The sequence below is a fragment of the Phoenix dactylifera genome, chromosome 7 (genome assembly GCF_009389715.1).
Source record: "Phoenix dactylifera cultivar Barhee BC4 chromosome 7, palm_55x_up_171113_PBpolish2nd_filt_p, whole genome shotgun sequence".
In the NCBI taxonomy this organism is placed as follows: Eukaryota; Viridiplantae; Streptophyta; class Magnoliopsida; order Arecales; family Arecaceae; genus Phoenix; species Phoenix dactylifera.
In genome coordinates this window covers 13,876,980-13,934,857 of record NC_052398.1, presented here as the reverse complement: position 1 = coordinate 13,934,857, position 57,878 = coordinate 13,876,980, and the positions used below count along the sequence as shown (strand labels likewise).

The window sequence follows — 57,878 nt, the reverse complement described above, 5'->3', positions numbered from 1 at the left end:
CAAATCAGAAAAGGCATCATGGAGTTCATCAAATGTAAAATTGCTTTCAGTTTCAGCATGTACCTCTTGTGCCACCAAGCATGGATTTTCAATATGATACTGCTCTCCTTCTACACATGATGTTTCAGATTTGTTAGTGCATTCATATTTGTCTTCAAGCATATTCCATATTTCTTTAGCAGTCATGCAAGAAGATATGCAATTAAACTCATTCCTATCTAATGCACAATATAAAAGGTTCATGGCATCAGCATTCAATTGTGCTAAATCCTTTTCATTAAAAGTTTGAGAGAGTGTGTGAAGATCATTTATTATGATTTTCCATAAATAATAGTTTTGTGATTGAATAAAGATGCGCATGCGTATTTTCCAATGTGTATAGTTTATGCCATTAAATAGTGGTGGTGTATCAATTGATTGTCCTTCTCCTAGAAAACTATCTATTTGAGTTGTCATGATCTTTGGCTCTAGTCGGTTAAGACTACAAATAATATTTGAGCACCTGCTCTGATACCACTTGTTGCCCAGTAGATACAACCCAAGAGGGGGGGTGAATTGGGTCTTTTAAAACTTTTATGCTACTTCTAAAACTTTTTGATTAACTATGCTAAGTTGTATAGATGCACAGTGAAAGTTAAACTTAGCAAGGGTTTGATGTATAGACTGCGACTTGATTAAATATGCTTGCAACTAAAGGATGTGCGGATAAGAATTAAGCAAGCAATTTATCTAAGTAAGTAAGTGTGTTAGTTAGACAATAACTAGAGGCATTACAAACACAAAGGACATATAGTGGTTCGGTGCACCCCAGCACCTACATCCACTCCCCAAGACCTCTTGGGAATTTCACTATAATCCTACCGATTACAGCCGGTTGTTTTACAAGCTCACAACCCAACTTGTTGTTTTACGAGCGCACAACGAACTCGGTCGGTTTTCCCAGGCTCACCGACTAGAACCTCCCCGATTGTTTTCTCGGGATCACAATCAAACCCTTACACGTTGGTTTTACCCTCGGCTCACCAACAAACCTATCACCGTTGGTTTTCCCTTTGGCTCACCAACAAACCTTAACACCGTTGGTTTTTCTTTGGCTCACCAACAAACCTTAACCCCTTGATTCAATCCCTTGATTCAATCCCTTGATTGAATCAAGTTACAAGATATTAAAACAAAGTATAAAACAAAACAAAGCTTCTTAAACAAGCAAATATGACAATATAAACAAATAGAGTAAAGAGAAGCCCTCAAACGAGTTTTGAATATGGAGGAGCTCGGCTTCTTCTTTACTTGATCCTCCTCTGATTTGGCATGAAGTAGAGGATCCCCGAGGCAGCACACGGATGGAGAGGAAGCTTTCGGATTCACTTGGATGCTCTTCTTCTCTCTATTTCGTTTTGGATGGCCCTTTTGTGCTTATGGGAGATTTCCTTTGTAATCTCTTTGAGATCTCTTTCCTAGATGATCTCTCCCACTTCCATAAGTTCTCTCCTAGCTCTCTTCTTGTTTTTATAGCTTTTGATAACGTGGAAACAAGAATATAGCCGTTAGAGACAAAAATAGAGCCGTTGGAACCAGTCTGCACCTCCTGACAATATGACCGTTGGGATCGGAGTCGACTCGCGCGATCAGGAGTCGGCTCGCCTGTTGCAGGAGTCGGCTCGTGTTTTACCGGAGACGACTCGGCCACTGTTCCAAATTTGAATTAATGTGCTTGCCTCGACTGGGAGTCGACTCGTCTTAACCTGGAGTCGACTCGCCAACTTCTGGAGCTGACTTGGCAATTTCGGAGTCGGCTCATCCACTGAAGTCCGTGGATCCAATTTTGAATTTTGTCCTCTCGAGTCGACTCGACTGTCCTGGGAGTCGACTCGAATCTCAGAGCCCGAACTCCCGATCCTCTGTCTTTTGGCTCGTCCAGTCTTGGAGTCGACTCGAACTTCCTTAGAGTCGACTCGGCTCTCAGTTTGCGAAACACAGCCTTCTGCCATCTTGGTGTAGCGCTGCCTTGGAGTCGACTCGAGCTGTCTGGGAGTCGACTCGAATCTCAGAGGCAGTAACTTGGTTTTTCTGTCTGTTGATGGTCGCGGAGTCTCGGAGTCGACTCGTGCAATGCGGGAGTCGACTCGAATCTCAGAGTCCCAAAAATGCTCTCTGACTTTTTCTTTGTGTTCCGCTGAGAGTCGACTCTTGCTTTCTTTGGAGTCGACCTACCAACCATCGGAGTCGACTCGCGTTCCACTGGAGTCGACTCGAATCTCAGACCCGAAAACTGCTCTCTGACTTTTCTGTCTGTGACTCCTAGGAGTCGACTCATACTTCCCCGGAGTCGACTCGGTAAACATTGGAGTCGACTCGAATTCCTCAGGAGTCGACTCGAAGACTATTCTTTCGAATTTTTCCTTTGATTTTACTCCTCCAATTTGAACCTTTTGAACTTTAAACTTGGGCCAATGAATTGTAGCTTTCTTCTAACTTTTCTTGAGAGCTTTTGGAGGCCTTCTTGTGTTCTTCCAACTTGCTATGTTCCTTGCAAAATAAATATCTTTCTCCTTGCAACATAAACATTAGTATCCATACTTCAAGGTTTTGTGATCATCAAAATCAATCTATGAATCAATCTTTGGGTCATCACTTTGACTTCTCGATTTCCACTTTAATACCGATGTGATAGGATATGTAATCAAAATAGACTGTTCCATATGATCATAATATTTGTGTTCATCATATTGGGCATGCATCCATTATTTGTCGTGATCCCCCTTGTGGAGAAGGTGGGTCTCTTTGTAGAAAGGAAGGTAGGTCAGCTCAAGGGCAGGCTGCAGCATTTGCTACCGAAGCAAAAAAAACCTTTTAGGTTGCAAATCCATTTTCCTATTTGCTTGCTATAATTTTTTGTTTTCTTAAAGAGTTTTTAGTTGGACTTAATTCAACAATTTTTCAATAGTATATTGGGTCATTTGATAAAATTATGAAGTCCTTGTTCATCTTATTTTGGTTGTATATGGATTTGGATTATTTTTGGGCGACCATAAAGAATTTGTGGTGGCTTCCTTAGTTTCAATACATGTATGACCAGTTTTCTTTAATTCCTTATTATAAGTCTAATCACAAGTCTAGTTTGATGTTTCATTAATAAATACACTTGACTTGCTTAGCCTTGGGCAAAAAATGATCCAAGGTGAGGAAACAAGAGAAAAGTCAAAAAATAGAAGTTAATAACTATTCTACATGCAAGAAATTAATAGCAATTAAGCAAACTTTTTTGTGTATTGTCTGTAACATAATATTAAATTGAGTAGCAATTTTTTAGATCAGGATCCAATTCAGATATAAATTTTCATGTTAGGTCCGGATCATATATGGATCCGACCCTATTCTGAGTGATCTGTTGGATCTAAAAATTTTGACCGTGGAACCAACCTGATCCAATCTGATCTTTTACTAACTTGAGTCTGGTTCCAATATTAGAATCCGATCAAGAAACCAGGTTGGATCGAGGTTGCTCTTGCCCAGACCTAACCTATTCTCCTCCCACCACCTGTCTCCTTTAAAATTAGCAGCTCTTAGCCCACCTTTGGCCAAAATCTCCCAACGGCCTTCCCCCAAAAAATAGAGCCCTCCGAACGAACGAAAACCAGGTCCCCACCATCTGGCGCAATCCAAGTTGTGGGCTTTCAACAACAGCGACCTCTTCTTCCTCCCCTCCTCTCTTTCTCTCTCCCTCTCTCTCTCTCTCTCTCTCTGAAAACAAGAAGAAGAAGAAGGAAAGCTGATGTCTGTTGCTCTGGGAGCTCCCTCAGGCTCCATGGACATTGCATTTGCCACCCCGGAGATGGAGAAAGAAGAGAACAAGGACAAGAAGCAAGAGGAGGCGGATGAGGAGGTGGAAAAAGGGAGTGAGACCAATGGCGATGCTGACGAGAAGCTGAGCAGGAAATACAGCTGCACTTCGGTCGGTTCGACCGACATCAACGACGACGATGGTGGCGATGATGACGACGACGACGAGAAGAGAGCGGTGCAGCTTGGCCCCCAGGTCCCACTCAAGGAGCAGCTGGAGATGGACAAGGTGGTTTGGTGACACTGTTGGTGTTCATAGTTTTGGTTAAGGAAAAGTAGACTCACTGTTTTCAGATTCTTGTTGGCTTTGGCTTTGGCTTTTCCTAATACAACTGGGGGTGTTGGGAATGGGAAATGTGGTTGGCAGGATGATGAGAGCTTAAGGAGGTGGAAGGAGCAGCTCCTGGGAAGTGTTGATCTTAATGATGTTGGAGGTATTTCTTCTTGGAATTCATTTGCTCATTTATTCATTTCTTCAATCTTATTTTAGTGTAGTAGTTGTATGCCTGCCTGTTTAGTTAACGCCTAGTTTTTTTTTTTAATTTTTTTAATTAGTTTTCGGAGTTTTCTTTCTGCCATGATTCTAGAGAATGATTTCCCTTCATTGGTTACATGGGGACAGTTTGTTTATACATGGTGAAATTTATACCTATCGAGGTACATATTTCATTAATTTTCTCATTTACCTTTAAAGTCCATTTATACTGTATTTTCCTATTCTCTAAAATTTGATCTTATGGTTTTATTCTCGAAACAAACAAAAAGAAAGATGAAACATAAATCATGATCAACTAAGCCCTCTCCAGGGCTTGCTTAAGAATAAGAAAGAGAAGTCTTATGAAAATATTATGGAATAAGATTTGATCTATTCACGAAGATTCCGTAAATATCCCATTCTGAAAATAGAAAGTTTGAAACAATCGGTTGCAGTTACTAATTCATGATCTGGCATGTACATAATGAAAACTTCATTTTAGAAACCTATTTCAGAATTTCATTGTTTGCTGGTAATACAATTATTTTGGTGCTCTGAATGCTTGACACTAATTTGTCATTCCTTCATTTTGTAAATTTAATGTTCGATAAGGCCATGCTAAACCTTGGAAGCATTTATCTCCAAACTATGTTGTCTAACATTCTTGTTAACAGCAAATATTCTGTTGCTCCTTCATCTTCATTCTTTCATGTCCCTAGTCCTGTTTTCGGCCCCTGGCTTCTAAACCACTTTTTTTCAAAGAGAAAAAGGAAAGAAAAATATCCATCAGCTACTATGTGTCACAATGACCCATTATGTTCATACATATTGTAAGTTTGGCATTGGAAAATTTTTGTTAGTTTCATATGAAAGGTATTCAAGAAAACCAGTTCTGCTTTTTATTGTATTTTTTCTGAAAAACTTGCTGTGGGATCTTTACAGAGAATCCAGATCCCCAAGTAAACATCCTTAACCTTACCATCCTGACTCCTGGTCGTCCGGATCTTGTTTTACCGATTCCCTTCATCCCTGATGCAAAGGGATATGCATTTGCTCTCAAAGAAGGTAGCCGCTACCATCTCAAGTTCTCTTTCATTGTCTCCAACAACATTGTCTCTGGGCTCAGATACACAAACACAGTGTGGAAGACTGGAGTCAGAGGTATATTAGATTCTCTTTGGCTTCTTTTGCTAGAGCTAGAGCAATTTCTGAACTTGATTGAATTCATTAATTTTCTTAGGAAATGGAAAATGTGCCTGTATTTTCTTAACTACTTTTACACAAAATGCTCATTAATTACCCAACTTAAGCAGCATGTTGAATCTCTCTGCAGTGGAGAACACAAAAGTGATGCTAGGGACTTTCAGTCCTCAAAAGGAGCCTTACACATATGAATTGGAAGAAGAGACCACCCCTTCTGGTATTTTTGCAAGGGGATCCTATTCTGCTAGAACAAAGGTAAAATTTAATGCAACTAGATACTTTTCATATAATTTTTTGAAAGAATTGCATAGATTATGGTTTGTGGCTCTCTTTATTTCAGTTCTTGGATGATGATGGGAAGGTCTATCTGGACATGAGTTACTACTTTGAGATTAGAAAGGATTGGCCAACTACTTCTTGAGCATGCTACTAAGTTTACTGATGATTGAGTAAAGATGTTCTTCTATCAAATGTTGTATGCTTCCATCCACAAATGAATTCATATTGATATTTCCTAGCAGGCTTAAGTGAGAGATTTGACTTGTTTTTTTCGCATAATTGCAATTGAATGACGACTTTACAACGAAGTAAGCTGCGGGATTCTTGTACTGAAATATTATACTCCCATGCTGGAATCCTTTCTCTCTATCAACCTTTGGTATGGAGATTCTTTTTGACAATTCTTATGTTTTCTTACCCTCCTTGTCTTGTTTAGCAGATCTATTTGGTTGTTTCTTATGATTGGTGAGACCGGACTGTAGAAATTAGGTTTGGTTTGCCCCTGTTGCATCATGACATTACTGTCAATCTCAAGGTGGCCTTTCATGACTTGTATTCTGCTCATGTGCAACGAAGGCTTCTAAAATCATAAACTAACAGAAGAAAGCAGCGACAATTTAGTCTGCCCTGTTCGGCTTAAAACGTTCAGAGTGCTCAAATTTCTATAATTGTGGGATATACCAACCTACAAATCCTTGCATCTTGTCTCTTTATGTTTCAAGAGAAGCTCAAGATTGGATTTCCACCTTGATGCACCTCAAAGTTCTTGACTCTTCTTGGAGTCTTAAAACTTAAAGTCTTTGACAAGCATAGCGAGTTAAGTAAGCTCCTCCAAACTTATAAGTTTATTTGTTAAGCTCCTTACACATCTTGCTCGGCTGTCTCTTTCAGGTGTATTCAAGGTTTGCCGAACCGGTACCAAGATCCGACCAGTCGGTGTCCAGTACGGGTCGATAGCGGTTCCAACCGAGTTGAACTGGATGGAACTATCCAGTTCTGTCCAATTCTAGCTGTTCTGGCCGATTTCGGCCCGAGCCAATCAGATCGGAACCATTTTCTACTGTCGAATCGACCCAGTCAGAGACCGGGTCTGCTAGGTTCGGGCTGAACCAGCCGGTTCAGTTCGGTTCAACTTTTTTTTGGGTGTATTACATGCTGTCGATACCTGAAGATAGATCCTTGCTAACAAAGGAATTGGTCATACTAAAGTCTATCCATGAGCAGGTAGTATCAAGGAATCCATCGAAACCATTGCCTTATTGCCCCAATTAAAATCTTGCCCATGCTCCTCCAGATTCCTGACACTCCCCTGCCTTCTCAACCAAGCATCTCTTGCATTCTACTGATCAAAGGTAGAGACAGGAAGATGGATACTTTAACGTTATTTTGTGAATACAAGGTCCCAGTTTCTTGGGCTTGGCATCATCAAGCATTTGCACCTCTGGTATTCTAATGGGACCAAAATGATCCCCAGCTCTGTATGCCCGGTTTTAGCCCGGCCCAGTAGGCAATATGAGGCCCGAAGGCCTGTTTCTGAAGAAAACGGGGCAACGCCCCTATTTAAAATCCGAGGAGTCGTCGAACTACTCCTCCTCCTCTTCGATCATCGGTGGGCCGCCCCCAGCTCTGGCTCTTCTTCTTCTTCCTCTCTCACTCTCTCTTGTTCTTTTTTTTTTCTTCTTAGTTTTCGTCGTCGCATCCGGCTATTGATTGTGCTCGCCGCCGCCGCCAATTGCTGGAGATGAGGTATGAAGCACCCTACTCCTATTTATTTTCCTCTCCGGCCTTTCATCTTCTCCGATGAGCGCTTGCCGCCCGGATTCTACCGAGAAATTGGTCGAAAATCGACCAAGGCCTCTGCTCACTTTCCGTATTTTTCTGGTCTATTTCTCTCTCTTTTCCGGCCACCACGGTTGCTGCTTATGTTGTTGAACCATCGGCCAAGTCCCCATGGGTGACCATCCGGAAGAAAACGCCCCATTTTTTTGGCCCTTTTCCTTGATTTTTGTCGCCGGCCGGTCGCTGCCCTAGGCTGTTCCGCCTCCGGCCGTCAACCATGACCCCTAGCACCGCCTCCGGCCTCTACTTCCTCATCTAAGAGAGACGATCAAGCACCGCCCACGACTGCCACCACCCCCTTCCTTTCTCTTCTTCCTCTTCCTAGGGAACGGCAAGAGGAGGCTTTCGTACTCCACTATGTTCCCAAAAATTAAAAAACAAAGAAAAGAAAAGGAAAAAAATCTTTTCCATCATCCTCCGTCGCCGACCGCGAGCTGTTTCGTGCCATTACAGTCGTTCGTCACCAGAACCCTGACAGATGCCCATCACCACCACCGTCCTCCTCTACCTCTTATTGAAACAACAAAGACGCCCTTTCTCTATTTTGATTAAAAAAAAAATTCCCAAAAAAAATCCATCCCTCAATTTCTCTCTCTGCATGTTCTATGTTTTTTTTTTTTTACCACTAATAAAGAGGCTCTGAACCATCCTGGTATATGAACGAATATCAAATATATCACCACAACCCTTGTTGAGCCTTTTTGAAATCCACCATTGACGATCCTTGTTATACGATTTTAGACCATGGTTAAGTTTCTTCTTTGTGATCCATCGATCATGCCACGAGACATCATGACCTCTCCAACCAGTTCTTTTTTCTCTCTCTTAAAATTTTAATACTATTAAAATTATTGAATATATATTCATTAAATTTGGTATGCCGTTGAAAAGGTTTAGTTGATTCGCATAATTGAATTCTGAAGGTTCAATATGAAAAAGATAAATAATTCTTATACTTTTTACTAATTTTGAAACTTTTAAGTAGTTCTTACATACTTTATTAACTTTTAAATTATCACATATTTTTCATGCATGTGGTTTCTGTAAATATATAAAAATAATATCTATTGTTGATGATATCATATTTTTCTAAAAAATAGAAAATCACACATATATATAATAAAAATTATATTCTTTTAATAAAAAGTGGTTCTTAGAATATTTTAATAAAAATAATTTATTTATGAAATATCAGTCTTATTATGCCATTAGTGCTTTTTAACCTACTTATTAGTATGTTTTAAGAAAAAATATAGATATTTTAAAGACTCTTGGATGGCTATGTATGATCTCTAGAATTAGGGTAAATCGACACCCAATCTAGTTCTATACAAGCTATGGCCCTGCCAGCAAGTATAAAGTTGGTGTACGAACTATGACTCGTTTATTGATTATGACTCTGTCAAGGATATGAAATGAGCTTAGAATAAATATTTGTGAGCATGTTTTGAACTATAATATGGCTAAATGGTAAAATAATTTGACTTTATTTGTGCAAGATGTTTGGGGCCATGTTTATGAAATATTAATAATTTATGCTTGTATAATTGATTGTGCTTTGTTTTATCAGAATGTACTCTGGAATATTTTATTTTGCAGTGAAAGTGATTTTTTTTTCAATAATGCATTGATTAATGCAAAAATTTATGCTTAATCTAGCAAACTGATCTCTATATCTCACTTCTCTTTTTACTTTTTTAAGGCTTAGAGATTTTGTAGAAAAATTTTTAATTTTTTAATTGATTATTGGTTTGTAGCCGATGATTTTATGAATTTTGAGCTTAGTGGTTTTTGGCATTTAAATTTGGACTTAGAGGCGGTGTACCAGCATTTATTTATTTATTTAATAGAAAATAGATTTTGGACTCTTTGTTATATTTGAGGTGGATTTTCATATAGGTTTACTATTGTTGGTTCATGTTATCGTAGGTGGTACCCTACGGTAGTATGGTTGTATTATATGATGCCCCAAAAATCCACAATAACACAGTAATACAGCCATTGCTGCTGTAGGGCATAAAGCTAACAATAGTAAACCTATATGAAAGTCCATGTCAAATAAAACAAAAAATCCAAAATCTACCATCCATTAAATAAATAAATAAATAAAAGCCGGGTTGTTTCAACAAGAGGTGACAGAGAGCAGTGGTGGTAATGGGCACCTATCGAGGTTTTGGTGACAGATGACTGCTGTAAAGCCACGATACAAGACTGCAGTGCCTTTCAGGCAGTGCATGGGTATTGAAAGTCAAATATGGCCGCAGATTGGATCGCCTCCTATGCTATACAACACTTCAGAAAAGTTCTCTGGACACACCAGGGGGTTTCTTCTTCACCGTTTTGTTAGATTCTCGCTATTGATTCTGCTGGCTACACCTATACTAGAGTAGGGTGAGCAGCCGTTGTACCAAAAAAAAAAAAGGCACGAGACAGCTGGTGGAGGACGAAAGTGAATAGAGGCCTTCTTGGTCAATTTCCTACTGATTTCTTGGCGGAATTCGGCCGGCAATTGCTCAGCGGAGAAGGTGAAAGGCCAGAGGGGGAAATAAACAAGAGTGAGGTGCTCCAGTAAGTGGCGGTAGCATGCACAATAACCATATGTGATGGCAAAAACCAAGAAAAAAAAGAAAGAAGGGAGGAGGAAGAAGAAGAACCAGAAGTCTAGGTACAACCTCTCAGGATGATGATGAGGGTCTTATATAGCCAATGGAGGCTAGGTTTTCTACCCCCAATTGGTGATCGAAAAGGAGTTCAATTCCTCCTCGGATTGAAATAAAGGCTCTGCCCTGTTTTCTTTGGCAATATGCCTTCAGGCCTTATTTTGGCTACTGTGCCAGGCCAAAGCCGGGCCTTACAAGCTCGGTTCCAAGACTCCAGCACTACAGCCGTAAGACACCACCTTCCATAGCATTACCATCACCAGCTTGAGCTGCCGCCATATTCTTTTTTGCCTTTATAACATTTGATGGCTACTTTCTTTATAACAAGAAATACTCCTGTGAAGGTCAGATGTGGTGGAAGAAAAGAGTCCGATTTAAAGAAAACTTTCACTTTTTGTTAACTAATTTGAATCGAGTCTCAGATGGAACTTATAAGACACTCAAATTCTAAGATAACCATTGATTAAAAGGCATATTTTCACACCAGGGGCCATATGTAGTGTCACATCGCCTGAGATACTGAGGAAGCAGTGCGACAAATGCAAAGGAAACAATCACAACTAGAGAACTTATTTTGGTAAAGAAACAACTTCAATCAGAGTTTAGGCAGCTATTCAAATCAGTATATACATTCAATGATATTTGTTTGATTGGGCCACTCCATGCACCCTTCACTATCCTAACAAACAATGGGAACCTACAAATCCAGCTTCCAATATAAACCTGATCCAACACAACCTGTTGTCTCAAAGATTTAAACAAATAGATAGAAGAAAAAAAAGAAACAGCATACATTAGTAGTCCAATTACACTGTCAGTTGTCTGTGGTTGCTGCACACCTATCGGCTTCCACTATCATCAGTTGAGGACTCAGATGCAGAATCATCCACCGTCGAATTTGAGATAGTTTCAGATGAACTTCCGTTTTCACCATCTGATGCCACAGATCTGTCTTCAGCTGGCCTTCTCGAGTGCCAGTACATGATACTTGCTGTCAGTGTAAGCATCATCTTTTGATTCACCTGACAAAGTATACCCCAAAAGGGATTAGACAAAAGAATACAGGTAACAGCAACTCAGGAAAAAAGTGCACCTTTCAAAAGTAACTCATCTTCAATTCTTTAATTTCATTTGACCAATTACCTCTAGTATATCTTCCGGCAGCAAAAATATGGAGCAACCAAGCTTCCTTGCCACCGAGATAATATAAGAGGCATTCATCTTTTTCTCTTCATCTGCACATTGCTTCCAATTATTAACCCATCAATTTTCAGCTGTAGTATAGCAAAGATGGCATAAGTATGTCTTGATTCATAAAATCAGGTACCACATGCAATAACTTCCTAGTATGAACATAATAGTTGACTAAAGATGCAACAGCAAGTCCAGTTGCATGACAAGAATAGTATATATTAAGCTTGTAATTTCGAAAGTAAACTTCTCTATCAGCGCACAGCTACTAGATGGATACAGGCAGCAGAGCAGATCACTTACACAGCTTAAACAGAATAGGAACTGACTCAATAAGTTAAATGGAGATGATGAGTGACAAGAACTCAAGCAGCAATATTATAATGTGTGGGTCTCTTTTGGGAAGGAAATCACGCCTGACAACAAAGTCATGATTATAAGACTACTTATCTTGGATGTTACTAATCAATAATCATTGACTGTCTTTCCAGCTTGTTTTAGCGCACCCATGATATGAAACTTCAGCAGTAATTATTACTTGGGTCTTGATTGCTAAGAGCAAGAAGAGAGAAAAACACATCAACCATAAAAATGTACCGTGTTCAAAGACCTCAGAATCTTGAAGTTCTAAAGACAAAAAGGGCCAGATCAAAGGACATATTTACTGACATCAGACGCAGAGAAAGAACCTTTAGGAGACTTCCATAGTTGAAAAGATGCATTCTCACAAAAAGATGCATATGATCATGGTGATCCCAAGGAATAAAACTCTTGATGAATGGATGGATTATGTGAAGAGATGCATTATGCTTAAGCATCTAATCATACTCAGCCTTTTATATCTATAAAAGAAAAGGAATTGTACTTTCTATCTATATCCTTTTCTATCTTAATAGCACCAAAATTAGAGAAGAGAAGTGAGAGCACTAAGTGAGTGAACTCAAAAGTACACCCATTAAGCATTGGAAAAGAGGATTGTGTCCACATATAAGAGGATTGAGAGAGATTGCTTCAATCAAATTTGCTGATTTTTAATACATTTGGGTATGGCTAGTTCAGGTTCGACCTTAATTCTCCTTTGCTATAGTGTACTTCAAGGAGAACACGAAGCGATTCATTGTATTTTGAGAGTAGACCATTATCAATTGTTCGCACCCGGGCAGGGCGAATTTTACTCTACAGGAAGCACGTTTCATAGCGTGCCTCAAACCAAGTAACATTAAAACTTAATTTATTTATTTAGTGTGTGCATAAAGTCATTAATTAAATATTTATCATAAAACAATAAAATCATATAAAAGAGATTTATAACATTTTAGAAGATGGATTTTTCCAACAAAAACTGCCCCCACTGATCATATGTATATAGTTTCTTTTTTCATATAGGGAACATTGTATATAAGAAAAGTGAAATTATCCGGTAAACCAGATGCTCTTATGGCACAAAGTAATTGTAAATAAATCGAAATATAATGTCTCATTACACGGTGTTCTTAGGTCCTCCCTTGGATGCAGACACATGGTCCAGATGTCAAGGCACTGTGGAGGCAGTTTTTGTTCCAAGTAAATGAGTTTTAATGTTGTGGATATGTTAAGTCCTCTCACAGTGCCTCGGAACAAAAACTGCCTCCACTTGATCGTACATATGTAGTTTCTTTTTTCATATAGGGAACATTGTAGGTCTTTTATAAGAAAAGTGAAATTATTCAATAAACCAGATGATCTAATGGCACAAAGTAATTTGTAAATAAATTGAAATATAATGTCTCATGATGAAAAAAACTTACATATTAAGGTACAACAGAAGAAAATGAAACATCTTAAACAACATCATGGATGTCAAAGTTTACCGTTTTCTCCTTTAGTAACAAGGCTCCGGTTCACGACTCGGGGCTCCACAGCACTAAGCAAGTCAAGGAAAAAAATGCCACTTGAAAGATTTTTATCCTGGACAAATGGAAAAACTGTGACACATTATCAAAGTTTTCCATACGTAATTGCTTTTGAAAAAAATGGCGACAAGATTAAAAATTGACGATGAAAGAATGCAAGTACACAATACATACAATCAAAATTGAGGCAAGGGGACAATGGACTTTGGTTTTTATTGGCTTTTTTTTTTCTTATTACAAAAAGAAACACATAAAACTATGAAAATACAATCTTACATAATGAAACAACTTGACTAAAATGGGATTTAAAATAATGTAGCTAAATTTTGTATGTGAGCTATGATAGAATCCATGAGGAGAAAATGATATAAGTCAGCTGTTGCAAAGTTTTCAGGGATGTAACAGAAACCAAAGTCATGGACAGTATCTAAAAGCAGAGACTACTGTAGAACTGTGACTAGCTGAGAGAGCTGAGAGCATCTACAATTTTAAATAGAAATATGTACTTTTCCTATACTTCTTAGTATTGTGAATTTAATAAATAAGTCTACAGATCTCAACAGCAAATGTTGTCGTTAAGACACTTGCAGGAATCATGTAACAGATGATCTTTGCAATAATAAAATGTAGATATACAGTACCTTAAAACTCCCCATACGAGAGTACCTTCCCGAATTTTTCACTTTATCATTAGCCCAGTTCAATATATCAATATCTGCTATCTCCTTCTCATGAGAATGAAATCTCAAATTCTTTAGAAGTTGGAGGATATTATACCGCATTAATTGCCACAAAAAAGCTGGAAAAAGAACAAGATTTATCTGAACACCAGAAATTTGGATAGAGAATTTATAACTCAGTTCCAAATGCATCACCGCAGAGAGCTCAATTATGAAAGTCAAGACTCCCAGTTGTAATATGAAAAAATGCAGATGGCTTTGTAATCAACATTCTAAACTTACCCAAAATGAGCTTCTTGTTTCCTTGCACAATATCATTCCCAGCAACATTAACCAGGGAAAATTTCAATTGTTTCCCTATTTTCACAACTTGATTACAGTTTTCTACTTTTCTGAATGGCATTTTAATTGGGGGCTTGTTCGCAACCTTCCAACAGACTACTCCTGGAGCTACCTTGTCAATGGCTTCTAGAAGGACCCATCTGCAAAATTACAGCAATTATTTCTCAGCATAAATATCAACTAGAAAGGACAAAAGGAAATATGAGCAGCTTACCCATTCCTAAGATCTTCAAAAACATTATTGATGTATGTTGAGATTCCAAGACTATTTATCCATAATCGAAATGCTCTCTCTTCCCTAGAAACTTGTGCATCATCGGACATTGCTTCTAGAAATGATATTTGTTTCATCTGTGATGACAGCCCATTTCTACAGCCAACAATTGGATACTGTTCAGCATCCACATGTGTAAGGATATCCATATTTATACATCTCATAGAAACCATGAATGTAAACACCAATTGGCATGGCATGATATGTGCCATGCAAGTGCCTTACTAGCACAACTATCAAAGTCTTCGCAGTATGCCTGTACGTGGCATGCTGCCATGCCAATGCATGCCAAGCACAATGTGTCAAGCTGCAGGCATGGTAAGTTCAATCTTTCTTGAAGTAGGAAGCAATTGATTATTGCGGCCACGAGAAATAGGGAATTGTTTAGAGAAAAGAATAATAAATTTTATTAACAGTAATCTTAATTGAAACAAAAGTCTTGGCCATGTTTTTCCCTTCCTCTCTGTCTACTCTTTTCTTCTATTCCCTTCCTCACTTTTCTTTCTTATTCTCTAAAATCATATTGCCAGATGCCGCAGCTTCTTTGATTCCCATTCTATTTTAGAGATTATTGCCTACTGATTCAATGAATTAATGCTCATTTCCCATCTCCTGTTTTGAATTATTCACTTAGCCTATCTGAAAAAACATGAGAACTGCAGATAGTTGGGATTTATCCAGAAATCAGCCCAATACATCTGAGAAATACTTAGAAGAGAACTAGGGAGCAGCACCAATCATACAATCAACCCTAGCTCCCTTCTTATGACCCTTACCTCCATCAAGAAGCTGCACTAGGAATTTTTTGACCCTTATAATTTTTATAATGGTCAAAAATGCATTTCCTGTCTTGTTCTTTATAATGGAAAAGCAATGTGATTTGTTGATACAAACCCTAGTTTTTCCTAAAACTTTAGGTCCACTATGCATATGCAGACCCTTCCTGATTATCCTGCATAACTCATTTATTATAATATGAACTCCCACTATATATAATGTCAGTCAATTGAACATGCAATATTTTCAAGAAAAAACTAAAAACCACAAGGTGGACTAGATTCTTGTTGATCAGATTTGAAATCGGCTCCAGTCAGTCCTGATTGCACAGAGGGGATATGACATCCACATTTAGAGCCATTGTATTTGAACTACAACCTCTAAACTATTTATAATTTTATACATTGGAAAACATATTAGGAGACCCTAGCCTATGCATCAAGTGGTCAAAAGACATATGTTGTTTTGTGATATTTAAATTGTCCATTTTTTGACCACTTGATGCATAGGCTAGAGGCTCCAATTTACATATTTTATTGTGTGTAAGCAATTTAAAATAATAAATCACATCTAATGGCTCGAATCATTAGTATTGGAACCCCATCATCTGGTCAAGCTTGACTGGATCTAAGTTGAGATCCGGGCGACCGGATTCTAGTCCACATCCTGAAACCGTTATAAAAACACTATTATAAATCTCAATCACAAAAAAATTGTACACATGTAGACATGGTTGATCTTCGAAAAGAAGCATGTATATCATCTCTATGGAACTGCCTGCATCACATGGCAATTTTCTTGAATGAGGGTGGCTGGTCAATTACTATTCTTTTAGCTAAACAATACCTATAATCAATATGTTGTCTCAAAAATTGAAATAGACTAGAAATTCACCGTGATCCTCACCTTTTTTGAAAAATATGCGCAACGAAAGCAAGGTTAAGATTTGGTGAACCTTCAACAATGTCTTTTGGGGTCAGATATCTTTTGCAACCCATCCTTTCTGCATGTTCAAGAACTAGTTTTGCTCTCTGTAGAGGATCTTTCACAGTCATTGCAGATGGCTTACTACAATGTTCAGGTGCCAGCACATTCAGTAAGCAAGCATAGGCCTCTCCATCCTGCAGTAGAAACAGATTTTATGATCAAACATTATGAGTGAGCCATAAGTTGTTCAGTTTACAAAGACTATACAATGGATGAAATGGACTGTATAAGTGTACAGTTTACAACTTCCTTTTCCAATGTAAATAGCAATGTTGAGGGACGAGGGGCGAGATCTATCATTAATTACTGAAATGTACAATCCCACCAAAGAATATGTATTTTTTCAAATTCTACATTAGAGAATAGCACAGATGTATTTGGACACAATAGGACCTTTAATATATTAGAGTTGCACGGGGAAGTTGAAACATGTTTAGAAAAATAAAGAGAACTTTCTTTTCTGGTAGATGAAATAAGAGGGACTTTGGGTTATGGTGCTTTAGTTAGTTTCATCACTACACCAAGTGCACTTCTAAGATAGGTCAAAGGTGTCCTCACAAATTTGTGGGTAGGTGGGAATCCCAGAAGTCAAGCTATAAGGAAATGTGACAGCCTAGTTCTATCTAAAAACTGGTAGAAACTACAGTCTTAAAAAATAGGTTGTTGGCCCACTCAGACTAAAGCAACTGCCATGATGACTAATCAGTTTATACCGTTGAAGATGAATGACTTGTTTTCCTTCTCAAAATGACTCAAAAAATCAAAAATATCAGCAAAGAAGGGTCCAAATATTAAAATGAAGGGACTGTGTGCACGTATACATGTGCATAAATAAAGCATAGGCAACACATGCACATGCATACACATAATGAGTTTAGGAAGTAATTAGTTAACGCCCAAAAACATGAAATTACTTGCACTTTAACCGACCAGCAGCACCAGTAACTAAACCAAGAAGCAATGTTCTCCTTGTTAACTCCACTGGAATCCCATTCAGACCACTCACGGCAGTACCAGCACATTCAGACAACTTCCTCTCTCTGGCATCTTCGCTTAGGACATCCTGCCAACCGAGTGCTACGACTACTCTCCAACACTCTCCACTTCTGCCAGCCGCCTTCCTCCTCGACTCTCTGCCAGTCATGTTGTCTTGCCAAAAGCAGTCGCCTTCCATTTCATTCACACTCAAGGACAACACGATCACCTCTTGAACTCATCCACTCCGACGTCTGGGGCCCCTCTCCTCCAAGCTCCGACAACGTTGCCCGGTTCTATGTACTGTTTATCGATGACTTCACTCGTTACTCCTGGGTCTTTCCCATAGCCCGTAAATCAGATGTATTTGATACATTTCTACAATTCAAATCCCTTGTTGAACGGCAATTCAATTTCTCTATTAAATGTTTTCGCTCCGATGGCGGGGGAGAATTTGCTAATCATCGTTTTTCCTCCCTCTTCTCCTCCCTTGGCATTGTTCATCAGTTCTCAGCGCCATACACCCCTGAGCAAAACGGGGTAGCAGAACGGAAACATCGCCATTTGCTCGAAACAACTCGTAGCATTCTCATTCATTCTTCTCTTCCCACAAAATTCTGGATCGATGCTCTGCTCACGGCTACTTATCTCATTAACCGGCTGCCAACACCCCTTCTCAATTTTAAATCTCCCTTTGAAATGCTGTATACCCACCCACCAGACTACACATTCCTCAAAGCTTTTGGTTGTCGCTGCTATCCTTGGCTACGTCCTCAGTCAAATAGCAAACTTTCCCCTCGTTCCACACCTTGCATTTTCATCGGTTACTCCCCACATCACAGGGCTTACAAGTGCTACAACCCAGCTACTGGAACATCGGTCATCTCCAGGCATGTTCGCTTCGACGAAACTAACTTTCCTCACTCCTCCTCTTGCTCCACAAATTCAACTCAACCACCCCTCCTACCAATTCCCTGTCTTGTTCCGCAATCCTCACTACCCAGCACCTCACCCATACCTTCCTCTTCCCCTCCTCATGCATCACCTCCACCCTCCACAGCCCTTTCTTCTCCCGTCTCCCCACAACCGGCGCCAATTGCCTCCTCCTCCACCTCACCCACCACACCTCCTCCTCCCACTCGTCATCCCATGATCACTAGACTACAAACAGGTTCCCTTAAACCCAGACATATCTTTTCTCTTCTCAGCACCTCACCCGAAAACTCTGAACCTACATGCTACACAAAGGCCGTCACTGATCCTCAGTGGAGGAAAGCCATGTCAACCGAATTTGATGCTCTGCTCAAACAACAAACCTGGGAGCTGGTACCCCGCCCTCCTTCTCAACGAGTTCTAGGATGTCGGTGGACATACAGAATCAAGAGGAATGCCGACGGCTCCATAGCTCGGTATAAAGCAAGATTAGTAGCCCAAGGATTTAAACAACAACTTGGAATCGACTACTCCGAAACCTTCAGTCCAGTCGCCAAATTTCAAACAATCCGACTTCTCCTTGCTCTATCCATCACCAACCAGTGGCAAGTTCGACAACTGGACGTCTCTAATGCATTCCTTCATGGGAAATTAGCGGAGCTCGTCTACATGGAGCAGCCACAAGGCTTCCACAATCAGCAGCTTCCCGACCATGTCTGCCTTCTTCGGAAAGCCATCTACAGCCTCAAACAAAGTCCCAGGCAGTGGTTTGCTACCTTCTCAGCCTTTCTTCTTCGACATGGTTTCAAATCCAGCGAGGCTGATCCGTCCCTCTTCTTCTCACATCAGGGAACGATCTCCACATATATACTAATCTATGTGGATGACATTTTGCTTACTGGAAATTGTTCTGACTCCTTATCCAACCTATTTCTTCTACTCCAAAGCGAGTTTCAGATGAAAGACCTGGGCCAGCTATCTCACTTCCTCGGCATCCATGCTTCATTTTCTAACCAAGGAGTCACTCTCAACCAAACATCATACGCTCTGAAACTTCTTCAAAAAGCAGGCATGCAGGATTGCAAACCGGTGGCATCACCTCTTCCACTGAAACAGCCTGTCTTCCCCAACGGGTCTCATCCATATTCTGATCCAACACAATACAGATGCCTCACAGGATCCCTTCAATACCTGACAATAACCAGACCCGACCTCTCATTTGCAGTCAATTATCTTTGCCAATTTATGCATAACCCACTACAAATGCACTTTTATCTTCTTAAGCGAGTTTTTCGCTACATCAAAGGTACTGCTAGTCTCAGTCTCTCTTTCAAACCCGGCCCTCTCCAGCTCTCTGCTTTCTCCGACTCAGACTGGGCAGGGGATTACAACGATCGGCGATCTACCACGGGTTACTGCATTTATCTTGGTCCCAATCTCATTTCCTGGTACGCAAAGAAGCAGCCGACGGTCGCTTGCTCCTCCACTGAAGCCGAATATCGAGCCTTAGCAGTCACTGCATCCGAGATTATCTGGCTTCGTCGTTTGCTATCAGAACTTCAAATACCACCTACCAAACCCACTCCATTACACTGTGATAACATCTCAGCCTTGGCTTTGGCCTCTAATCCAGTATTTCATGCTCGGACCAAGCACATCGAAGTAGACTACCACTTCGTCCGGGAGAAAATACATTCCGGTGAAATCCAAACGGCTCACATAGCCTCTGATGACCAGCCAGCTGACATTTTCACAAAGGCTTTGTCCTCTCAACGACATCGCACTCTCTGCAACAAGTTGATGCTGCTCACCTCATCATCACCTTGCCGGGGGATGTTAACTCCACTGGAATCCCATTCAGACCACTCACGGCAGTACCAGCACATGCAGGCGGTTCTTCCTCAACAAACTCCAACAAACTTTCAGTCCAGAAAGTTCTCAGGAGGATTATAAAACCTCCGTCTCGTCCTCCCCTGTATGAATGGATTAGATGAAATGAATCAAGACGATATCCTTCGTCACTTCTTCTTCTTCCTCTCACTCAAATACGAGTCAGTCTCCCAAGCTTTCGTGCCGGTTACTGTTCATAGTTAGTGCCGGGGTATAATAGTCTTAGAGACTAATTCGTTCACTCCTGCACACTTACCAGCCTTTTTGCTATCATAATGAGTCCCTATCTGTCTAAACTCTAAAGTGCCTTGGCTAGGAAATCAGAACTAATGCAAAACGTTGGCATCAGGTTGAGAATCATTAAATTCTCTCAAACATGATCGCATCATTTTTTATGATTGTCAAAACCAGCTTGATATGCATAAGACAAGGCTTGTTGGTAGTGTTATTACAATTGACTTTTGATAGGTTGCATACAATGGTGCAAATTCTCAATCTACAAGGCCCATCAAGCACCTCTCGCTCATTCTTTGAGCGAACCATGATACTAGTAGGAACTTAGCTCAAATGATATTGGTAGACAAATATATGTGCTAGAATGATATCGATATCAATTAGTAAGACATTAAAAGCCTATGATATAAACAAGCTAAATCAGATTCGTTGAAGCTAAGAATTGACAAGTAAAAATACTCTTAGCAGTGAAAACTGTAAATTTAATTGACAATCTATGCCTTACAAAATCCTTGAACAAAATTCATGCAAAGTCAGTATGTTGATATTCATTAATTATTTTTTCAGTTAGTCCCATTACTGATTAAATATAAATTTAGAATACAACATTTTGAAAGAATAAAATGGACCACTGAGTTTTGAAAATCTGGAGTTGAAGTAAACAAAATATTTTTTGAATTATTTGTCTTTAAAGTCACATGGACCTACCTTTACATCTGATGAGAAGTTTGTTATCAGTCTCTTAAAGCTACCTTTCTTCAGCTGAAAGTTCATCCACCTAAGTAATATCTTCTCAGGTGGTAGACTCATCAGTTCCTCAACATCCTGTAGATCCAAGAGAACTCAAAACTAATTTATGTCCCATGTACTTGATGCAAAACTTTTTAAATTATGAAAGCCAATCAAAATTTCTAAAAGGATACACTATTAATTAGATATTATGACAAACCTTACTGTCATCAACCAACTCTACTAATTGAGGAGTTTTCTTCAGGTTAACGTCTGCCAGAAGTTGTATCTGTAGTGACATTATGATGAACACAAGGTAAAATCGTTCTTCCAATAATATGATATGATATTAAAAAAATCAACAGTCACAGTGTTGCTGCTTTTTAATATATACCAATTACGCCAATCTGTTTATTGAATAAAATAGAAATTTACGATAAAGACAAGTATCGACTTTTGAAATTTGAATGTTCAAGATACAACTAAAGTAATTCTGGGATCACCAGAACATACCTTAATAATTTGAGATATCAATCCAAGAACAAGATGAGGCTGCAAGTGTATGGGAGTGGTAAGTAAAGATGGACAGATACAATCTTCAGAAAAGATGTATTGCAAGTCTACAACTGAAAAGAAAGTCTATCTAAGCATTTTTATAGTAGAGCGTGGTGACTCATAGTCAAAGAATTTCAATAAAGATCATTCCAATATAGTCCAACTTCATTAATAATATTATGAACAAGACAGGATGATTGTCATATGCAGGACAGAAACTAAATGTAGTGATTTCACAGCATTAATATGCAGCATGTTGATAAACAAGGTAAGGTATTTTTATATAGGGTGAAAATTATCAATAACAAATAATTTAATTGGACAAAAGAAGGACTCATGCTACTTGTATTCAACCAAGTTTTACAACAAAAAATACAACAGAGCCATGTGTAAATTAAGACCCAGAATAGCAACAAATGTTCTGTAAAAACACAGAATATTTAATGTTACTGATAGTTGAGAAGGTTAGGATTGCTCTTTTGTTACATGATAGAATCTCCAAAGAAATGAGCGAGGCGTGCATTATTTCAGCTGCAATCATTTCAACAACAACAACAACAACAAAACATGCAAATGGGCTAACTTGTTCTCATCAAACGAGAAGCAAAAGTTCAGCCTTACATTGAAAAAAAAACAAGTAAATCAACCTTCTAAAATCTTACAAACCTGAAAACCATGTCATAACTAGCCCAGAAACTTAAAATCTTATAGACAGCCGGCAGTCACAAATAGTGTTTCATGTATATCAAGAATACTTTTGCCCCCAGGCTACAGTATAATGTCATCCACATCATCCACAGACTTACACCATCAAGCGTCACAAAAAAAGAGCTCTTGTCCACATGCAAATTTGAAGAGAGAATAGACAAATATATCAAAAATAAAGATGCAGCAGAGACATCCAATAAACGAGATAAGACTTCTGGACAGGACAAAATTATAAAAACGAAGTCAAAAGAAGCCAGAAACTCCCAGAACGCTTCTTACAAGCTCTAAAGCACATTCATATCAAGCTACGAAATATATTAATCTTCACATTTCTAAAATATTCACATGATGACTCCAAAAAGAAATCTTTGGCTATTTGATCAGTACTAAAAAATAAAATATACTTATATATACTCACTCTCCCCTCGGCAAGGTCTTGCGTTCCGATGTTAACGACAGTACATCCAATTGCCTTGGCCGAGTTGAGGCACAGCGTGTGGTTCTCGTTCTTCTCCCACAGGTTCAGCACCCTCTTCGTATTGATCGCCCGCTCGTCGATGGTCCCCGGAACAGCCACATTAATGAGTTTACTTCATACACAATACCAATCCTTAGCTCCACATTCTGCTCGCCAAATTCCAAGAAATAGCCAGAAAAACGAAAGGCAAAACAGTCTCTCACCATAGAAGCACACCATCCTTCGATTTCTCGAAGAGATCGTCGGTCATCGGATCGATCGGGAGATATTTCTTCAAAGACCCATCTCCTTCCAGATAGCTATTGATGTGAGCAACGTAGGCAGCCTTCTCCGACTCGCTGATCGTATGAAGCAGAGTGGTGGTAGCAGCCTTGAGGAACGCCGACGACGAGCTCTTCGCCCCCATCTGGCCTTGCATCTTCAAATAAACCTTTAAAGCAATCACCGAACCACCCATCAACCAAACACCCAGAAACCAGTCTTCCAGCTTAAGGACAGAGAAAGCAAGGGTGCCGAACCCGGAGGAAGAGCTCGAAGTCGACATTGTCGTCGAGGTTGGGGAACGATTCTTGGAGAAAGGAAGCTCGCTCCGCCTCGCTGAGGCCGTCGCCGCCGATCTTCAGCTCCGACATCGCGCCTGCCAGGTCCCCGAGCTTCAGGCCGCCGGTGGAGCATCCGTGATCTCTCATCGACAGGAACTGCGATCGGCGCACCAGAAGAAGATCAGCTCCATAAAAAAATCAAAAGATCTAAAGAGATAGGAAGAAACGAGCGTAGTCGGGTCATTGATTACCTGAGATTTGAGGGACCGGAGTTCCACCTGCGTGAACTGGTTCTGGAGCCAGGGATCAGAGACAAGAACTCCCACAAAACCAGCCATTCCTTAGGCTCTTGGCTTCGGAGAGTTTCTTTTGCTTCTCCTGGGCTTGGCTTGGCGGATGCGGTCCTTCTCCTCCTTTCTTGATCTCTCGAACCTCAGCAATGTAGACGGAGGAGGGTTCTTGATCTCTCGAACCTCAGCAATGTAGACGGAGGAAGGAGACGGACAAGAGAGTAAAGAGAGAAGTAGCACAGACGCATCGCAGGGGGGCGAGGCTCCGTTAGAATTTAAAATTAAAGCGGTTGTCATTAAAAACTGTAATTGATGATTACTAAAGTGGAAAGCAGGAAGGAAATCATGGGAACACCAGAGTAATTGACAGTGTTATTTGGAAACGGTTATATGAATCGAATATTTTAGTTATAGTTTACTTTAATTAAAGCAAGATTGGAATCCCCTGTGAACAGTTTCATTTATTAGTTAAACACACCAAATGGGTACTGAATCAATTGGCCTAGACTTTGAAGTACAAAAGGTATTGTTGCCAAATGTCCTAATGTGAATAATAAATTTGGGTAGGGGATGGGTATCATACTGATGTCAATTGCATGTCCCCCTTGGTGCTTTAGTTTCTAAGTACTTTTCATGAGCCACATGCTACAAAGAAAGTTAAGTGATGTCACAATGGGTCACAAGATCATTACATTTTTCAGGCAAAAGTAGAGCTAACATCCATTTGTGGGGATTGGTATGATCAGGTTTGTTGGCAAAGATATTCAATATTAGCAGCATTGTGAGTTGGAATCTTCAAAATCTTGGTTATTTAATTTCAAGTGACCGGTTTGAGCATTTGTAAAAAAAGTTTTTTTTTTTTGCATGGATGCTTTTCTAAATATCGAATTTTACATGAACAGCCTTCCAAAGTTAATATTTACATATATACCCTTATAAAACTTTGTTATTGTATAAATGTTCCTAACGGTATTAAGAAAAATCATATTTATATTGATTAAAAATAAAATAAAATTTTAAAATTATGCTATTGTTTCTGTCTTCTTCTCTTGCTGCTATTGGGATTGTGATCTATTTGCATGTCTACCCATTAAAAATATTTTAGTCATTTTAATTTGAAACTGTTAATTTTTTAACGTTGTTAGATAGCATGGGTATATATGTAAAAACAAAAATAAAAAAAGGATAGAATAGCAAAACAAGTATTTTATGAGGGTATATATGTAAATATTAATTTTGGAAGGGTATTCATACAAAATCTGATATTTAGGAGGGTATTCATGCAAAAAATCTTTTGTAAAACTAGGCATGCTTGACATGCATGGGCATGTAGGTGAACAATAACCATACATTCACTCATCATCTCCCATAATTTTCTTAAGATTATGATGCAACATAGTGAAAAATTCTGTTGAAAAATTTTGATTATTGGATTTGCAAATATGGCTCATCTTTCTTTTTTCGGAAAGTGATATGTTTTGAATTTTATTAGATCTTATACCCCTATTGTTGCATATATACTCAAAAGAATACTTTGATCAACATCCATTTATCTATTTGTGGGAGCATAATGATCTAGTAAAATCTGAAATGGATTGCTTTTAAAAAGAAAATACTTAGATACAAGAAAAAATAAATAAATATATCTTTTTCTGCAAATATGATGATGAAACTGATTTTTTTACACATTTATCTTATCTATCTTAAAGTGCAGGTTTCAGGTTTACTAATGAGCGGAAAGGAGTTAGAAGATCCCGGATACCAGTGGATATTTGGACATTATAGTTGGACTATTTTTATTATCTAAGAATAATAGAATATTTTATTTTATACTTAATAATGTGATTATATTGTTGATGCATTTGTGCATTTAGTAGGTCTTGCATATTTTTTGGAGCTATATCTTATGAAATGTGCAGTCATAGCAACTGACATTAAGAGTGATGGGTTTGGAGAGTGACATTGAGCCCTTGCAAAGACAAATAGGAGAAAATTTGCTTTTGATCTCGGCTATCACAAAGTGCAAATGCACACATATAAGCATTTGGTTAAGCTAATGCCGCCAAATAGCTGGAGACACACACAAATATTTACATTCATATGCATGCAAAGTAAAGAAGCCTTATACTCCTCTACCATGCAACAAGGAAAGTCATCATCTACGTGTCTGCTGCTTCATAAAATCTTTCTGACCCAATTCACAAATAAAATCACAATCCTTTGCTCATGGATGGCAAGTTGTTGCATATTTTTTTTTAACTTTTGCAGATTAGTCCTCAAAATTTTCTATATTTATATATTACTATGTATCTTTTTTATACCTAAATCTTGAAATCTTGTAACCTACTGGTTATATCCCTCCCAGATTGAGTTAACTAGATGATGATGACATATTTCACCTATATTCTTTCAATAGTATTATCATATGTTCTAAATGCATTTGCCCTTAGCTCTTATACTTAATTGGCCTCTTAATCTATGTCCATCCACCGTTGATTCCTTAGCAGTTAAATATCAAATGAGTTAAAAGCAAAGTAGACGAGAAGGGACCAACTCTTGAGTAGGGACGGCAACTAGAGTCAGGTCGGCTCAGATATGGGTCATATTGAATATAGGTTATGTCAAAAATTCATCAACCCGAACCCAACATGTTTATTGAATAAGTCAAAATTTCAGACATGAGTCCGATCTGTTTATTAAACAGGTAATCCCCACATAACATATTTATTAAGCAAGTCAAGTCACTTTAAATGGATTAAACAAATTTTTAACAGATTAAATGAATTTAAATAAATTAAACAAGTTAAGCGGGAGGGTTAATAGATTAGAAACAGGTTAAGTAGGTTTTAAATAGGTTAAATAGGTCCAATTATGATCCGACCTAATTATTAAATAGGGTAAATGGGTTAAACGGGCTAAAGGTCTATATCTTAACCCAAGCCATTTAATAAATGGGTATAGACGGATTGATTCATATTCAAATACGTTTCTGTCAACCCAAATTTGTTCAAAATGGATCGTTTGCAGATTGAATAATAAATTACCACCCTTATTTTTGAGCCTTTTTTGCCGATAAGCCAAAGATTTGATCATTTTGCAACTCTAACTAACCTGAATCCATCCAAAAGCTGAGAAAATTGATACGTACAAATAGATGATTTTATAAATTATATATATAAATAGAGAAGATGTTAGGGACTTATCTGCAGAACTTCTCTCTAACGTGCCTTCTACCGGTGCTCTTCCGGTCTTCCACATCTCTGGTTCGGCATCCCGGAAGAACAGCAGCCAGCGGTTCGGCTCGATAATAGGGTCGGTCCGGGTTATGTCTAAATTCTCAACCCGGTCCGAATCCCGCCGGTTTTACGCCTGGTTCAGCTCGGCACCGAGTCGCATCCCCAGCTTAAAGGTCGCGTGAGTCTTCCGGTGCCTCCTCACCCGTCTCTCAACCCACCACTTCTTGTTCTTGATTTCTCTTCTTAGCAGAAGCATCAGGAGCGATGCTAAGAGACTTTTAGCGATGAAGCTCGTCCGCCGGGACCTGGTCCCCAACGGACCTGGCAGCGTTAAGGTGAATTAATATGTTATTCTCCTTTTCTCTTCGTCAAATCGAATTTTTAGTTAATTGATTATGTTTGGGAAAACGTAATTCTTGGGCATCCAGGTCGTTCCTGAGGAAGATGATGATATGTGGCATGCCTACAATCTGATTTGCGAAGGTGACAGCGTTCAAGCTGTTACGGTTAGGTAGAATCTTGTCTTTTTGTTTATTTGTTTATTTTTTTTTTACTTTTATATTATAGATATTCGACATGGGCAGTGCTCTGATTCTTGGTGGAGAGGATTAGAGTAGTTCGTTATTGTTCTTGAAAAAATTGGGTTTTTCTGATATAATTGGCGATGAATTAGAAGAAAGTAGTTTGTCGTTAAAGCCCTAAGTTTGCTATGATATTTTGATTCCATATCAAATTAATTCGATACAAGAGGCATGTGAAGAGATGTTACTCAGTTTTTTTTTATTATTTCTTATTTTTTTGGAGACTTGATCCTACCTTGTGAGCGAGAATTTGTCGATGAACAACGTGCTGAACATCAGATTTTGTGAAAAAATGTTCTAGGCGCATGACTTATACTGGGCATGGAGAGAAGAATGATCTATCCAGTCTTTTCTACTTCACTTTATGCATGAATTTGATAGGTAATCACGGGCAAAAATTGTTAGCAAGCGCAGGAGACTAAAAACTTTAGGAGCATGAACAGTCTTATGCTTTGTTAAATCATCAGAGGGAGTTTTGAGAGATATACGTGAAATTTAACTCATAAATGTTTTCTTAGGACTTAAGATTCTGAAATTGGCATGCTATCTTTACAATAGGAAGCAGAGTTGCATTAACCTGAGCCCAGATTTGTAACATATGGGCCATTTACAGATGATCGTTGTTGGAGGTTCTAACATTTCCCCTTAGTTTTGATGGGTTACATCGTTTCTTGGACATCGATCCACACCCGAAGGGACAAGCCTCACATCTCTAATACTTATGTTGATGTTTGTTTAAAACTTTAATTAGGATTAACCAAGATGGATATTTTGCATCCAATAATGTTAATCCTTTGATGCTAGTTTAGTCTCAAATTCTCTTAAAGAACAAAACTCAACTCAAAAGCTACAATCCACTCCCCAACAGTCTACATCTAATAAGTGTGATCAGTTGTTTTATCAGCTACTAGGAACTAGGTAGGAGTAATAATGATACCCGAAATTCAGATGACCATTATTATGATCCGTTCATTTCGACAGTGACTAATAACTCTTGTGTAGGACAGCTTACAATACATCATGGTGTTCCAAGCACCATGTCTTATGTTGCTTTAGAGCAAATTTGAGAACATTTCACCTTGAGTCTCTTACAAGGTTAATTTGAAACAGAGGGCTTCATTTATGATCTAATATGAACCTTAACTATCCTGAGATGCCTCATATACTAAACAAGTGACTTATGCGGTCTATTTAGTGGAAAAAATACACCCTATGGTAACCTCAAGCACAAAAATGCATCCTGTAATAACTTGAATCCTAAGCATGTGCGATATTGTCTTAGATAAGAGGATTTGCCAGCACTTGAGTTTGAATTGCCCATGTAACATAAACCTAAAGCTTCTCTTAGAAGTCGAGCCTGATATGGCTAATCCGAGCCATATGTTCTATTTTGTAGAGTGAACTCGACAAAAGAAAGCAGTAGAGAACATATTTAATTGCAGAAATAAAACTGCGTCATAGGAGCACATCTTTAATAAAAGGAAAAAAATTGAAAGTTGTAAAATAGATAAAAGGAATCAGGCACAAGTTATTTATTTCTAGGAATGGAAATTAACTTTTGATTAAAAACTCTAGATTGGACTACTGGCCCAAATATAAAAACAATATATTAACTCTTCATGTCTAGTGCATTCTTCTCTTATTTTACTGGTTAGTATCTATGTCCTTTTATATGGGGTCAATTAGCACAATGTTAGGAAGTGAAAAAAAGAAGAAGCAAGAAAATACAGAGGACAATGTGCAGTGAAACGAAATGGATATTGATAAAAAATATGGAAAGTATATTAAGGAATAGGAATCATGTCTGATGAAAGTTTGTAGTTTGTAGTTTTTGAAAAACTTAAGGATATTCTTGTCACAAATATGCAGTAGATTCTCTATAAGAAGGAAATAAGTTGTGGAAAAACATGTAAAGTAATGGGAAGCAGCATTTTTAGTACCAGACCATACTGATCCATTCTAGGCATACTAACCTATACTGGGTATCTGCACCAAGAACCTGTCTGTACCAACATTGTACAGGTTGGGTATTGATACATTTGTTGAAATTGGTAGTGAAGACCTTGATATGAAGCTTACCAGACAAAAGGATACAGCTCATGACAATTCAAGCAGATTCCTGTAAATATATTTAGTAGATAAAAGTACACTAACCTCAACATACTTCTTAAGTTCAAATCTAACCTTTATTATGTGATCTTACCATGCTAGACATGCAATTGTCTCTCTAAAATCTCTTATAGTTTGGTATGTAACACAATATAGCATGGGACCTAGGAACCTTATGGCCTTAGATTCTACTTGACCTTTCTAGGGGGTTATAGATCAGGAAGGGCTTTTAGGCTTTAGTCTCTGGGAACTCCTACCCTATTTTTTTTTTAGATTTATCACCAAATGGCTTTAATGATCTGAACACTGATGAGTAGAACAGTAGTGCTAACTTTACCATTGTTTAGGGGTTTAAACAATTTTGGAGATGTTTTAAACATTTCTATTGTCATAGATTGGAACTGGCTTAAAAAATGTTGTCTCCTTTATGATGCCTGGCATATGCTTGCTTGTGCCTCCACTGCCATTTCAATGTTGTTTATGGTTCCTATTTGTTTGAATTCTTGCTAATTGGAGAATCCTAAATTCTTCAAAAAAAAACACAACATGGTCATGATTGTCTACATAGAATATAATGGACGAATATTACTTATAGAAAGATAGCTGAAGTTCTGAAGCTTAGACAAACTTTATTGTCTAATGCCTGCTTCTGTAGAGTATTGGATATGCTGTTGTAGATTGTTTACTATTATTTTGATGATCTTGATAACTATAATTACTTTATTAGTGCTCAATATCTATGTGGAATGAATATGCTAAGTTCTTGTTTACATTCATTCATTTGCTCAACTATTGACAGAAAAGTTCTCAAAGAGAAGGCTTCTGGAGGGCGGGATGCTGAACGTGTTAAATTAAAGCTGGAAATTAAAGTTGAGGTGAGATTAATATTATGCCCTTGAATAATTAAACATTACACAAGCAAAACATGACCCACTAGTAATGATATGATTTATTATTTAAAAAATTTAAAATAATGTGCAAACAATTGAGATTAGCTCATGAGAATTGGAGAAAGTGATTTTTGCATATCATAATATAGGAGAATGATAAAGGCTAACTTATAGGTACGCACAATGCACTGTACATATAATAAATAAAAGATAAAGATATTTTAAGAAATGCAGTTGATACTTAAACTTAGGAATTAACTAAAAGGGTTAATTAGATATACTATCATAATTCATAACTCTAAGAATCCTTGTGAAGGGGCATTTTCCTACCCGCTTGGTTAGAGGGTGGGCTGATGTACCTTCTGATTATGCTAATGATCCGGATATCTATAAGAGACATCGCCATTCGATGAGATTCTAGATATTGACATGTATACTGTACTTTAAATATATGTAATTGATTGTATCATTTTATGTTTTGCATGCTATTAATTGATTTTAGGATATTTCATGTTGTTTTTTCTAGTATGCAAATCATTCTAGAAACAGAAATTACACTTAAAAATAACTTTTATGTTTTGTATCACTCTAAAATATCAAAAGGTATCATTTAGAATATATCGGGATTATAGAAACATAAAAAAATATCAAAAAATATCAAATTATACTTCAAAGCTTTGAAAAAATTGAAAAAAAATGATTATCATTAATTCAAACTTAAAAAATATTGAAAAGAATTGGCGTGCCAGTTTGGAACTGACACGCCCTTGTGTATCGTGAGTCGCCGGTATTATACCAAACTAGCCACCAACCGGTATGGGTCTCAGTACTGGTTTGGCAGACCTTGTGCACAACCCTAAACCCAAAAGCATAAACCCTATACACATGCACGCACATGTACCCACATATAAATATATATTGTGGACTGTATTATGTTAAAGTTTATTATATGATATATAGGCTATATATAAAGTTTAATTAAATCCATGATACAAGGGGCCTTTTATTACTTCTCATATGTTACTACCAAAGAATTATTCCATTAATTTAACCTTCCTTAGCAAATCTTGCTTCTTTTATTTCTCTATCTGAACTTAGCAATAACTTCTCCCAACTTCAATCCAGTTTTTCTTTAGGCTGTTTTTTAGTTGCTGAAAGTGAATACTGTATATGCATTCTCTACCAATTTGCCTCTGCCTTGTGACAAATGACCCCATTATTTGAATATGATCTCCATCCATTTATTCTCATTCGATTATACCATCTCTAATATGATCATGCTGGGTTTTAGGTTATGCTGAAGTGACTGCATCACTAATAAAGTTCCTGTTTATATTTTTCATTCTTAGATTAACTTTCTAATTTCTTATGGCCATCTGAACACGTCTTTTCCTTTTTTACATCCCATTATTTTTTTATCTAAAACCATTTCTTGGCAATTAAATATTGGTTCTAATTCATTGCACTACTCAGTCTGTTGATTATGACAAGGAGGGGTCAGTATTGCGTATACGCGGAAAGAATATTTTGGAGAATGAACATGTGAAGGTCAGTTAAGTTCTATAATAAATTAAATGTAGTTGCTGATGTGGCACCATTTAGAAGTAGCACCAGTAACTTTGTTTGTACTAAATGCAGATTGGACAATTTCATACTCTACAGATTGAGCCACATAGGCCTTTTGTCCTAAGGAAGGTAAACTCTCAATCATTAATTTCTCTCTGTCAAATAATCTCATTCAGCAAAAAGATATTACGAAAGATAATGTTCTCCCTGCAACAAAGATAGTATTCTCTTTTTTCTATAGAAAACTCCACTTTTGTTTTCTTTAGTCTATCCACTAAATTGAAATTCACACGAAGAAACCTAAGCTTAATTTGTGGATTTTTCTGACCTTTAACTTGACATTCACATCGATCATTTAGCTATCTGCTTAATGTATTAATGTTAGAACATCTTGCCATTGGAATAAATAAAATATTAATCAGATGCAGTTGTTAATGTTAAATGACAGGATTCATTAATATTTGACAAAAAGATGAGCTGAAACATGTCCAGAGTTTTTTGAATGTCATAATCTTTGGGATCCATACTGTATTTTTTAATTATTATAAACTTAAAGAGTAACTAATGAACTTCTAATGCTTAATTACATAACTGATTGCCATGAAAATGATCCACATATATAATGTTCTTTTGTTGATACTTGATACAAATTAATTTTACACTTCGCACTTATTTATAATTATTCATTATAAAAATACCTTGTATGGAAATACTCTTAACTGCTAAAGTTTTTTCCTTTTGGAGTTAATTTCCAACAGATGTTAGTATGCAGATCCTATATTCATGATCAAGCAACATGAAGGCAAGTGGTAACCAGTCTTGGTCAAAATGGCCTATTATGTTTTGATTCTAACCATTTTTTCAAAGCTGGAGAATGGGCGTTGAAGCTACCAAGCTTCCACCTATACTTTTGCCTGTTCTAACTTCCTCAAACCATTTTACCTCTGATTTGGTATGTAGAATAACCATTGCAACCTAGTCATGATATTCCATATGTTTTTTCTAGAATGATAACATAATTTCCAGCTATGCGTATTCAATGGCATAATTATAATCACATTTCCTTAGCACTGTGGCAAAACATTGATCTTAGGACGAGAATACTTCTAATCACATGATTCACTACATTTATATGCCATGGTTTGATAATTATTTGCCGATCTCCACTCAATCAGCGAACTACACGGTAAACACCATAATGACATTCCTCTTTCGGAGCATGTCATAGATATTCTAGAATATATACTAATTTAGGAGGGTGACCTTCTTGATGAACAAGAATTTGAAATCATCCAAACAAATTGAATAGGCAAGATAAGAAAAACAAACAACAAAACACTCAACCATGCATAGTTACACACTAATTTAGGAGGGCGACCTTCTCGATGAGCAAGACTTTGAAATCACCCGAACAAATTGAGTAGGCAAGATAAGAGAAAAAACAACAAAACACTCAACCATATTTATGTATACAGCAACAGTCACAAAGTCATATTTGGTTCATAGAAATCACATGAAAAACATCATATTCATTCATTAATACCCTAAATTACTTGAGAGTCGATAAATTCTGTAACATACGTGAAGAAACATGGCTGGAATTTGCAGTGATAAATAATATCATAGGTGCACGCCTTGTAAAAGCAGTCAAAGGTGGTAATTTGCGCTTGATTAGGCACCAATCTATGTGCTTGGGTAGCTGCCCTGTTTGACAGCTAGGAAGACATCAGGTGCCTCGGCGTAGGAGTTGCCCAAGCTCCTAAGTGGGACTGCCTACATGGTTGCCTGTGATGACACTGCACGCAACACATAGAAGAGTTTAGGAATGGATTGCTTTCATTCAACTTGTTCTCCGAAGGGTCCAATTCACGGGTTATTTATAGTACTCAACCCTAACACCTTCCTAAAAGGGACCTATTGTACATTTTCATAGTTTTTTTAATTCATGAGATCATTAAAAAGCAATAAATTAAATCTTGACTTCTTTCTTCTTTGTCTACTCTTTTCATGCCTGGTGGAAACTTTGAGTTTGCTTCCTAGTTGCATGAGTTTGAAACATGGAATTCATAAGGTAGCTGTTTGGAAACCCATCAATTACCCCACTGGGATTCATACTAATTACCTCTCTGGCTCGAGTTTACCTTTGCTGGGAGTTTGGCTCCCTTTCATGGAGGATTTGTCAAGTTGACTGTCCATTGTACAATATTCTGAACCTTTTGTGGATCACACATTGATCTATCAATTGGCCTATATGCTTGCTGGTTAAGGGTTTTCTGATGTAGTGCATAACTGTGTATATCAATCTTCATTACCAATTAAATGAAGATGTATTGTGGTAAGGAAATTGTAAAGTTCTTAGAGAGGTCTGTGAACTTCTCATGGGAAAATATACTGATTTTAGCTGTCTTCTGGTCATCCATAACAAAGTGCTGCTGCATCTGAATCTTCACAAGCATCAGTTTTTTCTTAAAACGTCATAATTCAAACCACTTAATTTAAAGATTATAAAGAATGTTAAAATTGTGGTTTTCATAGTATGGTGCTATACTAAACATAATAAGTAATTGAATGTTGACCGGTATAAATATAAACTCTATATGGTGATTTCATTATAGTTTATTTTATTGATGATATTAGGTGAGTATGGTGTGCACCATATTAGTCAGTGACAAAAATTATTAATTGGAAAGGAAAATTGTAATGAGAAAATGGATCCTTTGCTTCCTATGTCTGGTTTCTATGTCTGTCAGATCCTTAAATCTAATCTGCTTATTCTTTTGCTTAGTACTAACCTAGAGAGCAGAAACATGAGTTAATAATGCAACTTTGCATACTCTTTGGCAGTTAAATTCCAGGTGGTTTATAATAACTTTCTGATTTTGTATTTGTTCCTTCTTCACTATTTTCCTTATTGATTCATCGAGTGACTTGAATGTAGAGTATAAGTGCACCAATTGAGAGGAGGAAGAATATTCACATATTTCTAGAAAGAAACTTTCTTTAAATGCAGTCTTCCTATCTGATTGAAGTGAAGTTCCATCTCCAAGCATGTAATATCATTCATGATATTGCCTGAGTTTTTCTAGTTGCGCTAGTCTATTGACACTTGTTAATTTTTACCTGTTTATGCTGTTGTTTGGCACATTCTTTTTTATTTAAGATTACCATTTGGACATTAATATGCAGATTAAGTGCATTTGTTCTTTTTTATCATGCTATACCTGAATTGCATTCCTTAATAAAATTTCAATAAATCCTCTAGGATGTTTGGGATTCGATGGCACGTGATGTTCTCCAACAAGCATGTGGTATGCTGTCTTTTAGTTCAATAAATGCCTCATATATTTATCGGTTTTCTCGTTAGAGCTATTGTTCTTTCTTATGGTTTTCCCTACATTGCTGTAAATAGGAGTATTGGTTGAGGTATACTTGATTGATTTACTGACATAATGTTTCTATAGACTATGTAGCCTCACACTTAATTATTTATTTATGGTTAAAGGTTGTTGGTTACTTCAAAGGTTCGCAACATGGAAGGCGATACCATCCCGAATCATCTGATTTGGAGAGCGGACATGGTCCTCCCCTTGGTTCGAGAAATCCGACGAGGGAGGGGGAGAGGGAGAAAGAAAGAGAGGAAAAAAGAGAGAGAGGGAGATGGACGGAGGGAGATGGAGGGAGGGAGGGCTTTCGAGCCTCCATCTCCTTTGACCTTATGAAAACAAGGGCTCTGCCCTGCAGGCTCCGTCGCCCCTCCGCGGCTCTCCGATGGAGGCCACAGGTCTCCTCCCTCCCTCTCTTCCCCGCGCTCTCTCTCGTTCTCTTTTGCTTTTCCGGCTCTGACGGGGAAGAGCTGGCCGGTTCGTACTGGCCAGTTCCGGTATGAACCGGAACCGTACGGATCCGGTAGGCGACCGGCGAACCTTGATACAATATATATATATACATGCACCCATTTTGGACAAAAACCAGAATTATGCCCTCTTCGAGACATATAGGGTTCATAGGTAATGTGTCAATGAAGTGGGTGCGAATTTATCTATTGTTAGAAGTGGGTGTGTCAATCATACTGCCAAAATAATGTTTGCATGGGAAAGCTTGAAGAAACTTGAGGACACAAAGCTAAAATATGCATCAGTGGAAGTTGACAGAGCTATTCTCTAAAACTATCATAGGATGACAATGTTGCTGGGATAAAGCTACAACATGCAAGGTCTGAACTCTGAAGTTTGCTTTCGGTTTCAGTTCTGTTCAGGACTCAGTTTCAATTTCAGCAGATCTGATCAAAAACAAGGAAAAAAATGAAAACAACGAAGTAGTAGAAAAATATACTATAATTATTGGATACATGGTTTTAATTATTGTAAACATGGTTTTTATGTTATGAGGTGAAAGTACAAGGCATTTAATTTTTTTTGTTAATTATAAAAAAATCATTGGAAATGTTAAAAAAGATGTTATGCATCGATTTAAATTGTAGTATGTTATTTAATTGTTTGAGGACAATCTAACTATTTAAGAGTACACAAAGAAATTTGAGAGTAAAATTTACAGAATACAAACACAAAAGTGCATACAAAGATAAACTTGATATGAAGATCGCCATTATACCAAGTAATGATTACCAACAAATAGCTTATAATCTATGTAAATTTGAAAATGTGCTCACAACATAACTGGTCAAAGGCCAAATCATGTCCCGGAGAATTTCTAGTTTGATCAAGCCCTTTGATGTTAGACTACTGATGACTTTGATCAAAATTGATCAATTGTAGCTAGTTTCCTGTTCTTTTATATTATATACGTTTGAAGTCCTTTTTTGTGGCTTGTTTCTTTTGGGTAGCAAAGCAGAAGCATGTTTACCTTCTAATTAATGTCATGGAACCAAATTTCAGATCCTTCTGCAAGTGCTGATCTGGCTGTCATTCTGATGCAAGAAGGGCTGGCTCACTTGTTTCTCATTGGCAAAAGGTACTTGGTATCATGATATACTTGTCATGAATTAAAAAAAATAATACTTCAATTTTTAATGGTTGTTACTCAATTTGGACATTCTGCAACTAGCCGAAATTTCTGCTTTCTCTATTTAATGGATCATAGCATCATTGAGAATATGAGCGATCATTTTTGAGAAGTTGTAAGACATCATTTATTCCAGTGACATCCAATTGTTCTATGTCAATTTCATATTTTAATCAATAGTTCCTTCTATAGTAGATCACAAACCAAAAGTGTTTGACAACATGTTACATATTGTAAATTGTACTTGTGAAATTTGTATACGGTTCATTCAATTTTGTTTGTTAAAACTATAGCTTTCCTCTTTCATGTTGTGCCAATCATGGTTAGGAATGTATTCTAAATTTGTAACAACCCATGACTTGACTCAAAAAAGCTAGCCGGAAAATATTATTTGGCTTTCTTGGTCCTATATAAGTACCCAGTATTATCCAGTGCGTAACTGATGTGGGACTAAATGCATGTCCTCACGGGTCCTCACATACATTCCTTTGTTTAAGCCTTGGCATCCTTGCCAGGTAAGGGTCAAAATCTATTCAAATTCGATCACAAATACCATTAATCCAATCACAAGGACTACAAATCTAATCACAAACACCACGATTGAGCAACCTCAACGAGTTCATGCTGCAATTTTCTCTAGTTCACATGGGTCATGGGCTGGGTCCTAGTTCTGATACTTTTTATAACAACCTGGGACCTTACCCAAAAAGGCTAGCAGGAAGGACTTATTTGGGTTTCTTGGCCCTGAAGTATCGAAAATCTACTTAGTGCATGGCCAATATGGGAACAAACACATGCCTGTATGGGTCCTCACAGCATTCTCTCTCTTTTAATGTAGCATCCCTGCTGTGACTTTGTGTATCTTGTGGTTTATCTTCCAAGGTAGTCTTGTCGCATCTTATGATGTAGAATACTTGGCAAAAGCCCCGGTATCTGTAACTCAACTTGCAGACTACATAAGATGAGCGTGAGTAAATTGCCGGGCATTTCATCCTTGCAAGTGCACTTTATTCATAGGCGTTTGGGAAGGAATTATGAGAACTATGATGTTTAGTAGATGTATTCAGAAGCCCTGTCCTGCTAGCTGTGAGCTCCATCCATTTACCACTCTTATAGCTTTTTTTTTTTCTCTTTGATCAATATTAATGTGATGGCTCATCTATCTTTTAGTAGGGTTTAAATTTGGCTGATGGGTCCTGACTCCTGACTATTAAGGAAGTCATATTGATATGAATCTGATGGTGAGATTGTTGAGTAGGCCCTTTTAGGTATTTCTTTTCAGAGGATAAAGGGAGGTAGAGCCACCTAAAATTTGTTCCAAATAAGAAAATAATTACAATAGAAGAAGGGAGCACAGAACGAAAGAGAGAGCGAGCAAAAGAAAATGAAGGCAGGGTCTTTAACAAGAAAGGCATATCTACTATTAAGTAGGACCTCAGCAAGCTATGTCTAATAAGACACCAATATTCGGAGAACCCTATCAATGGCTTCTGGCTACATAAGATAGACTAGTCGTTGAATATCCTAATGCTAGCTTGAAGAACTTGACTCTCTGATGAAGATCAATTTAGGAATATTTTGGCGTTTCTTTCATTCCTACATGACCACAGAATTGCTGCACATAGTTGATCAAATGCCGCTCGAAATTCTCTAGGAATATAAGACGATCTCCATCTCATCCAAAGTGATATGAAAGAAATTGGGTAGTGCTGGCTGTTTAGTTTGTCCAGAACCTCAACCCAAATGGCTTTGATAATGCACCTTAGAAAGAGATGGTCATGTGACTCAACAGGTTCACCACAAAGTACACATCCTCCACCTAAGTCTTGTTGGTCTTCCTGTTCAGCTATTCTCTGGTTTTGAGTCGGATCTTGAAGCTTAACCATGGAAAGATTTTGACTTTTAGAGGCACTGTGAGTTTCCATGGAGTTTCTGCAAAGGGACATTGTAAGCCATTGGAGCTTAAGAAGTTGCACAGAAAAGCAGTTGCGTAGTTGTAGGAAACATTGTCCTTCTAGAAAATTGTATTGGAGTTTGTTGATGGCCTATGGTGTTCAGGAAGATCAAGCAGTTTGTTCAATTCCAAAGTATCTTCAAATGGTAGAGGATGACAGACCTGGACTTTCCAAGTAGAGTGTTTCTTTTTTACATTGTGAGGCAGCAGTAACCCATTTCTTCTTGCAGCAATTGTAGAGTTTGGGGAAGAAATAATAAAGGATTAATTCTTCCAGTTAGGTATCTACCCAGAATTTAACAAGGTTTTGAGTACTGGTGTGACAGTGCGGCATCCCATTGTCCCGAGTGTCGGGATAGAACCGGTCAAGAAATGGACTGGTAAGGGACATGACATCCACCGTCCTGAGCGGACGGCACTTGGGGCATCCTGTTCCAAGCAAAAACCAGGATGACCCCATCTCATGGTGTTCAAAACCTTGGAACTTAACATCCAGCCTGTTACCCTGTTTGATACCGGATTCTGTTCTGGAAATGAGTTGAAGCAGAAACGATGTTTTTCCATATAAAAAAGCTTGTTTTTTTCCCCTTCATAGGCTTCCACCTTGCACTTATCTTGATTTTTTTATGGTATGTCAAGAGGATCTGGTTCCTCCAAATTGGCTTTACCAAGTTTCAGATATGTCCACCCCCGCTTAGCCATCAGAGACTGATCCATAAGGCCAAGGCCTTTAATTCCCAGTTGACCATCTACTTTTCTTTTACAAGCTAACTTCCGGTGGACTAGGCAGGCCAGTCCAATGGCTGAAATGCAAAAGTTATACACACCTCTTCATATCTGATTTATGAATTATTTTTCTCTATTAATTTGCATTGAGGCCATACTTTTCGGACTGCAAAATGCAAGTCACTAGTAGAGTTGTACTTTACAATTACACAAACGATTCTGTAACGCAACTTTTCTTAGAAGAGTAGTTAATTAGTTTCTCCTTGCTTTGTGCTAGAGTAAAATTGGGACCTCCTAGTTTGAATGTTGTTATCTGGGTATAATTTATTTAGGTTTTAAGTAGTTGCAATGATTGATTTATGGCAACATTTTACTGAATGCTTCTATGTAGTGCTTTGCCTCCCCCCTACCCCCCCTCCCCTGCGCGGTACCTGTTGGTGAAAAAGTTTATATGAAAAATAATTTGGTTGCTAACGTTTCCAGATTTATGTGTCCATGCGTACATCTTTACATTTGTATGTATGTGTGTCTACTTACAGATTCATAGACATATATGTACATACATCCACACAATGTATACTATATTTTTTAGGCTCTACATAAATGATCTAGAAAAACTGGGGTAATATAGAGTAATTACTTTTTCAATATACTGTTTTCGTGCATTATAAATATTTACTTATAAGGTAATTATTGCCTTCGAACAGTATAACCGCAACTCGCTCTCGCATAGAGACCTCGATTCCAAGGAAGCATGGTCCTGCCATTGCTGGTTACGAATCGGTATGCTAGAACTTGTATTTTCAGTTGTAACCTGAAATTGTATACTTGATACCATTAGAATCACTTATCAAGTAAATTGACTGGTTCATTTATAGGCTTTGAAGAAATTTTTTGAGAATGTTTTACAGGTGAGTTTGGCTGAAAATGCTTTGTTTCCTTTTACAAATTACTTGTCATATATTCTATAATCATGCTCATGCGCACATCTTTTTGAGAACTGACATAAGAGGCATGATTCTTAGGCTTTGCTGAAGCATATTGATTTTAAAGTTGTTCGCTGTGTAGTAATTGCAAGCCCAGGCTTCACAAAGGTTCAGTCCACTAACCTCTAAAGAACAGTTTTGTAACCTTTATTTACAATTACCCTGTTACTTATGGTTTCACAGTCTTAAGGAGAATGCCTGAAAACTTGAGCTGAATTTTATTACCTTTTGCTCTCTGGAAATTCTTCTGTCACTCATAAGAAGTACAAAAGATAAAGTTTTGTAGTTGAGACGAATATGATGATTCTGCATGGTAATAGGATTGATGTCAAAATTGTTCAGACTTATTCTTCTTTCAGGATATTCTCATAGTCTGTAGCTTGTAAAAGAAATGCTTAAGATGATCTTTATTACTTCATGTGCTGTTTGTTTATGTCCCTGCTTCTGGCAACCATTGGACACCGTTAAAAAGCCTGCATATGTAGCAGCCACCTGGGATCTCAGGGACTTCTGTGCAGTGTAAGCCAAATGTGCTAGTTAATGCACTGGAGACCATTTGGTATTCAGAAATTATCAGGAAAATATTATGCCATGCATGATTTTATTGTTTAAACCAAGATATCTTGGTTCCTGTTTCAGATTTGGACAGGAAAACTTTCCATTAGATTTTTTGGCTTATCATTTACTTCTGGAAAAAATGCCATTATTTTGGAGATGGATTTCAATCTTATGCAGGTGAAAATGGAAAAAATTCATTACCTTACCAGGAAATATCTACATAATAAAAAAATTCATTTAACTGTAGTCTTCTGCCATAATTAATTCTGTAAAAACATGTGGAGAGAACTGATGAATTGCTATCCTATCATTTTTTCTTGATCTTAAGCATAATGAGTAAATTGATGGAAAAACGTTGTGATAACTTTAAAACCGAAGGCATATTTAATTTTGTAAGCTTTTCTGCTGAGATGAGATACAAAAATGGTAGTACGGGTACATCTGTGCATGGGATTATGGTCAATCAATTTTGAAAGAGGTAACTGGTCATTGGGAAGCATGGGATGGCCCTATAGCTAAGGAACTTAATCAAAAAATCTTAAAGATTAAGAAACCATATTTTTTGTTTTTATAATTTTTATATTTTCCAGTTCTATCTAAAATTATAATATAACATTTTAAATTGCTCCAATACCACTTGATTTCTCATGCCTGTGACCGAAAATAATGAGCCAGAGATATGGCAACTATGGCATACTTACGGGACATGTCCTGCAAGCACGCAAGGCATCCATTTTTGATGTAGTCCCAGGACTCCATCTTGTACATAGTTTATGTTTTTTGTTGTTTCTGTGTTTTCTATCTAAAGCCATGTTTAGGCTTGAATTTTTAGTTAAGTCATGTACTAGGACTGCCAAGCAAAAAAGGGTCCACCTAGGTGTGATAGAAAGCCTAACCCAACCACAAACCACTACACTTAATTGCTTGAGCTTTGGCCTTTCTTCAATGCCCACGGCCATCACTAATCTCTAGGAACGAAGGATGGGTAAAAGTCTTGGAGATAGAATTGTGCATATTGAATGTATGGAAGAAGGGGGAAGGAAGTTAGAAAAGAGAACAAAAAAAAAAAGTTACTGTTCACATAAACAGTACCCGATCCGAGTTACTGTTCATGGAATAGTAATAGGCGGTAAAATGGAAGATAAGGATAAGTGGGGGAAAGATAAGGGCTATTGGGGAAGTTGTTGGATAAGGATCAGTGGAGAAGTTATAGAAACCGTTTTGGAGGATTTTAGAAAGATTGTTCAACTGTTTTGGCACATATAAAAAGAAGGGATAGTAGCCATTAAAAGAAAGAAAAAAAAGAAAACCTAGAAAGGTGAGTGCCACCGTAGGCAAAGCCCTGAGAAAGGATTACTTGATGATGCATTATTTATAATTTAACTGATCTGTTTAACCTTCTAGCATTTGAACTAAAAGTCTCTGTTAATTGCCATGATGTCTATGATGCTTGATGCCATATTCATGTAAATGCCTTCATTCTCTCCTTTTATAGCTATGGATCAAAAAATTCATTAACTTTTATGTAGTTTATGCTTCATGATTAAAGTAAAGGAGGAAGACACATACAATGTTTGGGCATGAATTATTGTTGGTACTTTTTTAAGGATTTTTGTTGTGATTATTTTTTCTTTCAATATGTCATAGGATCAATTTCGTGATTATTTACTTTTAGAAGCAGAACGACGACAATTAAGATCGATCATTGAGAACAAATCACATCTAATTCTTGCACATTCAACATCCGGTTACAAGTGAGTTCTCTGGCTATGTTTTCGAATAATGATATCTGTAATTTGATTAACATTATACATATAATATTTTGTTTCTGTTGTTCAAGGTAATCCTTGTATTTAAATTATATAATATTGATCTTCTTTCAACATTCCTCAGTGACAATAGTCAATAGCTTGCCTTCTGATCTAATTTTTAGCTTTGATTCATTTTAGCTCGCTGGATGAAGTTCTAGAAGCAATGTTTGAAAGATCTGAATTGAATGTGTCATCATTGCATTTGCTAATTAGAGTCATTCCATCAAAGTGGTCAATTTGTTTACATCATCTGAGGTTATCTCCTGCAACTTCTTAGTGTGTTATATATTAGTAAGTAGCGTTCAAGAGGGCTGCTAAGGATAGGAGGAATGGTTCATTAAGAAGGACAGGAGGAATGGAATACCCATTCAAATGCCTAATGAAAACGTTTAAACTTGGGATGAGTTTGCTCGAACCAGAAGAGAATCAATGTGCCACTATTGCAATTAAAATTATTAGTCATCATGCCAAAGTGTCGAAGTTTGTTTATGTAATGAGAGGCTTCCTGTGCAGTTTTATGTCATTAACTAGTTTATTGGAGAGTCGTTACTCATTAAGGATCGGAGAGATGGGTTGATAAGTACAAAATCATAGTCAAAAGTATTTAAAGGTCATGGTCATTAAAGAATCACTGAAGTAGTATTTCCAGAGTTTAAAGCTTTCTTACTCAGTCATGGTGCTCTCTTCCTCCATTCCTCTTATATTTTCTCATTTTTTTTCATCCATGTTCGCCCTTTAGTTCTAGTTCTTCTTCCTTCTTGGAGAACAAATGAATTTTCACGGACAAACCAAGTAAATAGTGACATTCTTCTATAATGAAACCACATTTATTTTGCCTCGTCTGAATCCCACGTAAGGAATTGAGCTGAAACTATGAATTTGAGTTTTGAGCTGCACATTTCAAATATAGTTTTTAAACCGAATGCACTCAAATCTGTGGAAATACAGATCGTAATTGCTAGCCAATATACACTACTAGACTAGACTAGTGCATTTTGATTGAAATAACAAAGGATGCATAGACTCCTCCACAAGACCACATAATGCACAGATAATGTTAAACACTAGGCTAAATTTGATGTATTTTTCTTAAAAAATACGTTTTAGCAGCCATTGGTTGATTCTTAGGGTCTTCTAAAGTTTTCCAATTCATAAAGGGATCAATGTCAGGTTGAGAGCTGTAGAAGATACTCAAGCTTCATCGAGTCATTCATTCCTTGATATATAAAGCCAATACCAATGTATGCGAGAAGCTTGGTGATCTAAATAAAATTCTTGGGTCTTAACCGATCATTCTTTAGGTGGCCATTAGTCTTGGTCAGTCACTTAGCTGTCCTCCTTAAGTTTTTGACGTGTTGGTATCCGTATATATATATATATATTATATGGTCTATCCACTTAGCAGGGTCTTTGATGGAACCCCATCATTCAAGCTCCTGACTTGTCCAAATGTCACATGCCATTTTTGTGAAAATACCTTAAAAAATTAAGTATACTAATATTTCATATCTTCATAAATTAGGCCTAAACCATGTCCAAGTACATGCGAGTCTCATATTTTATCCGTGGGAAATCCTTTTAACAATGAAGGGAAGATTTCAAAACTTGCTACTTATGATACATGTGTATCTCACTTATGTACACTGTGATTCAAGGTTCACCAAACCGGTACTAGCCTACTAGGGCTCTACTGGTCGACAACTAGCATGGCATGGTATGGGTTTGTAGCGTAACATGGAGGGGCATTTCAGACTTTTTTAGTTTCAAATTTTGAACTAAAGTTGATAGACCATTTGCCGAGTTTACTAAAGAAAAGTTGGTATATAGTTTGCCGACTTCAATTCAGAATTCAAAAATAAAAAAAAGATTTCGAAACCCTTTCTCCCTTGTTTCGAAACAAAAACGGCAGGAGAGAGAGGAGGAGAGGGAGTAGGAGAGAGAGGAGGAGAGGGAGTAGGAGGAGAGGGAGAGGAAGGGAGTAAGAGAGAGGAAGGAGGAGAGGGGGGAGAGAGAGGGAGAGAGAGAGAGAAGAAACTCTTTGGAGAGCTTCGAAGGGGGATGGAGGCCAGCAATGAAGACTGAGAGAGAGGGAGAGAGAGAGAAACTTACTTCTGATTGCCATTGGGTTTCGAAGGGGGATAAAGGGTTTGAAAGCAGGATGGAGTGTTTTGAAGGGGCCTTCGGCATTTCTCTGGTTTTCCAACATGGTGAACAAAGTGATGGAGCCTTCGGCCGACTGTTTCAAAGCGAATATTACACGTGAAAAGAGTTTTGAAGGGAATAGAGCCGACCAACCTTATATCCTATTTTGAACTGGTGAACTGTGCCAGTAACCAATCGGCCCAATTCGGAACGCCCCGAACCGGCTGGTTCGCATGGTTCGTTAATCCTTGCTGTGATTACTCAAAACTATTAAGGGGTATTTTGTGTCAAAACCAATCAAGACCTACTAGTCTTGTAGAACCATTAAAGGTCAATCTTTCCTCTTGAGTTGAATTCAAATTGACCTAATTTGGGAGTGACACGAATCTCTTGCTCAAACCTTATCAAACTTGATACAATCACAAACTTGGGCCAAATTTAGGTAGATCATGGTTTTTTGCTATACAAACTTGTATTGCTTGGTACCGGCTGTCATACTTTATCTATAAGGTACCGGGGTTTGATATGACATGAGGGCCAAACTGGCTTATACTGGGTGGAACCAACTATTTCCACTTGGTCTCATATCGTGCTGATTTGTATTGCCCGGTTTTGGTCAATACTATTGCTGGGTGGGAGAAAAGGGTCTCTTGACCATGTGTCGGTATGAGGTGGGTATCATATCGCATCCTGACCTTGTGTCGGTATGAGGGTGTATCATATCATATCTCGATCTTGTGTCGGTGTGAGGGATGTATAGTATCGTATTGGTAAGGTACCAATATGGTACCTAGTACTAGTACAATGGACTTTGAGCCAGATTGTCTTAGGATAATTATATAAGAGGGTTCAAGCATGAACTTTTTTCATAATTGAGTCCCAATAAGGCTCTTGTTTTGAACTAATCATGATTTCTATTTGAACATGTGTTTGATTAAGTTAGCTTCAAGAATGAATCCAATCTTGTTGGGCACCTCATTGACATGATTGGGTTTATGCAGGGACCTAATGTCTGATTACAACAGAGATGGTTTTCGTGTTGAGCCTTTGATTGCATACCATAAGTTAATTGCATATGTACCCATCAGTTCTTTCCCATTGTCAATTTTTTTGGTACAAACAATGTCAAATTACAATATTGCCTTTTATGATAATATTTTTAAAGTTTGAAGTATTAATATATTTATAAACTATACTGAATGTTTCAAGAATTAAAACATACAACTACTTCAATGCCCATATATCAGGGACATTTCAGTCATTTTATGCTGATCTTCAAATAGTCCAGGTAGAACACTAGGTCACACAGAACAAAAGGACAATGCAATAACCCTAGATAGAGCAGAGTTCATCCACTTTTATTCATTTATGCATTTCTGTGAACATGTTGTAGCCAATGGTTTTGTAATCATTGATGGTACATATTTATTTATTGTTACATTGTATCTTAGATGGGTTGTTAATTTTCAGCCTGCTTAGTTGGAGTTTGCTTGCTAATTATGAGCGCAATTAGTCACAGTTCTGGCAAGGAGGCTAAGAAACAGTGTCCACATCTACCTTCTATTTCAGATAAAGTGAAGCTTCCTTAAGAGTTTAGCCTCTCTTTTGTGGGGATGCACACACTTCCTGTTTAAGTACTATGCCGCTCTTGGCTCCTCATGTACTGCAATCGCCTTTCAAAAACACTGAAATTTATATAGGCCAATATTGCTTATCTTTTCTTTTATTTTTCATCACAAACCAGTATATAAATGTAAGGAAGAAGTAAATTTGACCCTTCTTATTTGAAAGAACCTGTATGAACCTAAATGATTTTCTCCTGAACAAGCAGGAGCTAAAACATGTTATAGTCATTTGAAGATCTTGTACTATCTCATGGTCAAAGGTTTAAAATATTTTCATTCTAGATGAAGCAGTAAATCATGTTTCTTACTTGTCACATCTAAAAGTTTATTAACACTTGGCACCAGGATACCTTCTTGAATTGATATAATAAATATTTATTTTAGTTGAGTCAATTGTTGTCTTAATGCATGGAAGATGACACCCGAGGTTTCCAAACCACCTAAGCATTGGCGCCCTTAAAGGTTTGCACAAAATGCCCCGCGATTAGGTTCGCATGGAATAAAAGTCGTTAAAAATTAATAAATTGTTAATACTTTTATATATAGAATCATCAATAGCCTACATGATCCAATAACCATATGTACATATATTTCATTCATAAATGACACATCAGAGAACATCATATTATCAAATAGTTAGGTCATGATTTATTTAAATGATGCAGCAATGAAATGTTTACTACATCACTTTTACTATGTGATAAAATTTTTTATCCAGTGATCTCGAGTATCTAAAACTTTCTACAAATGTAGCATGATCTAGCACCATTTAGTATCTATAGGAACGTATTATGAATGCATTCCATGTTTCTCTCTTTACGTACATACTTAAAAGGAGAATTAGTTGAAAGTATAATGCGTTAAATAAACTGAGAAACAAGGTGCCAGCATAAGACAGTGGCAGCCCCTCGGCAGCCAGGCATTTGCCTGGGGTCATTTGTACAGCTGCATTGTGTAAAAGCCTGAAGATCACCATGGCAGTTGGGTTCTCCAGGCATGTAGGTGACTGCTTTTTACAGCCTTGATCACTGTGCTTACAGTACTGACCTGTACTGGCTGGCATGGTACTGGTACAGTATGAGGGCTTGGTACACCCCTATACTAACACATGGTACAACTGCTATCTCGACTCCAACAACAACGTACCAGGAATTTCTATTGCGACCTACCAATAGACCTGGCTTGTATCGGTAAGTTAGTAGTATGGGGCTCCATACCAAGACAAAGAACCATGGATGGCACTTATTCATATTAGCATCACAAGAAGATTAATTTACAAAGACATGACTGATGTATGTGAAATATGCATCAAATCTATCGCTTACCAATCACTTAATAAATAAGAAAGTATATTTAACATAATCAAGGGTGCTGTATGCATCTTTTTCATGCTGGTCTATGCCATCTTGGCCTATAACAGCATGCATCATTTTGACATGCATTATACAGGTTTGGAAAAAAATGACAGATAGAATCTTGATGGAAATTTGAAATTCTCATTTATTAATATATTATAGATAGGTAGTAACAAGATGGAATAAGTAATTCATAGTTCTGTTAGATATTTTGTAGATTCCCCTTGGAAATCTTTTTTTTGTAGGAGATCTTGGTTTTGTGATATCATATTTGAGGGAGCACAGATACTTCATTGTTGATTCCTATTCTCATGTATGTGTATTTGGAAATGGTTGCTTGGTTTGTTTGTTCATCTGTTTCCTTTCTCCTCCTGGACCATTTGGGTGGAAGATATTTTATGGGTGCCTTGGAATGTATAATAGCGTAGTTCCACATTTATACTGTCCTTTTAAACTGTTTTACTTTAACAGTCTAAAAGAGTACTTTTTACCATTTTCCATACTTACCGCTCATTATTCTTGAGTATAGGCATAGTTTGAAGGAGGTCTTGGATGCCCCGAGTGTCATGACCTTGATCAAAGACACAAAAGCAGCACAAGAAGTAATCTGATCTCCTAAGACTGCTATAGTGCTATACGTGTTCTGTGTTACTTTTCTTTTGACCTATTTAATTCTATGTGACTTATCTATATTAACTAATGTTGCCATGTAGTCTATCATGTTTTAGTTCCAACACCTTTTTCCTTTGTGCCTTTTCCTTTCAGGTCCGAGCCTTGAAGGATTTCTTCAATATGCTTTCAAATGTAAGTTTCTATACTTAATGTAATTACTAGTTTCAAAATTAAATTCTTGATTTATGCATGTAATTAAAGTACAATTGCATATAAATATAGAATACAGCAACCAAGACTTTATTGAGTGCTAAATAATTTTGATCTTGAAGCACACCATGCGTCTCTTCTAAGCTAGTATATGTCCTTTTTGGAGGACTAAGAGGATCATGCAAAGAGAAATGGAGTATACAAGTAGCCATCTTGCCTTTAATGATGATTGACACACTGCACGTATCTTTTCAGTTCACTTCTAACTCTATCTAGCCAAATTGACTTGCTTTATACTCCAATTTGTTATCTTACTGTTCTTTCTGCTCAAGTCTCGAAAGCTAGAACCTGCTGATTATGTGGTAAATTACAGCTGTTCAAATATACCTAGAATATATTGCATGTACTATGTCATAAATATGTAAACAGGTCACTATGTTCTAAATGCTATTTCTTTTATGATAAATTTGCGTACGGTATTTTTAAAATTTCTTCTGATTCATTCAATCTAGACCTATTTTCTGAAATCTGATGTCAAAATAATTGGGTATTTTTAGGATACTGCTCGTGCTTGTTATGGGCCTAAGCATGTTGAGGTTGCACATGAGCGCATGGCTGTCCAAACTCTTTTGATCACGGATAGTCTTTTTAAGTAAGCATTTATTATATTTTTGCTAAGTGAATCTTCATCTATAATATTATTGACTTTTGGATCTATTTTACATGTTCCCTTACAATTGTAGAGTTAAACTGTACTTTAGAAATGTGGGGTTTTGTAAACTTTTTCAAGCTTCAGTCTGCCTAAATTATTGAGCGCTGATTGAATGCTATACATTTAGTATACTATTCAAAATCAAATGAAGAATATTAAATTTTATAGGCTTTTCTAATGAAAGAAATTAGGCCACTGCATTATGACATTTTTACTATCATTTTCTCCCTTATGTTTTCTATTTAATGGTGGCAAGGGATCAGGTTGCATTGGCTTTGGGTCGGAGCAAATTCAGGTTGAGTCAAAAAACCTTTCAACCCATACCAAACCAATTTATTATCAGGTTGTGAAGAATAAACCCATGCCCAACCCAATCTTTATATGGACCTAAACCAACCAGCCTATCCTCTTTTTTTTCTGTTTGTGGACCTATAACTAAGAAAATAAACACAAACTAGGGCTAGAAAGAGGGAATCTAGGGTTAAGCATCTAGAAAAAGTGTTGTAAGAGAGATTGGATTTGACAACCTGATCCCTCTAGATTCCAACTCCTAACCTTATTTGAAAGTCATGGAAGAAAGACGAGTAAACCTATGGTCAAGTTGGGGCTCTTATTTGGTTTTACTACATTGTAAACAGTTCTTTAGCTTCCCCTTTTCTGCTATGTGAAAGAAGGGCCATTCTCCTACAAACCAATGTAAACTCAACAATTTATTTTCTCTGTAGAACTTAAGATTAGACCATTGGAGAATCCAAGCTTGACCATGGCTGCCCCCCCAGCCCCCCCTCTCTTTCTCACACGACACCATTTTCTTTTGTAGTGAAGCTGAAACCACATATTTTTGTCATAATGCTATCCTAGAGACCGTAGTTAATCTTAATAATCATCTTATTTTGCATGCAGTTCATTGTTTTTTATAGTGCTAATGGTGTTATTCAAGGTCCGCCGTGCCGGTCCGGATCGGCGTACCGGTGGCCGGCCGGACCGGTACGGTACCGGTCCGGACCGGTACCGTACCGGTCCGGACCACTTTCTTTCCCATCAAAAAAAAAAAAAAAACCCACAGCGAGGCGCTGTGGTCCCCCCCCCCCAAAAAAAAACACCGTACCCGGTTCGCACCGGTACGAGGCCGGTACCAAGCGGTACCGGCCGGTACCGACCGGTACGGTCTCCGTACCGGCCGGTTCACAGAAGAAAACCGGAAATACCGGTTTTCATCCCTGTCCGGTACCGGTCAGGGACCGGACCGGTACGTACCGGCCCGTACCGGCCGGTACGGGCCGGTACGGCATTCCTTGGTGTTATTAATACCATAAGGCGGCTTATGAATTAACATTGTAAAGTCATTAGAGTATCATCTTAACAAATTAATAGATCCTAGTTTTAAAAAATTAAATAGAAAATTATTTGATCCTATCCTTGATTTTCAATAACTATATTTTGAGGGTTTCGTCATTTTTTTTTTTGGAGAGAAGTGGGATTTGATATTACTAAAGTGAAAAGTTTTCAGTAAATTAATAATAAATTATAAGAGTTAGCTTGGCTTGCTTTTGAGAGTATTTGCTATCACGTACTTCTAAATTTTTACGATTGGATTTCCTATTAGGATTCATGCAGTGATAAAAACACCCAAACTTCATGTTCTTCCCTCAATATTTGATCTCTTTGTTTCCCACACTGTGGCCCAAATCCCATTTAATGGTTAGCCCCCTCCACCCCCTCCCCAATTCCCTTTCCCCCGATTGACAATTGTGAGCACCATTATGTCATGGTCAAAAGGCAACAATAGTAAGAAGTTGGATAAATATGGTTGTGGAAGGGTCCTAGGGAGAGAAGACAATAGGATTTGGGACCAGTGGTGAGGGGAGACATAAGGAAAGGGATGGGTTGAAGGTTGCTTTAGTGAGTAGTGAGAGAGGGTAATGGCAAAGCAGCAGCCATTGACTGGTGAACTGCAGGATAAGATAAAATGACAATGATTGTGGGAAGAACATGGGGTGGAGGGGGAAGCAAAACCTTGGCTATGTTATTTGGACATTCCATCTTTAAATTGTTTGGAAGTGTCAACATTTTTGGACTCTTAGACATGTGACACAACATGAAACAGCTGGATACTCTACTTTGAAGTGCCTTGATAACTTCAGGAAAAGTGCCCGACACTTGGCACTTTTTTTGAAGTGTCATGTAGGACATTCTTAGTTTTAAGTGCTGGATACTTTTAAGTGAAGTATCCTCATGGATACTTTAAGCAAAGTGTCCTTGTATTTGAATATCATTATATTCAAATAGAAATACATCATGGTTGGTTATCAATTTAAGTATCTCATCATAAGTAACATTAAATAAATTTAGTGAATAAACTGTTCGGACTTACAACCCAAAAGCTTAGGTTGTTGGGAGGATTGGCCTAGGCTAATAAATTCATGTGGCACTCCTTTTATTAGTCAATATGTAATTATGACAATCTCCCCCTCCCAATCTTGTGACGCCCTCATCACGATTGGCTCTTCCCTGAGAAAGAGGGGTCCCACCCATGGCTTCGGTCTTACTTGACCCTACCGGTTCCTTCTTGACCCTATCAGGTCCTCTTTGACCCTGGTATATCTCAGTGAGAGGTCCACATGATGAATAAAGGTTGTGACGCACAATGGGTCTGGCTTTGATATCATTTGTCATGTATTCACAGTCCGAAAGCTTAATTCTAGGTATTTCTTTTTCACATGTGTGCATGTGTGTGTGTAATGTATCTCAAGACATCTTAAACCTAGTTAATAAATTTAAAAAACCTGTAAAGTCACGGTTTGACTTTGAATTCACTTGTTATATAGCATTTATAATTCTAAGTTTCTCTTTTTTTCAAATGAGCATCAAATTGCACAAAGCCACCTCTTTGTATATACATGCATGCATGCATGCCATATCCCGGTGCCTAGGATTTTGGAGGATGCTGTTTCTGAACTTGAGGGCATAGAGTTATGCATAAGTGCATGGGGGGCCAAGGTGTAAATGTAAAATAGCAATGGAAATCAAAGGGCAGGAATAAAACTTTCAGTCAACAGGGATTAAACATCAAACATCAGTCAATCTACGGGATAGACCTCAATGTTCCCGAGAATTTGTAACAAAAACAAATGTTGAATCAGCTTGGTATTTGTGAAGAAACGAAATAATTCTTATCCTTTATTTAGTAAAAAATGAGGATCATACAGGGGTTAATTTAGATAATTGGCATGCATTGTGTTAGACTGTGGCAATGCATTATACTTTATCTGGAACTAAAAAAGGCTAATGGAGTTTTGTCTCACTAGTTTCCAGCAATAATGCAAGTTAAACTAAGCATCTATAGTTGCAAGCTTTTGTTGATAATATGGATTACAACTAGTGGGTTTTTCTTAATTTCGGCAGTTATAAATTTCTGATCTTGAAGACTTCCATGGCATTTTTTTCTTATATTATTTAATCATTTATTGTATGTGGTACTTCATTGCTCACAAGTTCACGTTTCTTGTCTATATGGAGTAAATTATTTGTTTTATTTCCAGAAATTCTGACATATCAACAAGGCAAAAGTACATTAAATTGGTCGAGTCAGTCAAGGATTCTGGTGGTGCTGTTCACATATTTTCTTCAATGCATGTATCTGGAGAACGTGAGTATAATTTTCCTGCTTCTCCCTTTTTCCTGACTGTTGTTTCTTCACGATATTCTGCAACCTCCAGTGCAACCTCCAGGGCACAAATAGTTCTGTGAGAAAAGTTATGTATTTTCATTCAGCACTATACTTTGAGAAGGATCAATTAGGATCCAATGAGCTTTAATGGAATCTATAGTGCGAACAGGGGTGTTCTGCAGTTTATATAGATTGTTATAAGGAAGCACAATTCCTTCAAATTTAATTTCTAAATTTGTGATCAAACAGAACTGGCGCAGCTGACTGGAATTGCTGCTATACTTCGCTTTCCATTACCGGATTTGGAAGACATTGAGATGTGATGGATGTCAGCATTGATTTTATTTGCTTCAGAGATGCATGTCACATTCTTGCTCCCACCAAACTCTATACTCAGTTCAAAGTCTTCCCAGCAATCAGCATCTGGCACATTGCTATAGAATGAAAATAACTTTTATAGATGGGTCATCAGTGTTTCTCTTCAACTCTGAAAAAGCGGGGAGCAGTGTAAAGAAAGCAATCCATGCTATTCTGCTTGTGAACTTACTCTGAGGCTAAATCAGAAAATGCATACTTCATGCTAACAGCTAGAGAAGAACTATGGTGCCACCTTTGTGGAATTTTTTTTTATTGAAGATTCATGTTAACTGATCTGTTGAGTGGTTGCGTGACTTCCTATATTTACATTTTCAGCTTCTTGAAGGAGAATTCTGCACTTGGTTCAATTTCTTTGCAGTAAGCTTTGTTAGGGTTTCAACATGCACTTAAAGCTTTCGAAATGCATTGAAGGAAGGTAAAGGTGCATTTGCATTACACATCCGGTATACTAGCTGACCTATCAGTATTAACAATCTGCTGTAGTTCCTGTCGTATCTGTGACTGCCAACTACAATCTCCTGTGTGAGCGGTAGAACCTGCCAGCCTATCTGCTGCTTGACTCGTTGGCGATAAGTGTGGCTCAGCCAGAACACGTGAAATCTTCTAGCCAACGGCGGTATATGTGCAAGACAGGGTGGAGGGAGACATCCCAGAGGAAGTCCGTGCTAGATCCAGCAAAGGACCGTTGTCGTCGCAAAGTCACCTAGTTAGATACCTGCTGCAGGAACCAAGAGTGTACCTGTTTTAAGGCTGCCATGGGCATGATGTTCTCCGAGCATGGGGTGGTGATGCAGTAAAAGTTTTCAAATTGAGGTCGGTGAAGCAGTGTGGTAATTGGTTAGGAGTAAACGAAATCTCCAGCAACCAATGGTCCAGACAAGGCATATGGACATTATACATCTGTACCATGAATTCATAGAGGGCACCAAGATCACACAAGAGTGGTTTGGAAAAAAAGAAAAAATTCTGGTTGTTTAGATTTTTTTATAGTTCTCCCACATAGGGCTTTTGTGGACATTAGGGACTTGGTTATTTACCCTTCTTTTTGATAGGAGACCACCCTTTTTCCGTAAAAGTGGGATAGGAAATTAACTACAGGATTCCTCGAACTTTTTCTTTCAGCATTATTGGTTTCATTCCTATCTGAATATTCCTGTCCAGATGTTTACCAAACTAGCCGAAATTATAAGATACATGGCATGCACATGAAGCTTGCTCGAGCCCCCAGCATGGCTTCCTAATCATATGCTGGCAATCAGGTGGGTATCGGATAAACTTGATGGCTGTATATATGTCATTTATGTACTGTATATATGACTATGGCATGTAGAAGCATCCAATCAAGAAGTGGCCTTTGTTTTCTCTTCTGCATGGCTAATTGAGCCTTATTGCACTAGAATTAGAACAGCTCAAGCCAATTTGACCCTGCCGTCTTCAACATTGTTGTGTGTTAGAAAAGCCAGACAGGAAGTGGTTCAGAATGTCTGATGCAGCAGGTCGAGCAAGCGCTGATATTCAAAATAAATATGAAAAATCAGGCAATATTTTTTGTTGTTCATGTGCATGATACGCATGGATAAGTTGGAATTCCTCTCAGGCTAAATGAAAGGTTTCAGCTCCATTTCTGTGGCCGATGACTCACTTCGAAATCCATTGCTCGACTTGTTTCCAGTAAATTTTGCCGGTTTTTCTTTCTACTCTTTGGTAGGATATCTTGCCAGTCTTTCAATCCTCAAAACATCATTTGCTCGCTAGCATCTTCTTCTTGGGGGAAGGAAAGCATTCTTTGGCTTGCCCATACAAATCATTCGAAAACAGAAAGAGGCACTCTTCGGCTTCAATTTTGCCCTATAAATGAAAAGCCTAGCAGTTTTCCTGCAAGCTCTCACACTGAAAAAATTCATAGGCACTGAAATTTGTACCCTCAGGGAGCACAAACAAGTAGCTGCATCTTCTATCGGTGGCAGTTAAGGCTGTAAATGGGTCGGATTATCCTATAATCCGACCAGATCCAATCTGACTTGTTTAGACCCGACCTGTTTTGGAGAACCTGGTTCTAAAATTGAATCTATTTCATTTTCCGAGTTGTGTCTAGGTTTATTGAATTCAAATTCGACCCGATCTGATTCGATGCATTTGAAATTTGGGTAATTTTGAATTTTCAATTCTACGATCTGCCTCGACCTAACCCAATCCGAATCTATAAAATTATTTGGGCATGCGTGTCATAGCCTGCGGGGGTGCAAACAAGTTTTGAAGCCATGGATGGGTTGACCCGAATCGGACTCAAATTTTTTGGGTTGGGTTCGAGTTATACATGGACCCGATTCGACCCGAATGACCCATTGGGTCAAAAATTCTAGCGGCGGACTTGATTGGACCTGATCCGATCTTCTATTGGGTTAGATTTGAGTTCAAAATTAGAATCCGAACGGAGAGCTGGATTAGGTTTGGATCACTCATGACCCGATCTGACTCGACTCATTTGCACTTCTAGTAGCAGTTGCATGTCCAGCATAACATACTGCAAGCAATGGCCGAGTATGTCGAAGTGCAGTGCTTCTCAATCAAAAACAAATAACTCAGACACCTGAATGATGTGAATTCCATGGCTTCACTAAGAGTTTGAAATTTCACTCCTGTCGTTGACAGTGATAAATGCTACAGTATAGATGCAGGTAAGACGATAAGCAAGAAATAAAGGTCATGCATATAAATACAATAAATGCTGGGCGGTAGAGCAAAATGTTCACATATTTGAAACAGTTGAAATAAGATAACCCACTTCTTCGTTTTGGTATCCCATGTACCGCAAAAACTATCTACAAATCATCAGCTGCCGTATACTGCATTCTGATACTTTTTCACTCATAACTTCATGCTTGAAATGTGACAAGATGACCTATCCAATTCATTTTTTCTTTTAAAATGAAGTACTTACTATAGATAATGTTGTTGGGAGATGATAATGATGTTTAGTTAACCTGTGGGGTGTGGGCTAAACCTATGCTAGAAAAGAGAAGAAACAGCATACTTAAGGAATAAGAATGGAAAGAAAATCAAGAAAATTTTATGAAATTAGAATTGTACTAAAAGTAATATCAAACCTTGCAGTTCTATGGTCCCCTCATATAATCAAAACTTCCATAGGTTAGGCAAGTTATATTCCGAATTTCCTTTGAAAGAACCCCTCATTACAAGAATTTCCAAGCTCTAGATTACTCCTGCGGCAATCTAGTTTTATTTAGCCTACCTAATTATAGAACAAAACTTTATTGGATTTACACATTTATACTTTTGGCACAAACTGAGCCTCATAGAAAGTGAGAATTTAAGTCTAAATCTTTGAGCCAACTACTCACAAGGCACCGAATGAGATCTAATTTGAGTGAAATTCTGATGAGCGATTAGAAACTTATGCCCATTTTAATAAATTCTAAGCAGAATCAAGGCCCATGGTGGGGATGGCAACTCTAGTCACTAAGATAGCATCCTTTTTAAGATGATGTTGGGAAAATGTGAAGATGACCTAATGGCTTGAGGAAGTTTTTGGACCATCTTCCATGCTCCTCATACATATTCATTGGATCATTTGCATTATACCATGTTTCTAATCAGCATAAATTGCCAAGAAGCTTCTAATAAATCAGAATAATCTTTTATTTTTTTGATCTCTATACCATGCTCTAGTGACTAGTGTTCTCTACCATCTGAAATGTCCAACTTTCTTGTTGTCTGCTTTTCTTCCTTGAAACATTGTAAAGATCCAAGCATTCCTTGCAGAATTACAGCATCATTATAATAGACAAAAGAAGTTTGGTAGGGCATTCTAGCTAGCCAAGTGACAAACCATGGCCAGTCACACCTCTGCCAAGCAAGCACTTGCACCATTATTCTAGACATCTGAAAATACATCACATTATGGTTGTTTTCTCTGAACTCTTAGTAATGGGTCTAAA

The 57,878-nt window shown here is 37.8% G+C and overlaps 3 protein-coding genes across 5 annotated transcripts; 2 read left to right on the top strand and 1 right to left on the bottom strand.

Moving 5' to 3' along the window:
- Positions 1-3,722: 3,722 nt before the first annotated feature.
- Positions 3,723-6,201, top strand: LOC103715201 (rho GDP-dissociation inhibitor 1-like). Its single transcript, XM_008802756.4, has 5 exons — positions 3,723-4,072; positions 4,211-4,277; positions 5,261-5,479; positions 5,652-5,776; positions 5,862-6,201. The coding sequence occupies exons 1-5, from the start codon at positions 3,776-3,778 to the stop codon at positions 5,940-5,942; spliced, it is 789 nt and encodes a 262-aa protein (XP_008800978.1). The 5' UTR covers positions 3,723-3,775; the 3' UTR covers positions 5,943-6,201.
- Positions 6,202-10,860: 4,659 nt separating this feature from the next.
- On the bottom strand, positions 10,861-24,115 carry LOC103715200 (fimbrin-2-like). 2 transcript variants are annotated; one of them, XM_008802755.4, is made up of 14 exons: positions 23,738-24,112; positions 23,463-23,642; positions 23,148-23,374; positions 22,885-23,056; positions 21,717-21,755; positions 21,424-21,492; positions 21,183-21,299; positions 16,362-16,576; positions 14,619-14,774; positions 14,345-14,544; positions 14,024-14,181; positions 13,341-13,437; positions 11,443-11,534; positions 10,861-11,321 (listed from the first exon to the last, which is right to left on the bottom strand). In XM_008802755.4, the coding sequence occupies exons 1-14, from the start codon at positions 23,822-23,824 to the stop codon at positions 11,139-11,141; spliced, it is 1,992 nt and encodes a 663-aa protein (XP_008800977.1). In that variant the 5' UTR covers positions 23,825-24,112; the 3' UTR covers positions 10,861-11,138. The 2 variants fall into 2 exon arrangements, 1 of the variants encoding a protein (XP_008800977.1); XR_005512592.1 differs by having other exon boundaries at positions 11,298-11,321; positions 11,443-11,573; positions 23,738-24,115.
- Positions 24,116-27,189: 3,074 nt separating this feature from the next.
- Positions 27,190-54,352, top strand: LOC103715199 (protein PELOTA 1). 2 transcript variants are annotated; one of them, XM_008802752.4, is made up of 16 exons: positions 27,190-27,347; positions 27,441-27,523; positions 30,502-30,577; positions 32,066-32,140; positions 32,231-32,287; positions 35,421-35,466; positions 37,054-37,129; positions 40,568-40,643; positions 40,739-40,771; positions 40,886-40,954; positions 43,052-43,158; positions 48,867-48,939; positions 49,103-49,141; positions 49,717-49,811; positions 53,414-53,520; positions 53,791-54,352. In XM_008802752.4, the coding sequence occupies exons 1-16, from the start codon at positions 27,297-27,299 to the stop codon at positions 53,862-53,864; spliced, it is 1,137 nt and encodes a 378-aa protein (XP_008800974.1). In that variant the 5' UTR covers positions 27,190-27,296; the 3' UTR covers positions 53,865-54,352. The 2 variants fall into 2 exon arrangements, with proteins under 2 accessions (XP_008800974.1, XP_008800975.1); XM_008802753.4 differs by lacking the exon at positions 40,886-40,954.
- The last annotated feature ends 3,526 nt before the right edge of the window (positions 54,353-57,878 follow it).

What these genes read in the sequence shown, in the direction of transcription:
- LOC103715201 (XM_008802756.4), top strand. Translation starts at nt 3,776, where the DNA reads ATGTCTGTTGCTCTGGGAGCTCCCTCAGGCTCCATGGACATTGCATTT. An exon ending in AGCAGCTGGAGATGGACAAG is followed by an intron (nt 4,073 to 4,210) that starts GTGGTTTGGTGA and finishes TGTGGTTGGCAG; the next exon opens with GATGATGAGAGCTTAAGGAG. An exon ending in TGATCTTAATGATGTTGGAG is followed by an intron (nt 4,278 to 5,260) that starts GTATTTCTTCTT and finishes GGATCTTTACAG; the next exon opens with AGAATCCAGATCCCCAAGTA.
- LOC103715200 (XM_008802755.4), bottom strand. Translation starts at nt 23,824, where the DNA reads ATGGCTGGTTTTGTGGGAGTTCTTGTCTCTGATCCCTGGCTCCAGAAC. An exon ending in TCCGGTCCCTCAAATCTCAG is followed by an intron (nt 23,643 to 23,737) that starts GTAATCAATGAC and finishes CGCCGATCGCAG; the next exon opens with TTCCTGTCGATGAGAGATCA. An exon ending in AGTTGGTTGATGACAGTAAG is followed by an intron (nt 21,300 to 21,423) that starts GTTTGTCATAAT and finishes TTGGATCTACAG; the next exon opens with GATGTTGAGGAACTGATGAG.
- LOC103715199 (XM_008802752.4), top strand. Translation starts at nt 27,297, where the DNA reads ATGAAGCTCGTCCGCCGGGACCTGGTCCCCAACGGACCTGGCAGCGTT. An exon ending in ACGGACCTGGCAGCGTTAAG is followed by an intron (nt 27,348 to 27,440) that starts GTGAATTAATAT and finishes TTGGGCATCCAG; the next exon opens with GTCGTTCCTGAGGAAGATGA. An exon ending in TCTTCAATATGCTTTCAAAT is followed by an intron (nt 49,142 to 49,716) that starts GTAAGTTTCTAT and finishes GGGTATTTTTAG; the next exon opens with GATACTGCTCGTGCTTGTTA.